This window comes from Macadamia integrifolia, unplaced genomic scaffold, assembly GCF_013358625.1.
Source record: "Macadamia integrifolia cultivar HAES 741 unplaced genomic scaffold, SCU_Mint_v3 scaffold1452, whole genome shotgun sequence".
NCBI lineage: Eukaryota > Viridiplantae > Streptophyta > Magnoliopsida > Proteales > Proteaceae > Macadamia > Macadamia integrifolia.
Window position 1 is genome coordinate 27,423 of NW_024868208.1, and position 65,232 is coordinate 92,654.

Consider the following 65,232-nt stretch of genomic DNA (forward strand, 5'->3'; position numbering starts at 1 on the left):
CCTAATGGCAATATAACATTGAGTTTACTAATCCGAATTAGTATTGATTGAAACCGATACCAATCCAATATCGATTAAAAAAAAAATAGATTGCTAAACTTGTGATGATGGATGAGAAAAAAAAATAATAAATAAACAATATCCTTGATGATTGGATGAGACCAAAAAAAAAAAAAAAAAAAATATCTTTAAGTGACTCAATATTAATGCATTTAAAAAAAATAAAAAATTCAAAAATAGAAAAATAATGTTATGGAAGTCAAGGGGGGTTTTGAGTTTCAGCCAACAAAGCAACATTTGAACCAAGGAATAACAGAAGGACAAGGCGGTTGGTTGTTTTCTTGGATTAGTAAATCCATGTTTTGAACCAATCAATTTGAAAAAAGTTTAATAGGTTACAAGTGAAAAAGATGGGTAATCTAGGTATTTAAAATGATCAGGGGGAAAAGAGATGTAAAAATAAAAAAGCAGGGGAGTATCAGAAAAAAAGTAAAAGGTGAAGGAATTTTAGTAAATATAGGCCAAGTGTAGGGGAGTGATAGTAAATTCCCCTTCTTTAAAATATAGTCATTCCATCTCAAGGGTGTCAAAAAGTGAAACTAATTTGACCCAGCTGGCCGAATGCTTTAGGCTACTTTTGGTAACGTTCTAGAAAAACATTTTTGGAGTTTTTTCATTCTATGGGAACAAAAAAATAGAACGGAAGAACAGAAAAAAGCATTTGGTACATTTATGGTGTCTCTTTTTTTTTTTTTGGAAAAACAAGTGAAAAAAAAAAAAAACTCAAGAAAAGAGAATTGATGGAACAACAAAAGGTAATTCCGTTGTTATAGTTTCATTCCAAAAAAGAAAAAAGAAAAAAAAAAACATTTTAACATAGAAATTGAAATTTCCGTTTTTGACACGAAATGTTGTTTCTGGAACATAAACATTATCAAACGTAGCCTTAGTGGTTTGTATCAGGTTTGGCATTTAGGAAGTACTAGGAGACCGAAATCAACCAATAAGATTGAACATAACTGAAAAACATCGAAATGGGAAAGAATCCTGCCCGTCTGGTGTTCTTTACACCTAGAAACAATTGGGTGTCAGAAGACCCAATTGCCCTTTGCACGCTGGTTATTCTTCAAGTCCAGCTATATCTGGATCATAGTTAGTAAAATATGTGTATTATACGCATATAATATGCCCATCCAAACGTTTAATTCAAAAGTTTGTAATTTGGCGTATCAATCCAAAAAAACTGTTTAATACGCAGATTTTAAAGATAACCGTATTATACATGAATAATACTCATATAATACGTTACATACTCAATAAAAATTTTGGGTTTCCCCCCCCCAACAAAAAAAAAAAAAAAAAAGAGATTAACCCAAATGGGCCAAATCCCGATTCATGATTAACCCAAATGAGCCAAATCCCGATTCCCGACCCTTGTCTTCTATTAGGAACCCTAATTGATCGAAATTATAACCATTCTTCTTCCCTCATCTAAGTAAACCAAAAAAAGGAGGAATTCTTGCCCCAGTGACTCCTTCTTCCCCATCTCCATTCTCGGCGGCCAACGACCAAGGGCGAAAGGTAAGACATCAATACCCCCTGCTCTCATTCTTTTCTCCATTTCTCTTCCCATCGATTGTTGAAAACCTAATCAACCCTTCCTCTTCTCTGTTTCTCTTCCCATTGGTAGTTGAAAATCCAATTGAGGGCAATTGTATCTGCAAATAATTTTTAACGAGGAGCAAGAAAGATTCAAAATAGATGACTCACACGGACAAAGATGGCCAAGGGCGGGGTTCTCCAAAAAGGGTTGAAATGAAAACCTTTCTAGGATATTTTGCATACAGTCGCTATTTGAATTTAATCGACAATTATTTACAAACATAGTTGCAGCCGGACAATGTGAAGAATTAGAAAGAGGGAAATGACACGGGTGTTCTCCTCTATCTGTTCTTGCAATAATACATCTAAGAAATCAAAGGAGTTGAAGGGAGGAGGTTCTTGAGCATTAAAATTGATCCCTAATCGGTCTTAGATTGTACCCTACGGAAATTTCAAGAAAATTCAAGTGCATCTTTGGGATGAACGATTGCAAACACTTATTCTCCATCTTCTTGAACCTTGTTTCGTACCAAGAAGGAAAAGAGAACATGTAAAAGTTATGAGACGAGATGAAGTTTGATTCTCCTCTTAGTTTCTACCATAACTTTTTTAGAGGTTAAATTTAATTAATATTAAATGTGAAAATTCAAAAGAATAGGAAAATCAAATTAGATTTTAGTGTCCATAAAAGCATGGTAGATTAGAATTTAGTTTCAAACAATAATTTTTAGTCCCAGATTTTTTTCCCGGATTTTTACAGAGCAACCGTATTAAACAAGTGTTAAACACGTACCATATCATTGCCGTACGTATTTTATTGCACCATATTTTTTAAAAAATATTATTACCGTATGGGCCATTTAATTGCCGTACGTATCCATTCCCATATTATTACTATCCTCGAAATTACAAACTATGGTCTAGATTCTGGGTGTAAGGGGCATGGCCGGGCAGAGCACTTTTTTTTTCTTAAATGAAAAATTGAGATCAGGCCTATCATAGATTTGTAAGGTACTGTTACAAGTAAAACTGATATTAGACTGAAATTGAACGGATCGAAATTATCTATTTTGGTTTGGCTTTTATAGATCGAACACCTTATCATTCTTGTATCAATCTAACCCCAAATAAGCAAAAAATAAAAATAAAAATCAACACAGTAAAACCCCGATCAAAGTTAGACCAAGCTGACCATTTAACACCCTTAATCCCAATGTTTGAAATTCATGATTTTATGTTTTTTTTGCAATTCCCGATCAGATGAAAATTATATAATTTGGCTAAAAACTGGTTTACAAAGTTTTATGGAAGGTTGTTCCATTGGGTAAAGAATTGGAATCTTGATTAAAATAATGGTTAAATCAAATCATTTTCAAACATAAGCCATTCTTTTGTTCATTTTGAGTTCTAACTTGTGGCTCTTCCAGCCACATGATTGAGGAAAGGTAGTAATGGATAAAATAAGTATTTTATGTGTATTTAAAAAGTATTTTGATTTCACATTAATATTTTAATATAAATATACATAGATCCATATTAAGAGTATCTGAAATGCACAAAAATCTTCTACAGGGAGGCAGTCCCAACTATTGGATCGTCACTGTCGTTCACCGCTCACCGTAGAGGATTTGAGTCCATCTGAAACCTTCTTCTCTCAAAAATCAATTATAGTTTTAATAATATCACTTAAATCCATGATTAATATAGGCCCTCACACTAACAAAATCATCCCCGAAGAAAACTGCATTGCTATCTACTTATATGATAACAGAAATAAATGATCTAGTTGGTTGGAAACTTTTGATATCATTTATTCCATTTGGATTTTTTATGCTCATATTATTTTGGGACATCTCGACAATTATATATATCTGTTAATCTGATGCCTGCCCCCGCCTCACATTGTGCAGAAATCATGACTTTCTTTGACTACATGGTAAAACTAAAAATTTCGTTTCTAAGAGAGTTTTCCAATGTTTTCTATTATGTTAATTAACATGTTATTTGCAACCCCAATATCTCAAATGATCTAGTTTTAGTTTCTGGTTGATTCAAAGTTCACAAGGAGACAACCCAAAAAAAAAAAAAAAGGAAGAAGTTCATATGGAGTAGTTAGGGCTTCATTGGTTGGATTATTACTTAAGATGTGCATTGTATAGTTTTTAAAGAACACCCCCAGTCAAGGATTCAGGTAAGCTGGAATAAAAATCATAAATCTCCCCATGGCTGTTCCAATATGCAAAAGAGTACGAATGATAGACCATGTGGAATAATGCCATTCCCTTTTAATGACTCAAGAAAAGGACTAGATTTATATTCATTATTTTTTTTTTCTTTCAAAATGTTTACATATTTATGAAATTTTTTCTATATTGAATGTTGATTTTGTGGGATTACAATTTAGATTGGCCATAATTGAATAAGATTGATTTAGATGTATTTGAAATATACCAGGATCCAACGAGTCAATTTGATTTTGAATTTTAAATTATAAAGATCATACAAATAGAACAACAACTTAGCCTTATCCCAATATAAAGATAATTCAAATAATAGTGTGCTCGATACAACTCTCACATCTATTACCTATGATAAAGTTGAAGTGAAAAAAATATCTCTTTCAATGTAATGTATTGTGATTTAAAAAATAAAAAAATAATATAATATATCCAAAGATTTGTAGAAAAATGTTTGCGAACATTTTGTAATTATAAAAAGGAAACAGGTTATGTGCATGGCCATGTCTACACGCGGTTGTCACTTCAATTATTAGACAAGCATAAAGTGACTACTTGTAATGCCATTTTTGTCATCTTACAAGACTAAAGGGCTGACGTGCCATATACAACTATGCAGAAAAACCATACCCTTATAAAAAAATTGGCTAGTTTAAACATGCAAGTTCTAGGTTATGTTACGACTATTTATTTATAGATTAATGAAAATGACGATGAAAAATAATAAATAATAAAAACTAATTAATTCATTAAAAATATTTGTTTTCTTGATAATTGACAACAAACCCTGCTTGACTGGCATAGGTAACGGATAAGCACAATAGGCGTGAAAATGACTACACCACCCCCATGCACCCCTAGGTGCGCTGAAGATGGTCCCACCTGTTCTCTCAATATTAGCCCGCGTCTAGTGTTTCCTGCACCAAATTGACAGAGTTCTTTTTCTCTAAAAATTATAATTTCTCCGATAATGACGATGAAGAATCATAAATGCGGAAACTTATTGAATACTTAGAAAGGAAAAAAAAAAAAAAAATGTATTTTTGATGTTGAGAAAGAAAATATTATTAATAATTTCCCGAACAAGAAAAAGGATAAAACCCTAAAAAAGGTAGGTTTTTAAGCATAATTCAATCGTTTGAACGTTACATGGACTGACCCCACAGAGTTAGTTTCACATTATAAATACCGAAGCTAGGCTTCACATCTAGATACAAAAATTAAGATAGGAAGCAGCCATGGAAGCTCCCAAGGTGAGCTTTGCTCTTTTATCTCTCAAAATTTCTTCCTATCTTTGTGAGCTTTAGTTGTTGGTATGTTTTCATAATATCCATCTTTGTAGTTCATGTCCATGCACTAGAGGCTAGAACTGATGAAATATAGGATAGTTTACCGAGTTTCTTTCTCTATCCAGTATGTATCAGTTGATATGCTCAAAAAAAGTGATTTTTTGGGTCATAAAATGGTTTTGTGCATTTCAGTCATCTTGATATGGACAGACATGGCTGATCCATATACGTATGGGTATTAGTGGTGATCCATACCTGTGTCAATATCATGAACCAATGGAAGTCATTTTTTTTGGGGTGATATGTACATAATTATTCCATTCTCTCTCTTCTTGACAATCTGGGCCTCCTGCATAGGAACCGTGAAATACTCTCTCTCTCTCTCACTCACATATACGACTATTGGATTAGCATGAGAGATTTCAACACATGCAAGCCCTTTTTAGATCTCCCTCAATGAACCCTATTCTTCCTTTTGTTTATTTAACATTTTTTTGTTTTTTTTCTTTTGTTTTTTAATTATTTTGATTGCATCTTGATGAGTGATAGAAGCTTATACTGATGTGGAGGGGTTTCAGATGGATAACCTTCAGGAGTTTTACTCGTACCATGGAGTGTTCGATCCGAACAGCGTAACTGTACGTGGAGCGAATGAAGGATCAAGCTGTCATGGCTCCACCCTCGATAAAGCGGATAAAAAGCGCCGTAGAGCGATCCGTAGGGAAGAGTATGCTGCTCGCTCTAGGGCGAAGAGGGAGGTATAAATCTTTGCAACTTTTGCTACAATTCTGTTTGATGGTTGTGGGCCTATTGGGCTTAGATCCATTCTAGCTACGACAAAAATGGGTCGTATGGGTTGGATCTTGCAGATTTTGGGTAGATCTAATTTTATCCAACAGAGTCTTTGGACAAAGTTTTCCTTCTACGGTGATTGAATGATGAGATAGTTCAGATATGACCCCGCTTTCTCCCATTAGTATTAGGGGTCGCAGTGAATGAGATCCGGGATCTCACTTTGTGATGGGCTTATCTTAGGTCTCAACTTACAGGGCCCAGTATACCTCAATTTTGTCATAAATTTTTAAAAATAATTTTTTATGATTTTCATTGCATTTTGATGAGTGACAGAAAGCTTGTACTGTTGTGGAGGGGTTTCAGATGAACAATCTCCATCAATTCTACATGTATTATGGAATGTACGATCTGAATATTGCTGCAGTAGCCGAGAAAAAACGCCTTCAGGTGATCCGTAACAGGGAGTATGCTGCTGAAGCAAGGGCAAAGAAACAGGTATAAGTCTATGCAAATTTTCTACAAATTCTGTTTATTGGTCATGGGCTTTTTTGGGCTTCGGCCCATTTTAACAAGGATGAAAATGGGTCATCTGGGTCGGATCTTGCAGATTTTGTGTTGATAAAATATTATCCAACGTACAACAATCCTTTTTGGGGAGCCCGTGTCAAATAAAATCCCACATGAATTATAAATATGGTTTGCCATCTAGGTTGGATCCGGCATTTCATTCTTATATTTGAGGGATTTGGATCCAACTAAGATCCGAACCAGACCCACCAAAAAAAGAAGAAGATCCGAACCAGTTTTAATGGATCTTATTCAATATCAAACCTGCTTCAAATATTGCGGATTTGAAAGATATATCAAATCTAATATGGAACCGGCTTTACTATGCAATAGAGGTGACAACTCAGATCCAATGCCTTGGAATGCTTTGGCATAGAATCCAATGCATGGGCACATGCCTTGAGGCATTTCAAGACGTTAGCTCTGAGTTGCCACCTCTATTGCCTAGTAAAAGAGGCTCGCCCATCTAATCCATAGAGAATTCAAATAAGAGGAATCGATGTCGGCCTCCGATTTTGATTCATCCAGATTTAATCAGCTGGAACCCTAAAAACCCTTCATGGATCGGCGAATTGATCTATCCGATTCCCAGTTTATAGTATGATTCAATACCATTTTTTTTTTTTTTTTGATCGTTTGTTACACTAATCTACTTTTTATTCTTACTTGTAGGCTTATATAGCCAAACTGGAAGCTGAACTAGCCAAGCTTGAAAAGGAGTATGCAATTCTGTACAATGCATGGAAGGTATTCATACTTTCCTTTTTTGGATTTCATGCTGCCCTTATTATTATTTTTTTTTTTCAATTACGCTGCATGGAAGGACGGCATGAAGTTTTTAGTTGACAATATCGGGGCTGGGATTGGTCACCACCTATATTGGTATCAATATCGATGTGGATTGAGCTAATCCATATTAAATCATCGATGTGGATTGAGCTAATCCATATTAAATCGATTCCAATACCTAGTAACATCACCTTCTGTCCCTCAATCATCTACAGTCCACACCATGGATTTCAGAATCAATATCAGATTGACTATATTATTGGTCGATCCATATCAGTGTTGACTATGGTTAATATCGATACCATCATCTTTTTTTTTTGAACTCTAACCATTCTGGTTGTTCTTTTGATAATTTTTGTGGAATATAAACAAGTAACTCATTATTTTTCATTTTGCATTGTTCATTCTTTTGTAGGAGATGGTGGCCGTATCTGAAATGATGAAATTCCGCAACTTCGTTGCTATGGAGACTTCTTCTGCACCCCCTTCTAAACTTAATAAATCGCTTAATTCCTTTGTGTTGGATCTGTGAGAATAAAGACCTTATGGGCTTGGATGATATTTATAAAATGGAATTAAGATATCTTGGATTCTTCATATATGTTTTGGTATATGTCAATTTACTTATCTCTCTAGGTCTGCATGTTGTGGTTCATTCTATTTTTAACTGACCGTTTCTTAACCTTTTAGGGGTTTTTGGGAGTCCAATTTGCCTTTGGATCTCTTAAGTATTGTTTACTCAGGTTTTTGACTGAGAAATGTTCTGTTGAATAGTAACCCTAGTAGGGATGGGGATGAGCTTCTAGCTTTGTGGTAGACTCTTAGTTAGTTGGACTTTAGGGTAAATACATTTACGGAGAAGGTTGTTGGTTCAACCCACTTATCCACCACCTTTTCATTAGCTCCTTGTGGGTCCTATGTCTGGCTCCCCTCGTGGGTCTCTATGTGGCCCCTTAGTGGGTTTTACGTAGCTTAATGGCCCTAGAACTAGCACCTTTCCCTCCTAGAAAAGTAATAATAGCAAAGATGATCGGGATTTTGATTTACCCTTTTTTACTTATGAAAAACCAAGCTTTTTGTAGGCCAAATCTGATAGGGTGAATTAAGAAGGGTGAAACCCACTTGGGCACAACTCCATGGGATTAGCCGAGTTGGTAAGGGATCTCCGCCTTAGAAAGAGTGTGGTTTCCAGGTCAAAGACTTGGATACCAGTTTATAGAAGAAAAAAAAAAACCCTCTTGTGCATTAAATTTGAGTACTAAATCATTGGCAACATGGCAGTTATTAGCCACCCATTGTGCCAAAGGGTCTGTATAGAAACTGACCTGACCCGGATCGACCCGGTTCATTGTCACCCATGATTTAGAGGAATAAAAAATGACAAAAGAAAAATAAATTATCCACATCTTGAAGATAGAGAGGAAATCTAACAAGGGCCCCAAAACCAATCAACACCACCCAACTGTTCCACTCACCCTTCTCTCTTATCCTCACACCCTCATACTTCAGTCTCTAACCCCTCTCACATCTCAAATTCTAAAGCCAACCTTTCACAAAATCTCTGCAACTCGTCAAACTCCAAACCAGAGAATCAAAAATGTCACTCACCATACCCACTAGCTTCACCAAACCCATCTCCAAACCCCAATCGTCCTTTTCCTCCAAACCCATCTCCAAATCCATCCTCTGCTCAACCTCCCACCCATCATCATCACCATCACCACCACTACCAGAAGAATCACAACCCCTCAAATCCTTCTCAGCTGCCTTAGCTCTATCTTCCATCCTCCTCTCCTCCGCCGCCGTCTCCCCTCTCCCGGCTTCCGCCGACATCGCTGGACTAACCCCATGCAAGGAATCTAAGCAATTTGCCAAACGTGAGAAGCAACAACTCAAGAAACTTGAATCTTCCTTGAAACTATATGCTCCAGATTCAGCTCCAGCACTAGCACTTAAAGCCACCATGGAGAAGACCAAACGTAGGTTTGACAATTATGGTAAACAAGGCCTCTTGTGTGGAACAGATGGGTTGCCTCACTTGATTGTGAGTGGTGATCAAAGGCACTGGGGTGAGTTCATTACACCAGGGATCTTGTTCCTTTACATTGCTGGATGGATCGGGTGGGTGGGTCGGAGCTACTTGATTGCAATCCGAGGTGACAAGAAACCAACCCAGAAGGAAATTATCATTGATGTGCCATTGGCTAATAGTTTGGTGTGGAGAGGTTTCATCTGGCCTGTGGCTGCTTATAGAGAGTTCGTGAATGGTGACCTAGTTGTTGATGATGCTGATGTCACTGTTGTGTGAAGAGGAAGATCTTAAGGAGGGGATGAAGGGAAAGGTCTATGTTCTTTCCCTGCTCTATTTTTCATTTTTTTTATCTTTCTCTATTTTGTTTTTTAATTAACCTTTCGAAATATTATTGTTTAATGTATGGTGGTCATTATTAAATCTTAGCACATCTGGGTATAATATATGATTAGGTTTCTGTGGATTTTTAAGGGGAACATAAAATGGTCATTAGTGAGGAAAAAATCCTCTCCAACGCATTGGGCGGCCGCTCATTCAACGGTTGGAAGAACTTAAGGACGTTCAGCCATGTATTGGGTTGCGTGTGTGGGTTCTCCCAACCATTGGATGACTTGATGGCAAAGAACCGGATCCATTAGTGGGTGCTTTGGTAATTATACATAGTAAAGCATAAGGTTTTTTTTTTAGGCAAAAGTATATTTATTCTTTTTTTTTTTTTTGGTAGAAAGCTAAGTATATCTATTCTATCCCTGCTAGATAAGTTTATTTGGTTGGCTAAAAAATATCCAAGACATTACATGTTAGATGGTACCCAATTTTTATAAATGGGTAGACTCATGGATCAAAGGTATTGGTATGGATTCGTGGATATATGATCTTTTTTGAAAATTCCAACCGATCTTAGACCAGTAGGATCTGATATCAGATTGATACATCCTTTGATACCAATACCATAGTTATACCTTTGGGTAGATTATACCCTATGTATGCTCTTTGATCATATTTCAAGTTTAGGCTAAAATAAAGCATGTAAAAAGGTAGAATATTGCTTTGGAAAGACTATGGAGGGTGTAAAGTAATGGTATGAGGTATATGCTTGGATTTGAATGTAGAATATATTAAGTGACCTATTTAGACTGTTCATTGTCTATCCAATTCAATGGTCGAAATTGTAAGATAATTTCATCATATGGTAAAATATTATGGATAATCAAGTGAATCATATCTTGACTGACTATAAAATGAAAAATTTATCATTTAAATTTCTGATTTTCCTAGTTCCAATCAAAAGATTCTATCACTCCATATCATTACACAGAGATTCAATCATTCTATCTTGAGTATAATTATGTGGAAAAGACAAACTATTCACCAAAGGCACTTTCTAAAGATGGTTTGTGTTTTAATCTCTCTTATTAAAAAATTTTTAATAATGAATTTGAATTGTAAAATTTTATAATTCTACATAGGTTTGGATGATGATGATAAAGAGAAGAGTGAGCTTTGATGGGGACTTTGGAAGAGTTAGTTGCAGAGAGGGAAGAGGTGGTGGGGGTGGAAAAGTCATTGTATCTATATTTGTACTTTTATTGATATTCTTGTTAAGTATTTGTATTTATTTGTGATTTTTTTTTTAAGAAACACAAATTAATCCGTATGAGTATCCCAAACTAAATTAACGTGAGCTGTGGTTATAATGTAGCAAAAATTTTCTTGTTTTGAGATAAAAGTGTCATTACCATGGCGATTTGTGAAATTTCCTTTTGTCACAAAGTGATTAGGGAATGCCCATTTCAAGGCTTTCCCATTTCAATCCTCCTCCTTGTAAAGCTTGGGGACCATCGATCTTTCTTGTGGACTTCTGCCTAGTGCAGTTGATTGTGCCCTGGAGGTTGTTCAAAGATCAAGGGTTTTGATCTCGAGTTTGAGATGCCCTTAGTGCCCTTCTGCACTGTAGTGCTGCCTACCCCCTTGGGTGCAAGTAGAAGATCCCCACATTGTCCACTTAATGTCTGCACATTCACATTATTGGCGGGAGTAAGGTAAGGCTTCATATCTAAACTTGATCATACTAATATGTCAAGTTTTAGTCTAATTAGATTTAACCAAGTGGTAAAATAAAGCTCTTTGGCAAATTATGACTATTATGAAGGTGCACACCATGACATGTACTATAGAGAAGGCACATTGATATATGGGGTGGGTATATGACTGAAGGAAAAAGGACCTCCATGGCATCGATTTGGGGATGTTTTTGTGCTCACTTATATTTGAAACATCCTCTGCAGCGAGTGCGGCCACATAGTGAGCATTGGATGGTTGGCATGCGCTCGGATGCTCTTAGTCATTCGATGTTCACTGCATGACCGCACAACTGCAGAGAATAACCACTCCTAACATTCTCTATCCTTCCTAATGCTCTTTCTATTCCTTGACCATATATGTGAGACCCCTATTAAGAAAACTGATTCTTGTGCCCCGATTGGTGAGGCGTGGGGGATTCCTCGACAATGCATAAAAATTCTCCCTCGTGAATTAATTTGGTTTTGACGTGGCCAATGCAAACCTAGATCTATCAACCCGGCCAGTAGTGTGAATTACCACATCAACCTAAGTGTGGAAAAACTTACGTGGGACCACCAAGAGAAGCTTGGCTACATTGGACCGTGTAATGGGAATTTTCCAAACCATTATGCCCCTACACGATGAACGGCTGAGCGTCGACTGAGTACATACGACCGTGTGCGCAAAAACTGGAGTAATTAATCAGGATTTTTTAGTTCGAAATGAAAGAGTTGCACTAAGCCCATTAATGACTGAGCTCAAACGCAAGCCCAGGTCATTTTCAAAACTGGGTACACAACAACAGCCCATTTATTAATGAGGCCAGGTTCATGTAGGTTAGTACTTGAGAGCTGAGACAAAAATTAACGCTGTTAAGAAAGGTGAAAGTTTTCTTTCATTGTGCACCCTTCACCCACGTGGATGAATGGTCATGATTAATTTAACACTCATTAGATAAACGTTCGAAATGCCTTTCATTGTTCTTAGATAATGAAAAAAGGGGTTCAATAAGAGATTCTTTCTTCACCATAGGTGAAAGAATAACCTTTCTGTCAAAAATGTATGTAATACTTGACAAGAAGTTAAGAAATCTAACCTTTCTTGTTTCGACAACGGAGTTTGGCTTTTGACCAACTTGATTCTTCTAGGACAGTACTGTTGAACAAAGGATAGACAAAGCCATGAGAGAGATAAACCCTAAGGGTACCCTGGAGGGGACAGGAATATTTCTAGACAAAGAAGAAATCAAGAACACAATCTATAGTAATCTAATGCTGAAACAACTTTTTTTCACAGTAGATTCATTACCTCTAGGGAACATGGAGTCACATGAGCCTAAGTGAACATGAACCCCACTTGAAGAAGGCATAAGGGTGACAATCTTGTCAGTCTTGAGATGCAATCTCATCTGTTTTTTTGGTTTCTGTAATTTTAGTAGGACCTCGTCACACGATCGCAATGAATGTAAAGAAGGGGCATCTTGTACCCTGATGCGAAGAGCATGCACTATGATTTCCAGATGGATCGGGTGGGGTACTAGTATATTTGATATATAATTTAAACATGATAATTTTTTCTCTAAAAAAGAAAATATTGAATGAATTAATCATAAATTACAAGATTTTACTAGTTCTTCCCTAATAGTGAAGATACTAATCGTAGAGAGAATGGAATTTCCAAAATGGTTTCTTTGTTCATTTTCATTAGTAATTCGCGAGAGTGCACCTTCCTTTCCTAGTTTTTAGTTTGAAAGAAAATAAATATGCAACTATGATTAAAAGCACAATATTATGAAATTTGCTTTATATTTACAAACAAGGTTATTTAGGAAAGAGCAATCAAATACACACAAAGTTAGAATTGAGAGTTACATTTTGGAAATAGCAAACACCTTATACTGGACTTTCATGGGTGCGGCCGTGCGGTGAGGGATAGATGGCCGAGACGACATTGGCATATGCCCCGATGCCATGCTGGCCATCGGATTCTTGCCACACTGCCGCCCCCGTGGCAGAGGATTTTTTTCATCTTATACTGCAGTCATGGAATGGTTTCAGCACTACTGGCTACTTTTGCCACATGGATGAATGACTTGGTATTTTTTTTCTAGATGAAATGATTTAGTCATTCTTATTATTATTATATGAGTGGTGTATTCTCTAGATTGGCTGTTGGTCAAAATGTGGCAGGTCATGTCAATTATATGGTCCATGTGTTTAAGGATTGAGTTTTCCTTCACCCATTGTGAATTAGAATTCTTTCTTCGATAGTCATCATCATTATGCTTCGATAAGTATGTATCTATCATGCTTCGATAAGTATGTATCAGGGAATGGTGAAGAGCATTTCAAACCTCCAACACATAGGGGACATGTAATTATGATGGCAAATTCGTAGGGTGAATCCTTTTCCGGTGGTATGAGAACTTTTCTCAATATTTAAATATTAATTGACTTTTCAAATAAAATTTTGAAGCATTTTTCTAACAGAGTCAATTAAGATTGGATTAAAAATCAATACACGACTAGAGGATGAAATGGAAAGCTTGTCTTCCACGGTTGAGTGCAAACCAGTCTATCTTGTTGTATATATAGCCAATAGAATAACAGTGGAAAGTTCTACAAGTAGAAGGTGGTTTTATAAGCATTTTCATTACAATCCAAAGTTCTAATACCAATAAAAATAAAATTCAAGCTAACCCTATTAAAACATCCAAACATGCCCTATAAAATATTACCCCTCCAACCCCCCACCTCCCACCCCCCACTTTACCCCCCCAAAAAAATAAAGCCCTATATTATTTTAGTGAAGGTGTGTTCAAAAGGCAAAAATAAGTTCCATTGACTGAATAACTAAGAACGAAGTGCCTTGGATCACACAACTCATAAAGTTGCATGCCTATAGGGTGCTGAACCCATAGGGATTATTTTATTTTATTTTTATTTTTTTCTTTGGTTATTAGCTTAAAAACATGGCACCTGATGCCAAGAGTGGTTGAAGCAGATCTTCCATTCTCCTGATTTGGTTTTCGCTTTTGATGCAAATGGTAAGACACAGAAAATTTGGTGCCCTAAGAATCAAAACTGCCTTTCTCCCCTATTGCATGAATCCCTAATTATCCTTCTTGCTCAGTAATACATTTTAGAAGTTCAATTAGAAGGTGATTTGTTATAAACCTAATTACAAAATTGAATTATGTCAACTGCTTAGGTTTTTGTATCTGTCTGCCACAGATTGGTTTTAGATGTAGGAAGGATGAAACTTTCATTCTACCACAAGTCATGCTTGCACAACTCACCTGTTGGGCTATCCAACCAGCCCGCCCAAATAATTAGTATGGTTGGATGGTCGATCATCAGTATCCAAAACGGGTTGGGTCAACCGTCGAACTGCCCAAACCAATTTCGAGTTAAACCCAGTTGGACCTGCATTGATCAACCTAAAAAACCAAAATAGTTTGACTTGAGGAAAATGAATTATAAAAATCTAGATATTATTCTCAAATTAATCAAGTAAACCCTGATGATCCAGTGGCTGAACCGGGTCAGCTTCTGGTTCAGTTTTGTTACTTCATTACTTCATTACTTTGGTTAATATTAATTACTATTCAATGATTAAATGAGCTTCTTTGTGAGGAGACTCTAGTCATTTCAAAGGGGACCGGAAAGGTGCAAAGGAATACCGGTGTAGTGGTTTTATCAGCCCAAATCTAACACCCCACGTGTTGGATTCTTAAGCGATATATATAGGTCTCATCTATTTTTTGGTCAAAGGTCTCATCTTTTATTCTTTTAGTTTTTTCTTTATTACTTTAATTAGTATTTAGAGAGTACAGAATTTCACTTGAGATTATTGAGATTATTAGAGACTCTTTTTCAGTTCTAAGCATTTCCCTCATTTACCCCCACCAAAAAAAAAAAAAAAAAAAACCTTTCTTTACATTGAAGATACTAAAATTTGTGTATAACCGATCTCCATAGATGGTTGAGGTGTGAACCATTTGATCAGTGCCATCAAGTTGACTTTCATCGATTTTTTTGACCATACCATGTGGATTCTTCTGTGGTCGTATGATCTATTTCATTAATTTTTAGGTCATCAATTAGTGAATATTGCAAAAATATTCATTACTAAATTTATTTAATTGACTTTTAACACCACTTTCAATAGAAAAAAAGTTATTTGGATGTTGAGAAAATGATTAGTTGATTGTGTGATCATTATTGATTATCAAATGAGCAAAGATAGGGTAATATGAGGGATAATGCACTTCGTTTTTGGACCACCTTTTGATCACCATGCATTTAGAATCATGGCAATATATTTATAAAACGTAGATTTTCCATATGACTGCCTTTATCTTTTGTGTATGGGAAAAAATTCATAAAAAAAAAAAATTATAAAAAAATAAAAGGAAAGATCGTAATAAAAGGGTACACAATGCCAAATCTTCCGAAGAACATCATTTACTTGATATCCAAACAAGTAAGGAGATATTTTTCCTCCACTCCAGGAGGAGAGCCCATGAGTCGAAAGTCATTACTACTCCTCCAAAAAGGTGAATTCTCAAAATACCCTTTGCTCTTTTACCCCTATTCCATGATCATCATGAGGTGAAGGAATACCTCTTTCGCCGTGGTGAAGGAAAGTTCCCGGCCCCATTACCCGTGGGTAAGTAATGCCTAAAGGAGTCCTATTGAAGTCCTTATATGTAGGACTATCCTGATTCTTAGACAAGGTAGGCCAAGTGCTCCTCCCTTTCTGTGGTCAATAGGTAAAGTAGCAAGATATGCTTTGTGGCCTGTTTGTGAACAAGAATTGAAGTAGATTAGTTTCCTTGTTTTGAATGAAATTGGTATGGAGTCTATGGAACTCTCAAGGAAAACACAACTACCAAAGTAAAGAGAAACAAGAGCGTGATGCGTAAGCTAGAAGTGAGAATTAAGCAAGTACATCCCATAATAATGATCTAGAATAAGTGAAAGGAGGGTTTCCCTAGCTTCCCATGTCCATGATATGATGCAAAGTCTCATCATTTGATATGTATCAAATTTTGCCATGTTGAAGGGTAACATGCGCATTTTGACTATGTGACTAGATATTATCTATGACACAGTCTAATTGACTACAAATTATATTTCAAAATAAATTATATACCTTCTCATCTAGTTGCATATTCACTTTAGTAATTTCATTTGATTTTAAAGTTAAGCTTTATTTTGTTACTTGACAAGTATATTTCAATCGAAACTTGTCATGTGAATAGAAGATCTGAGTCGACTTGATCACAAACTTCAGTTCTATCAAATAATATGTAAGGACGAGAACCACTGTCAGGTAGCATGACCCCTGCAATAACGTGGGGCCATATATAGGGGCATCCAACAAGTGAGATTTTGCATTTTCACAGGAGGTGAGACGGTCACCGTTCTTATGTTTGGGCACAAGTGCCATATAGCCTCAAAAGGAAAACTCGTGGCCTATGCCAGCACTCTCATGTATTATGTCTCTTTTCTCCCAGTATTGAAGAAACTTCTTTACCTCTTCTATTGGAGAGGAGAGAGATAGATACATGAGCGCACAAAGAATCACGGACTTGGATCTTCTGTGGCACAGTATGGTGTCCGATGCACATCCAACACCTAGAAATGTCTTGGGCTACGTGTGACTGCCTTAGACTCCGTGCCAAAGCGTTTCTGACCGTTGAATGCGTGTCGGACACCATGTTACGCCATAGAGGAATTCAATCCAAGAATCACTCCCCTATTATTTATGCTAAGACTAGAAATACTATCTTGACCTATTAGACTAGGAAAACTTTTTGAAAAATTAATTAAAAATAAAAAGTGAACAAAACTGGATTGGTTGATCTAAAATAACAAAAACGTACCATGATACAAGTAAAAGGCGCTATGTCATGAATTCCTGTCACATCATCCAATTAGTTAGTTGATTATATACGTGCTTACAGGCTAAACATGACACTAATGTGGATAAATGAAGAGTTAATCCAGTTCAACTGAAGCTAATTATGGTAAGAAGAATACCCAATAGTGATGGTTGCGTTAGTTACCCCCAAGCTGCCAAAGAAGCTAATTATCTATCTAGCAGAGCCCACCACCGACCTATGCCTCCACAGTGCAGTTTTCCACAGCCTATATATTTCCGGCCAAAACCCTCACTTCCATCTATACACCCAAAGATCTGACCACAAAACACCACCCCACCACCACCACCACCAACACAACACAGCCTTTTGTCTCTTCAATGTCTTCCATTCCTGAACTCTACACTGATTATAGTTTTGTCTCTGGTGGGTTATGTGGCATCTCACCTTACACTCCTATCCAAAATGTCGCCGCCGCCGACGTAATTTTGGGGGAAGAAACCTTTCCCTTCTTTGGAAATGAAGCTATCAATGAGATGACCAAGCAGGAAACTAACTCTGTGTCGCCATTTTTTGGTATGTCATACCCTGAACAACTGGGTTTTCCGGCCATAGACGGCGGTGAATCTGGTCTAGAAATGGTTCCCAGAGTTGGATACCCACAAGCTATCTTCGAGGTCACCGGAAAATGCAGCGGATTTGGGTCAGATTTTCCAGTCTATGCTACGGTAAATATGATAGATACTTGGTGGATAAGTACTTAATTGTGTTTGTCTATCATTCTATTCATGAATTCTATTTTCTTTCTTTTGGACTAGAGAGTTGAAGGTAATTCAACAACAACAACAGTAGAAGAACCAAATGTGAAAGTTGGTCGTTACACAGATGAAGAAAGGAAGAAAAGAATTCTCAAGTACTTGAAGAAAAGAAATAGAAGGAACTTCAATAAAACCATTAAGGTAAGCTATCATGAAATCCATTTAATATGAAATTAATCCTTAAAATCCAGTAAATTTATCTTGTTAAACGAGTAGTAATCAACTTAGATATGGATTTGATTTGCAGTATGCCTGTCGAAAAGCTCTCGCTGATCGGCGGGTTCGAATTCGAGGGAGGTTTGCAAGGAACAATGAATTGAATGAAACATGCCAAGAAGCCCCAGCCATGGAAAGAAACGGCAACTTTCTTTGTGAAGGATACTATGAGAATGGTAATCAGGTAGTTTTTCTTCCTGGGAAATTTAGAAGTTCTCTGAAAGTACTTTATATGTCATGTGGTAGGATGATGTGACAATTCTAACTATTGAATGAAAAAATCTACAGTTGAATTAGTTAAATTTTAAAAGTTAATTTAATCAAATACCTTTCTATGTATTAGCATGGATCCTTATATTTCTAAGTCATCTATGTAAGCTAGCCATGCATCTCTTCTACCCTTTAAACTTCCAAAGCTTTATTCTGCAATGTAGATGGGGGCATTGGGTTTACCTTTTCGCAAAATTTGAGTTTCATCTGATCTACTACATGATAGATATTTGGATAGTTAAAATAAACTTATCTTAAAAAATATGTTTAATGGTTTCGAATTTGATTTGGGGAGCAATGGTTTCCTTTGTGGTTTATTTGATGACTTAATGGCCATTTTTATAATATTTTTGTTGCATTTTGATTGGGTTTGCAGATCAAATTCAATGGGGAGGAATGGTTGCAAGAAGCTGTTGCCAGTCTCATGTACTTACCTGTTTTCACCGATGATCTGGGGGAGCTAATGGCTGATGGAAAACTGGAGTTAAAATGTTCTTGATATAGATAATTCTTATCTTAAGTAGAATCCTAACCAAGCTAAAACTCATTTCATACTGGACGCCAGAGTGATCATGAGGGAAATGTACTATTACTTAGTTACTACATGAGCAGAGATATTAACCATAAACAGTTTATATAAGAAGTGGATTATATTTTGTTTGCAATGTCGCATGCACTAAAGGTGCTTTTGAACAATAAAGGGAGGACCCAAGATTTTCCTTTGGTGGGACAACCAATCCAAGGTATAATTCACTCAATAGTAAAGGAGTCCGAGTCCCTACTTGCTTGTTCTCAATATTCTCATTATTTTGGGATAAAAAGAAAGATGCTAACCTTTGGCTGTCATTTTTTTTTTTTGGGTGCTAAAAGTTAGTAAGAGAATATTATTAAAGTGTAAAAATATGGAGAAATACAGAGCGAGCCTTGGATCAATATTCCATCTTCAGCATTGTCATCAGTAGAGATAAAGATCCAACCAAAAGAAATTACCACTAAAACTTACATAAATCGATACCTCGGTCTCTGTTGAAAGTCCCAATTCAAATCATAATTTATAAAGATTGGAGGATGGGTCCAAAACACAGAACCAAGTAAGCATGACCAAAAATATTCCATTGCATATATATATATATATATATGCGCATTTTCCAACCATTAAGATGGAAATTTATTTTTCTTACAAAAAAAAAAGATGTTGATTTATTTATGCGAATTAGAAGGTTGCTTGGTCAGGTGACCCTTGCACAGGCATTGGGGTCAATAAGGAGGATGCACAAGGGCATCGACCAAGGTGTTTTTCATTTTGTGGCAGGGTGGGTTACTGATCATTTCAGTGAGGATATGACTAGACATAGGGGTCATGCGATCAGACAACCTTATTTTTTCTTTTATTTATTTATGATTATTTTTTAAGACAAGGATCGAATTAAGCTATATCAATGTTTGCTTGAAACATGACTGTAATTCTTCATGATCACTAATAATATATCCATTGACCAAGATCCCATAACTCTTTCATTGATTTCTTGTCTAGAGAGGCAATATTTCTTCCATTGATTTTTGCGTGTATGCTGTTAAGATATTGTCTCAACCACCACGATGATAATTAAGATTTGGAAATGATTCTTGCCAAGATGCATGGTGCTTACGTTCAGACACAAAAAGATGTGGGTGGTGGGGGTGGGGGTGGGGGTGGGGAGAATGACACACCCCCTGTGAAATGGAAAATCCCACCTCTGTTGATTCCCTTATGTATACTATCATTTGCCTCCGTGCTAGTGCAAGCCACATAGTCTGATAGGAATCCCTTGACCTTAAAGTTTTAGCTCATAGACAATGATGTCATTAAACCTATAAAAAAATTTTGGCGTCACCATTCCCTAAGCATGCTGTAGATTTTAGGCGAAAGTAGTTTATAACATGACAACATATACTTTTTGTTTCTACTTTTTTTCAATAAAAATATAAAAGGGTGCTTCTCATTTTCACCAAAGTATAAACTGTGAGAAATCGTTTTACCTCTTATCATAAGTGACTTATCATTTTTAATACTTTTTAACTAATTAATCATTATCTCGCACATTTTTTTAGTACACATATGAATGATAGGATTTATTTTGATTAAAAAAAATTTATGTTATGCCAAAAAGGCAAGAAAACTTCTTTTCTCCTACCTTAATTACAAATTACAATAAGATTTCTCAAATTTAAATGGGTTCCACTTAGATTCCAACAGAACTTTTCTTTTTTCGCATCAAACTTTGGCCTAGGAAAACAGAATCAAAGGTACAACAGACTCGCTTTAGTTATACATTGACTGACAAATAGGGAGTGGTGGTATTCCATTATTCCACATAAAAGGATGTATAAGATTGGATTGTTTCCATACTTTGCTGGACTGCAAGTTTTTTCAAGTGAACATATGAGATCTAAAGTTTGAGTTCCCAAAAGAAAAAGTAAAGATTGAGAATATAATGAAAACAAGTTAATAAATAGTGGATCATACGTTCGAGCAAATTAAGAATATATATATATATATATATCATATTATTATTAAAAAGTACGTATTCCCTGTCTTTGGTATATTTTTCAAAAAGACAAAAAAACCATTGACATCTACCAAAAAAAATTTCAAATGACTAAAAAATCCCTCAAAATGGAAGATAAAAAAATAATAATTATCTCTCTCTACATGTGGAGGAGAAAGGGGAAGTAGTTCTTACTGTTACTCCTCCTTAAATCTCTCTCCTCTCTCTCTATTAGTACGTACTCCCTGTTTTTGGTATAATTTTTCAAAAAGACAAAAAAACCATTGATATCTACCAAAAAAAATTTCAAATGACCAAAAAACCCATCAAAATGGAAGATAAAAAAAATAATAATTATCTCTCTCTAAATGTGGAGGAGAAAGGGGAAGTAATTTTTGCTATTACTCGTCCTTAAATCTCTCTCTCTCTCTTTCTCTCTCTCTCTCTCCACATTTAAATCTCTATGATTATTTAAAAAAAATTCATTCATCTTCTCACACCTCAAAATGGAAGATGAAAATAATAATAATAATAATAATAAACTCTCTACAATTCAACTTAGAGCACAAAGAGAGAGAGAGAGAGAGAATTATGGAGAGAGGGGAGGGAGTGAACAATTATGAAGATTTTATAAAAGTAAATATGGGAGAAAGATATACCAAAAAAAAAAAGCTCCTAAAATCTCTATTTTTACTCTCCACCAAACCGTTACACACTTTCATCTCTCTAATAAAAAATGATTTACTACTCTCTTTTTTACTCTCCACCACACTGTTGCACCCTTCCCTCTCTCTAATAATAAATGATTGAATTTGAATATGCTAATTGATGCATTCTCCTAAAATCTCTCCTTCTATCTCTTAAAAAATTTATTCTCCCATGATAGTAATGTCCTTCTCTCTCTCTCTAAATGTGGAGGAGAAAGGGAAAAGTAATTCTTGCTATTACTCCTCCTTAAATCTCTCTCTCTCTCTCTCTCCATATGTAAATCTCTATAATTATTTATAAAAAAAAATCTCAATCATCCTCTCACCCCTCAAAATGGAAGATGATGATAATAATAATAATAATAATAATAATAATAATAATAATAATAATAATAATAATAATAATAATAATAATAATAATAATAATAATAATAATAATAATAATAATAATAATAATAATAATAATAATAATAATGAGCTCTCTATAATTCTCTCTGTCTCTCTAAACGTAGAGAAGAAAGAGGGAGTAATCATTAATTATAATTATTAAGTATTAAAAAGGATAAAAAAAAATAGGCACATAATAAACCACAATAATTACTACTCTGTTTTTACTCTCCACCAAACCGTGACACCCTTTCGTCTCTCTAATAAAAAAATGATTACTACTCTCTTTTTACTCTCCACCAAACCGTCCCACCCTTTCCTCTCTCTAATAATAATTTTTTTTTTGGTAACACATAATTTTAGTTTCAATTTAAAGGGAATCAAAATTTTGGTGTTTTAGGTTTTTTGACTCTTCAATTGATGAATCAGAGAGTTTTGACATTATTTTTCTGCTTGATTGGAAAAAGAGGAGAAGAATAGGTATGGTCCTATTATGTTTTTTATTGCATCTATAGGTATATGCATGATTCATTAAAATACTTCAACGATAGCAGTAGACAGGGAATGACAGTTTTTTCTGATATTTTTAGCAGATGTGATTCTTTGTTGCGAGATGTCTTTGTTCAAGGTGATTTTTCAACTAAGCATGGAACTAAGAAAATTAAAATTTTGCTCTTGAATCTAGCACTCCAGTGAGATGGGCTATTGGGCTACATCATGTTTCCTCATAATATGCCTCTTATTGCTTTTTCCCAATATGAGCTTTTGTTTCTCTTCTAAAAGGTTCATGAGTGTTGCTCTCTGAAAGAACTGATGAGACAATTCGAAGAAAGAAAACAAGCAAATCAGAGAAGGGTATTTTCATCTTTGTTAGTATGGCTTAGTTATTTGGTCTTTCTAATTCAGTACAAATCTCTTCCTTCATCTCATACCTTGGTTCTTGGAGAAGTAGAAATCTTGGCCTTCTGAACATTTTTCTACCTCTTGTTGCAGTGATCTGCTTTTAATTCCACTACCTATAATATTTAGTATAAATAGCATAACCATTGGATCTAGATCTTTTCGTTTGTGGCTTTGAATTGTTGTGCTTGTTTGTGTGAAGAAATTTGATTGATGTTTTGATTGTGGTCTGTTGAGAAATTAATTTTTTTTACCTTATATTATATGTACAAAAGAAAGCAACGGTTCTACACTACTATACAATTACATAATGATATAAGTTCCTTGAGCACTTTCCAATCAGGAAACTATATCATTTTTTTTTTTCTTTGGAAAAAAAATTATGAAACAATATCGAACAAATTGTCGAAGAGAGAGAACGTTAAAGATGGATTTAAAAAAATGGGGAGGGGGGGAGGCAAGGGTTCTCTGAACATGAGGCATGAGGTTACCTATCCTAGATAGAAAAATGTTTATTTTTATTGAGAATAGATAATAAAAACTCTATTTGTGAGTGTTAATAGAATGCAACACCATAAAAAAAATGTTGGGCACACATGTGCATATATATATATATATATATATATTATGAGAACAATGACTTTTTCTCCAAAGGAAAAAAATCCTCTTATTTTAAATAGTAGAGTACATCACCACCTAGATAGGGTCTACAACTTGAAAAATTCAACACTTGGCCAAAGGTGGATATATGGGTCCATCAAACTTTAATTAAGCATATTAATTTGCATTATCATTTTACGTATGATGTGTTGTCCTGAAAATTTATTTAAACTAAATAATCCAACATGATTCGCTAATATAAATCTTGAGTCTTGACCATTAATAAAATAATGAGAATCAAATCAATGTGATGGAAAATTGCACCAATTTTTTTAAGTATGATACATGTCCCTTTATAAAACTGGAGTGCGCTTCAAATTAACTATGCCAAAAATATGTTATATTATATGGAGCTTTATCTATGACTTAAAATAAATGTGTCATCACAAATATATAAAGTATTATATAGTACACAGATTACACAGATTTAGAAGGAAATCAAATAAACTAGATTGTTCCTAAAGAAGCAAAAATAATGAAAAATAACAGGTAGTTATAGGTTAAGAAAAAATAATTTTTGCCAACTAAATCATGTGAAATTCAGAAATTTTAATTTGAATACATTTGAGTTCATTGATAAGGGAAAACAACCCAAGAACTTGAGGGAAAAACTAGGTCATTTAATGGGGTTTTCAAGCCTCAAATTCCTGATGGTATTTTGGTAATTTTAACCGTTTAATTGGTTGAGCCCATATCTGTTTTCTTCAATGATCCTTTCAGAATACTATTGAAGAGCCCACAAGTGGCTATAGGGAGCCCATCAGCTCGTCAATAGAATATGGTGATCATCATAGAAGCGCACCACCTATGTATGTTTATAAGGTTGACAAAATCACATGGAAGGACAAGGTTTGGGTTTTATATTTCAATCTTCATAGTGAAGATAAGAGAGAACAATCAATGTACTTACTGATATCTTTATATGGATTCCACTGTCTTCTAATCTTTCCATAGTAGGTCAGTAGGATAATCAGTCAACAATAAAAGAAAAGAGGGAGGGGAGGGTTGGACAGCCCCGGCCCCGCGTGTTTGCAAGTTAGTGGCGTGATCAAAGGGAGCATGGGACTAGGAAGGGCAGGGGATCATTTCCAAAGAGGACAGAGAGAGTGACACAGGCCCAGCCACCCCCCAACCCCCCAAAAGAAAAAAGGGTGGGTGGGGAAGGTTCAACCCTCTCCAAATGCAAACAATCTAAAACCCTAAGAAGGGTTAACAAAAAGAGACATGCATGGGACACCCACCACCTGACCATGGGCAGGTGTCCTGGGACCTACCCACCCGGGATATAAATCATGGCGGGAAACAGATGTGAATAACTGATAGCAACGGCTAGTTTTATTTATTTAGTTATGTGCTTTGAATTTCTGTTGGAAACATGACTTATGTATTTTAAAATTTCAACCATAAATGAACATGCCAAAGGTAAGAGAGAGATGTCTTATCATCTTCTTTACGTCTTTTTTTTATTATATATATATATATATATATATCTTTTTCTCCCTAGAGACTTTAGTTAAAGTTGTGAAGTAAAGGGTGTTACAAACACACATTCCTCCTTTCGTAAGAAACGACTAAGCTATAAAGCAAATGAAACACCTTCATTGTCATGAAGGTGACCACTATAGCTAGAGATTATCTATGAGGGGACACAAAACTGAAAATGGAACTTATGAGTACTTTGAAGATGGGAGGGAGAGCTAAAATTCTAGTGGGATCAAACATTTCAAGTCAATAAGATATCTTGAAGAAGTGTAAACGCGTTATTAATTTAAAATCAAACCTTTCGCGATCGAAGGACCCATGGAAGGATTCGTCGGTGATTAATCGCTATTAAGATCCACATATATTGTCGAAGAAAACATTCATTAATTAACCATTTCTCTAAAATTTGATAGAAGAAATTTGAGGCTAACACAATTCAATCAATCACTAGCTAGATTGGACCCTAATGATGGAATATTCAATGAATATGATCCTTAAATAACGCCTTTCGGTGAGAACTTGTACTTGATAGCTAACAAACTATTCATTCACTAGTCAAACAATCTTCAAGAATAATTACATCAACGACAATTAGAGTTTTTGGAGCAAAATATAATGGTTTCTTTCAAGAAAAGAAACAGGAACATAGAGAAATTTTGCAGTTGGAGAAGGCTTTTGCTAATGAATTTGTTGAGTAGTTACATTTTTTTTCAACCTTCATATCCATCTCTGCTTCATGTTTCCACAAACAAGGATGTGAAAACCTCTATACTTTCCTTCCTAGAATATGATGAACTACTCTTGAGTTTTGACCTACTCTATTGATGGGAGGGATAGGGAATCATACTTCAATTTCTCTCTGGATAGAAAGGTATGAAGTGATGTTTTTATCACATAGTTTCTTCTAAGATAATAACATTCTCAAATGGCTACTTTTTTTCTCTCTTTTTTTTTTTTTTTTTTTTTAATTGAAGGAATCACATATTCTCTCTCTCTCTCTCTGAATTGGGTCCTTAATTTACTGTTTTTTTATGATAATATAAATTTCTTCACTCCATTAACCAATTATTCATAAGAAATTCAAATAATAAGTGGTTAATTAATTCCAGCAGTAACTAACATGATTCCATCCTAATCACCACAATTTGATATTAATAAAACCTCCACAACCCCAATAAGGAACAAGTAAAGAGGACTCAATTACCATTAATTGAGCTGTGTAGGAAGTTCAGACTTTCCACACCACAAACCCTAACAACAGAAACTAAGTCCTAACTTAATCGTCTGTCTATAATATAAGATTATAATGAAGCTTTTGATACACCTTATTGGAACTCATTTGATTTCCATAATGAGTTATTGACATTTTTTTATTTTTTATTATTTTTTTAAATTTTAGAACTATTCTTTAGGAATTTTTCTTGAAGATGAGGGGAAACTGATAATTTGATTTTAGTATTAATACAAGTGACCTGGTCTAGAACCTATTTTCATCCACTAAACCTCTTTTAGGGTCCTCTAGTGTACTTTTTTGACAAGAAAATCTTTAATCTCTAGATATGCCATACTTGGCTGATATATGAGCCCTGCAATTCGTTTGACTTGTTCTATAATATTAAACTTGTCACCACACCTATAATGATGAAGGTATTGAAAAGTTTCAGATTTTGAAAACTAAACATAGGCTAACCCCTCTTCCTATAGCCTTCGGGGTTATAGCACTAATGATTCCATGGGAGAGGGTTTCCTACAGTGCCATTGTAGGAAGAATTTTTAATGCCACACCAATCATGGTGCGAGAAATGGTTTCATCAATAAGTGGGGGCTCACATGATCAGGTAATAGGGGGAGAGTGTTAACGTGGGTCTCATATAGTCAGGATGTGAACATGCATGAAGAAAAGTAGATACATTGCGTGTATAATATACGTTTAATTTGGTATAGTATAATAGGAAAATGTTTTTCAATCTATAAAAATATGCAGATAAATATTCTTTGGGTGCGAGAACTTTGTTCGCTTACATTCTCCATGCCTAGACACATGGGGTGGGCTGTCAAAGGCACGAGCATCAATACACGTGGATTGAGTTTTTTTTCTTATATTATTTTTTTCTAAACATACGAGGACGCATATAAATCTCATATCAAGCACAAATTTACTAACTATGATTGAACCATGAACTGACAAATTTTTCTTTCTAATATTCATGAGAAGTATTCAAATTTATGGTGGACCACACATTTGATATGTATTCAATCCAAGGGTTTCCTAGACATCTAATGGCCAAAATATGTACATCATCGCTCTTTACATGGTTCAAATCAAAGGTGCACAAGAACAAGCTCAGTAAAGTGATCATCAATTCATCAGTATTGATACAATTCAGGCCGGTCAGAGTTGGGCCAAGCCATTAAATTTGAGCCACATTATCTTATGGGCCTTCCAGGTTGCGGCCTTATTGACCCATGGTGTGGGCACTTTAGGACATTGGGACTCACTTCTATCGATCTTTCTCCATTGTAAGAGAACCCTAATTAGCTTCAACCACCCCACCAGCAAACCCAACACCCCACCCCCCCCCAAAAAAAAAAAAAAAAAAAAAAAACCCCTGAAAAAACAACCTACTTAGCAAGAAACATATTCAAAGCATGCCTAATCTATGAAATATTGAAATCCATGGAAATACAAACCTCAAAATTGCTAAGCCAAAAAAAAAAAAAAAAGAGCTAGATACATAATAGGACTCCAGGATTCTAATTTGACAGAAACAAATCATTTTGGTATGGGAAAGTGTCTCATGGCGTGGTAGTGGCAGCTACTCGTGGTAGAGCGCTGACTTAAGTCCAAGAGAGAGGTAGCTTTTTTTGAATCTCCGTCTATCCGGTGATTGACATCCTTTATTCCCCCTCCCCTTCTCTCCCCCCCAACCCCAAAACCCAAAAAAAAAAAAAAAAACCTACCCTGGCTGCCTTTTTTTGAGTTGGGACGCCAACCCATAGTGTTTCAAGCAAGATGGAATGCAGAGAGTAATAATCCGAAGCTCAGGGGAGTCCTGGACAGTGGACAGTAGTCTCTTTTGGCCTTTTTAAGGCTCCTATGTAATGGGCTTAAACCCTAATGGGCCATTAATTCTTTCAAAAGATTTCAAATCGGGAAATAGTTTCCCACGGCTTCAAAGCAGATCGCCCTCTTGCGTGGGTTTTCTTTCTAACCCTTAACCAACAAGGAGAGGTGGGATATGATTTTGGCCCCCCAAAATCCAAATAGGGGTAGGAAAAGAGGAAATGGACCACTCTGTTTCGTAATGTCAAGACACAGGCATAATCCAAAATGACTTAACCCAAACATTACTCAAGCACACTATGAGAAAATTTTTTTTTTTCCTCCAACCCCAAACAAGATGTGATTCAAAGGTTCATCTAATGAATGGTCATGTCTAGATCAACGCAAAATGACATGAAATAATATATAAAATACTTTCTCCAGTCTAATCAAAGGACACATCTTGTGGTTAAGAGATTCTCTTTTTACCATAGGTTACGAAAAGCTTATCAAATCTCATGGATTAAGAGATTCTCTCTTCACAAAAGAATAATAAGAGAAACTGGAGTGATTGGAAGCATCTTCAAGTTGGTAGATTCTCTCTCTCTCTCTCTCATATGATGATGATGTTGGTGATTTTATGGGGAAACAGGTATCAACACTAGCGGAGACCTACCAAATTGACCATGGACTTAACAGACCGTGTTGATGTGAGGTTGGTGGTTCGTTCCAAGCATTGTCCCCTCTCATTTCAATTTTTTCGAGTCTAATCCAGGTAGATGCTCATTATGATCGACCTTCCCAGACCCCGCAGTGGTACGAGCCTTGAGAATTGGGTACGTTCTTTTTTTCAATCCAAGAAGATGCTATTCTACTCACCTATTGCTATCCCTACTCATGATAGATCAGTTTTAATCCGATGGCTACAGGTTTGCCCCTCTGCAACCCATATTTCTCTCTCAAATATGATCTTTTCAGTAAAGGTTTCCTAGTTCTCACAGACCATATATCTTTACAGGGTGTGCACGACTAGTTGTGCTACATACATGGAAGGGTGACATAACTTGGATAAGTGGTGTCCCTTGCATCCTCTTGGTAATTCATGCACCCTCTCTATGGTTCTGAACAGTTGAATGCTTTGCTTTGCCACTTGGTGAATTCCATTTTGATTGAAATTTTGAATTGTGAACAGAAAATGAGTGCAGTCCATGAAAGTTTCCGTGTTTTTGATATGTGGGCAGGAGACCTTGAGATCTGCCTATAACCTTGGAAATGGGTGGGATTAGAATTAAGTGGTCATTTTTAGTCCTATTTACAAGCATGGTTACCAAGAAAGCCAATTCCAACATGAAAAATATTTCTTCCAGACAAGTTTCACCATCAACTTTAGGTGCTGTTTCCATTTCCATTTTTTATGTTCTTTAATTTGTCGCCTTTTCTGCCATGTTCAAAGGCTTTGCTTTTCTCAATGTGGAAAATGGTTCATTGCTACAGAAAGTTAACAAAAACCCATTTATCAGCTACTATCTTTCTTAATATTTATTCATGTTTCTTGTTCTCCAAGAATCAATGGCAAAGATATGTCTTTAAAGGGAGAGATAAAACAAAACCATGATCATGAAAGCACAACAAAGCTAAAGTATCAATCTTTTCACTTATAATAGCTATTTGATATCTCATATCCATAAGTTAAATATATATTTACAATATGGTTAATGATAAAGAATCCTCCCAAACCATATGGGTAGATCATCATCATATTGATCTATTGTAAGGATGTATATGAGAACAGGGGATGAAAAAGGGAAAGGGGAGGGGGAAAGTATAATAAGTAATAGGAGGCAAGCGAAAAAAAAAAGCCCACAGTAGTAGAAGGAAGACATGCTTCATAAACTAGCATGACCACAAGGACTCCCCTAAATTGGCCTGATCTACCATATCTAAAGCAAAGAAAGACTTGGTGTGTGGGGTCATTAGCTTGGAGGCAGGGGAGGCACTATCACTCGAATTACCCGCGTGATTAGATGTAGATGCCGCTTGACGCATTCTCATATGGACTACCTCAGCCTGTGCCAGAGCTAACTGGGTCTGAAGGACATCAATCTGTTGTTGCAGAGATGAAATAGCACCCACACAACCATAGACAGGGTCTCTCACCCTTGCATTAGCTTCATATACCATGCTACTCACAGCATCGCCGCGTTGGTGCAGTGGTAATTCCTGCCAAGTACCACAAAACAGTCTGTGTCATCATCAACAATGGATATAAACAAATAAATTAAATTTTATCATTAAAATCCAAATAATAATCATAAGTATTTCACAATCTAGTCACTGTAGTACATGGATCAACCTTGAAACATCATGGAAGGATTGAAGCATCTTTAATCTATGACTATGTGCATAGTTACCCATTTGGGAATAAATTCAAATAGTTAGTCTGCTTCTACTCTTGTTCAACTGTAAATGTACATAAATTTCTATTTCTGTGAATCAAAAGAAACTGCAAATTATTAAAGATTGAAGAAATTTCCTCTAGGATTTAGGGCATAACCTTGAGCTGAGAGTGACATAGATGTGATGTGATGATCATGTCATTGATTACATCACTAATTTTCATTTTTATTGAAGGTGTATTTGTCCTTAAACAAATGGTTAATTTAAAGTAGAAACTCTTAACTTTTATGTCAGCTACATGGAACCAACCTCTGTCTGGACTTACATGTGGACCAGTCTCTATCAATAAGGTCCCATCTCTAAAGAAACAATTCAAATGATCCATAAACACATCCTTTTGAAAATTCACATAAAAGGTTAAACATTTCCCTCTTGTTTTCTTTGCAAAAGAAGTTGCAACAGTGGAAAAGTAGATACCAAGTCATATTTTTTATGATCAGAATCAATTCAGGTAACCCTTTATCTAAAAACAGTTCCAAGTACCAAAGTAGAAAATAAGCTATTTTAGAACCCTTGAAGATTCCTTCAACTATGATCAAAATGGTGGATACACCACACTTTTTATTTGCTAAGGAATCAAATAAATACAGTAAAAGAAGAGGAGCCTCTACCATTCTTTCTAAAGGGGAGATGATATTTGTCATAAAGTGCTATTAGATTATTTGAAATGTTTGAAATGACTTGGATACCCAATGATCTTTACTTTCTTCAACAATCCTCAAGGGAATTACTGTAGAAAATTACTTTTGATGCATCATGGAGGGCTCAATTAAGGGAAAAAAAAAAAGAGGGGGGGGGGGCTTCTTAGCAAATTCAACTAGTCAACTGAGATATTTTGTTTCTTTGAATTGACTATTAAGTGTTTGTGTAAATTACTAAAGCAAAATTCCCAACTCCTTCCTCACTCTTGACAAAATGGACAGGAACAACAGTGAATTTCTTGCTCACTACCAAAAGACAATTTCACTTCTAGGAATCACCCATCAACAGCTTCTGTAAAATGGTATATAATACTTGGATGGCCTGCTAGCAAATAATGGGATTTTAGTAAACTTCAAGAATGGTTATTAGTTAAATTTCAAATCACCCAGAGACCCTCTTTCTTATTCCCATTAACTAACCATCAGGTCCATCACTGAACCCTCTGTTCAGAAGGTACTCATAACCTGAAATACCCAAAAGACAAGAGACATTATCATAAAATGGCCAATTGCCCTAATCACCAAGTCAGACAGAGTAAGAACCCTGCATTCACTAGAAACCCCAATTAATATAATCTTAAAAACCCAGTATCAGAAAATGAACAATTGGGTATTAAAGCAGAGATAACAGAGAGCTCTGCACTCACAAAAGATCAAATGAACACAATCTTTGTGTTTTCATAGCCTAATGAACATAATCAGAGACACCCTTTATCACCAAATGACCAATTTCCCATGAATGACTAGCCCTGCAGTCACAAAAGATCAAATGAACAAAATCTTTTTGTTTTTGTAGCCTAATGAACATAATCAGAAACACCCATTATCACAAAATGACCAATTGCCCATCAATGACTAGAGAGAGAGAAAGAGAGAGAGATGAAGCTGAACCTGTAACATCTTGTTGACATTACTAGCACCAAACACCTTGTGGACATTAGCAAACTTCTGTGGCTCATCGGCAGGGAAGTAAGGGGCAAAGACACAATCCTGGGCACACCTCCTTCTAAGAAGCTTACAGGCAGCACAAGGCGATGCTGCCCCCTGTTTCCTGCCGGTCTCCTTCATTTTGTCTCAAAGGGTGGGTACCCTTCACACTTCTTTATTCGGGAGACGAACAGCTTACCCTACCAGTGCTGTTGCAGTATGCCTTTAAAAGACAAAGAATTGCAGTTGTGGGTAAGTTTGTAGTAGTAGTCGTAGTAGGAATAGTAGTTGTGGAAGTACAAGAAGAAGAAAAAAATGGCAGCAGTGGAAGAAAGAAAGAACAAAGAAACAATAAAAAGTAACACTAGAGAAGTAGAGAATGTGAGGATGGATAGGGAAAAAGGAGTGGAGGGGGAAGGAGGGAAGGGGGAGATGGGTCTTATATAAGCATTTTGAGGAGGAAGAGGATCTTATGTGGGTTCCACCAAAGGAGGACCCTATAGATTTTGCTAGACAAAACCATGTCTATGGACAAGATCTTCATGTCCCAGCTTTTTTATATTATCTTAATCTATTTCTCTACAAAATTTAATTGGGAATCTATTTTTTTTCCCCTAATTTTCAAGGGTAATGATGCATTGATATTGCCTTTCATTAGCTTTTTCTTCTTGCTTCACTCTTTTCTGTTTTTTTCTTCCTCTCTTGTTTTTAGCCTTTGATTGGCTCAAGTCGACTCAATTTGGCTAGGCTTGACTCGGCTTGTTTTGCTTGGAAAAAAATTTTTGATTTGCTGACCTCAGCCATGTGGGCTTCCCTCTTTAAAGGTCATCTTCATGCAATGCCAGTGTTCAAGGGATCGAAATTGTATTGGCTGATTTGTATGGTACTGCTAATATTTGATATTGATAGATACTAATATTGATATGAGGCATCAATTTATATTGAGGATAAAAGAATTAAATATAAGGTTTTTTTTTTCTTTCTCCCCTTAAGAGAATGAGAGTAAAGTCATCATACAATCCATATTGATGCCAGCGGTGCTTTAAATCCTTGTATGAGATTGTTTATCTCTACATAGGTTAAGCCATGGTCCTAGAGCTAAGTTAATAAAATGAACTAATATGTATATAAGGTCAATTATGGAATTTAAGATATTCTCTTAACTTGTTCTAAAATGTAGATTTTCGCCTGTAAATTTTCCACTCGATGTCTAGATTACAAGTAGAACATTTGTTCATAGTCTTCAACCTAAATTTGAGTAAAATGTCCTTATCATCCAATAAATAGATTTGTTTGTTGTTATTTCAATCATGGACTTAGTAATCGGGAGTAAAGGTGGTTGTCATATAAGATTTAAATCTTCTTACTAGATTGATTTTAACAGGATTGCTTGATACAAGACAAGTCTTATCAGTCTCACAGTATAGAAAATATAATTGCTTTAGGTGTCGTTAGGTGATGGTCGCCAATTAAATTCTTCTGCTTTTATATTTTTATCATTAGTCATTCTAACAATTAGACAAATGACGAATTTCTTAAGCAGATCATAGGCCGAATTTTGATATATTTTCAGTTAGATGTTTTATCATATATGTGGGGATTTTCCTATCATTTTTTTTAATAGTCTACATATATTCTTTAAATCGATTTAATTGTTCCAAACATATTCAAAACATTATTCTAACATGTGAAGATGTCTGATTAAACTAAAATCCAACAAATAACTAATCGATAATTTGTATGACAAATCCACAAATTTTGGCCCGACCAAACAATATCATCACATCTGAAAAAAATCATTCTTCATTTGGGTCGCTACTCTTAATTTTTTTTTAAGAGAAAGGTAACTATGTGAAAATTACTGATCGATGTAAAGGGGACATGACCTTAAAATGGGAAACCTATAGCAATTGAAAAACAGGACAGGACCTAAAGAATGGGAGGCAATTGCAAGTAAAAAAAGCCACATAGATGCCAAGAAGTATGCTTTTCCATTAAAGCAACAAACTTAAGCTGAGCTTGGCCATAAAAAGTATGAAGATGGGACTTGATTAAGGTCTTTGGTATCACCCTTTCAACTTTATCTCTTAAGGTCTTTGGTATTACCCTTTCAACTTTATCTCCCACCATAGATGGTATCTTCTTCACATTGCGCCTTGCCGCCTTGGTATTTAAAAACTGCTGTTCTCTTTATTAAAGGAGAAGAGATTGATGATAATGACATTCAACCTATTAACAATAAACTCTTCATATCATACCCTTTTTTTCTAATGTTTTGGTAACCTATCTCCCCTCTTCCCCATCTTTTATTTGAGTATTTTGATGGCCTTGGAAGAACATCTAAATGAAGAGGAGGGGTAGAAGGATTCACATGGGAAAGGAACCTCAGGTATGCCCACAAAGGAAGACTTCTACAAGAGAGACAATAGACATAAGCCTGGTTTATTTTATTTATTTAAAAAAAAAAAAACATAAGCCTGGCAAGAGGAGGGCGAAAAGAATCTTGAACCAAGCATCTTTGATACAGATTCTCAAAGACCTTACCTCCCATGTTGAATGACATGTTACTCATACTGTATCTTGTAATTTAAAAATTACCCTTAATTAAAGGAGAAGATATGGATTTTATCAACAACCCCCCAATAACAGAGTTAGACAAGTTGAGCATATCCACTTGTTTGCAAAGTTGGAGATATGCCTTTGAGAGATCTTAGGTAGACTTCAGCAAATCTTTTAAAAGGTTAAGTCATGGAATCTTGGTTATTTTATTGGTATAGTTCTTAATTCTACTGTGCAAAAGCATTAATAGATTAATAGTAATGGCTAAGTAAATAACATGTAGAAAATGACAAAAGGGCTCTCCCTGAAAGAACTTTTTTTTTTATAGCTAAGTAAGACTTTAACAAAAAAATAAAAAATAAAAAATATTACATTCGGTGATAAATATATTGGTCTGAATCATCCTTGATAAGTTTACAAAAGGATCCTCCTTGAAATATAACATTTCATAGACTTTTGCTCCAAGTTCTTAGTTTTTTCTAATACAAAAATAAAGAAAGTTTTCCTAGGTCGTGGGAGAAAGAAAACCCACGATCTGACCATCAATTTTTTTTAGTTAAAGATCGAAAAAAAATTCCTTAATTTATGACACCTACCTCATTAATACTTACGATGAAAAAGGAATATCTTATTTATTATGGATGAAAGAAAATTACCCCTTAAAGAAATTTCTTACTACACCATTGATGAATAAGTTGAAGTATTCTATTAAAAGATGGCTAATCCAATCTGGTTAGGAGTGTCAAAAGGTCGGGTCAGATGAAATCAATACTTGGATCTTGTAATAGTTGGTGGATCCCTATACGACCCTACATTTATGTCTTTTTAAGTACAAAACTTAGTCGGGTAATAATGCACGGGCAGTACTTGACCCGAATCAAAAGATAATTCTAGAAAATGAGAAATAGAACCTAGCTAGCTACCAGTCATGGATAGAGGCATTGGGATAATGAAATATCAATATTGCCAGTGCTAAGACTCAATGACCGACGGACATTATGGCTATTGAAACATTCACATAACATGGGACCTTTAGTGAATTAGTGGTTGAATCAAAAGCTTGGTTGCTTTTAGACTGAAAAACCAACACAATCATGGATTTAAGTGTTTGTACTCTTTAACATGATGGGAACAAATGGGGTCTTCTCATCATAAAGCATTTTTCCCTTGTGAACCCATGAACTCTCTCTCTCTCTCTCTCTCTCTCTCTCTCTCTCTCTTGGTGTGTGTCATTATTTAGGTTCTCTCTCTTTGTGTGTCTTGTTGCTCTCTCTCTCTTGATGTAGGTATTTTGTGGTCTTGAACATGATGGGCACTTATCGGGTCCTTCCATCATTGAGGAGTTCTCCTTGTCAATGCATGAAGCTTGATCTCTCCTTGTGTCTCCATCCAATAGCAAATTGATGTAAGGATATGTGCTCTTCAACATGAAAGGCACAATGGACTCTTCCCATGATGAAGCATTTTTCCTTGTCAACCAATGTTTCTCTCTATCTTTCTCATTTAGACTGTCCACAGTCTCCCACTAATTGGACAAGTATGGTATGACCCTTGTTAGGTAAGGTTTTGAGTTTTGTATTTGAAAAAACTAGGGTGCATGCATTATTCCCACCTAAAACTATGAGTATCAAGTTCTAGTTCCAACAAACTTTTATGAAAAAAATGAAGCTTTGAAAATCCAAAGACTTAGATACAATGCAAAAAAATTAAAAATAAAAATAAATCTACTGATGATTTTTTTTCTTTTTTTTGAGAAAAGATGAACATGTTATCTGTGTGCGGTCAATACTATCACTAATACCTAGAATTAAATCGACATTCAAAACATATGATCCTACCCCCACCCCCATGCCCCAAGAAAAAAAAGGAAAAAAAAAAATTATTGCTTGATGGTGTTCCCTATGCCTAGACATTGGGATGGTGGAAAGAAAACCCTATTCCTCTGGTTAAATATCTGTGCACTTTCTTTGATTGATTCATGCGCTAGTGCAGTGGCTACGCAATCAGGTTGGCGATCCCCTATGTTAGCACACGAAAAATCTTACCCACTCGGGTGGGGCAGGCGGGCGGCCAGGGCAAAAATTTGTTAACAACCAACCAATCTTTTCTTAAAAGGGACAACATAGTCAATTCTCAGATTATATTGAGGGTTTTTCTGTAATTACGGCACTTTATCACAAGTCATAACCATGTTGTAGTAGATCTGTAACCATGTGAGCACGTGCGTTCAGGATGATGACGGCTTGACAAAGTCTACAAGAAATAGACACGTTTCGATTTTTGATTGGAGATTTATCGAATCTTCTTATCTCTGACACAGTTGGGTACAGTTAGGAGTCAGAGCCAAGCTTGTCAGTAACAGTGGCGGCTTATTAATAAAAAAATAAAAAAGTAAAAGTTAATAAAATAAAGTGAAAAATGGAGATAATGACACGTGGAAATGTCGGTTGCTCGTGTGCAGTTAACGTGAAAAACGGCCAACCGCCACTGGTTTTGTAAACAGCTTGGGAGAGTGGTTGGTGTGGTGCGTCCGTGTAGGGGACAGACAGTCGGCAAGTTTGGAAACTCCGCCGTCTTATTGAATTAATCGGTAAAAACACGGCCAAAGAATCTTTTTTATTCTTAAGGGAGAAAATAACGCGGCTATTATAGCGTACGCCATCGCCTCCATGTATCATCTCTCTTCTTCCTCTTATAAAAGAGTGATCATTGTCTGGTGCGGTGAGCATCCGATGATTGAGACAACATTAGCATGTGCCCTGATGTCGTTTTAGCCATTAGATGCTTGTTGTATCACCTCACCCATGGCAGAGGATGTTTTCACCTTATAAAATAACATATCTACCCCCTATTATTGAAGGAGAGATAGATACAAGGGGCATTTGTGTAAGCTGCCCAATTGGACAGGGAACTTATTTTTTTTTATTTTTTGAGAGAGAGAGAGTTTTTCACGAGGAATTTGCACACCAAACTGGGTTTGAAAAATCGAATGAGATTAGTCAATCTTGATCCATTTGATCTGGATTGAACTAAACTTGTACAGGACTAGGGTTTAGGCCATTTGCCACCAATTTAGATTGATTTCAATCTAATCATGATTAGAATTGATCAAGATCAATCGAGTTACCAATTTTAGGTTTGTAAACTCTGACAACACACCAATGATAGTGTAGAAAATGATATCATTCATAAAGTCTCACATGAAAGAGAAAGCCCCACACTTATTATGTGAGGGGCACATACTATGATATGCACTTTTGTGTTGTGTGGTTTTTCTCCCCCCCCCTCTTATGGGGTTGGTTGGTTTAGAATGATTATTACAAAGGGTAGAAAATTTTCATTTGACCTACCTACCTGATATGAACATGATAGGTAGTAAGTTTAGAGGGTTTGGTTAAAAGAAAAATTTGACTTTAACATGATAGGCTTAAGTCTTAACACATGAGTTCTTTTGGGGTTGAGATCTCTTATTTGTCTAATCAATCTATCAAGAAAATTTTGAGGAGTAGTCTTCAATTTGAATTGACAATAGTGACAGTTGGGCCAAGTTTTCTTGAAGCCATTGTAAAGTGAAATCTCTTATCATGACTTTCAAACAAATGGGGGAAGATATCATCTAATAGGGATGGGAATTTATCAACTTAATTTAATAAGAGGATGTTTTAAGACCATAAGATGATAGATAATTGACAATATTGATGTTCGGGGGCATGTTGAAGTTATGGAAGATACCCTTCTCATGGGGTCAGACTGAGTTTTCCTTCGTTGGAATTCTTTCAACCTTGTAAATAAAGGGTGAGAGTATAATGATGATCTAATGGTCACTCCATCAAGAAGGAATTCTTTTTTGCGAGAAAAAATGAAAAAATTTACCCTTGTCATGTTTCAAGTTTTTTTCTCACACAGAGTTGTTTAAATAGGTAAACAAGTCAGAAAAATTTAAGACTGTAAAGAGGGTGAATGGACCACCCAGATGCTATTTGCCTAAGTAGGAGGATATATCATACATGGGATTGTATATGATTGGAATTCAGTATGAAATTTCATATTTGGCCAATCCACATCATTTTTCCTCCACGAGCCATAATTGGTTGTATATTCAAAAGTTACCAATTTAGTCAAGCCAAGCAGACCAAAAATCTAAAAGGGAAAGCGCACCTAACGTGCAGATTGTCTTACACACCCTCTTACATCCCACCCTTGGGTTCTCGTTCCACAATATCTCTCCTAAATAATATCCATCCCTACTGGACGATTCGTGATACTCCCCTCCTATTGGTGCAAAATTGCATTCTAATGATATATGAAATCCTCTCCCATAGTAAAAAAACTAAACAATTACCATGTAGCATAGCTAAAATATTTTCTATGTATCCAATGGTCAAAACTGCTGCGTGCTAAGTATGTACATTTTTTGTCTTTTTGGATTTTATATTCATTATTTTTCATAAATTTAAACTACATCAATAATAGGTTTTTGAAGTGTTTAAGAGTTTTAAATAGTATACTAAAACTACAATTAGACATGCACAATCCATTTAGGTGTGGTCCTAATATCTAACGCATAGTAATTTAGGTGAGACCAAAATTTTGTGAACGACTAGACTTTAAATTGGATCGGAATGGGATAAAACCTTATTATGGTGGATGATTTGAATGTTCTCCAACATGGCTTGAGCTTGAGGGATGAGTACTGGATTGCATATTGGGTAATTTGTATCAGAATTGGTAGAGGCTGATATCATTTTTGGAGTGATCCCATATTGGTGGATCGGTACAAACCAAGGATAGAAAATAAAAAATAAAAAAAAAATCAAAATTTTAAAGAAAAATAATAGAAAATTCATCCCTCCATCCTGATTCAAGGCGAGGTTAGATTCTCTCTTGAGCCATGACCTCCTGCAATAATTTCATGCCATTCATTGGCCACCTATAGCTCTAGAATCCCCACACTCAATGAATAATGTGAAATTATTGTAGGAGGTCATGGTCCGAGAGAGGATTCCGGCTTATTCAACACGATCCGGATCAGTGTTGTACGAGACCGGTTACTAAAACTGTGGTCCCCAGTCCCCTCAAGTTCAATTCAAGTTGGACCCACCAAGCAATGAGTCTCCAAATCATATAACTCGCGCGAGGTGGTCATAGATCGGTATTTTTCGGTGAAAAGACAACCGCGAAAAAGCAACGGCGAGGATATAGTCTTGTCTCACCGTACGGAACCTCTTACTACCGTCAGATAGTCAAACTCATGGGCCACGCTTTTTCGACCGTTGGAAATAAAGCGAAGCTCCTTCCAAAACTTCGGTTGGTAAGAAAGGTAAGGGAAGCAAAGAAAAGCTTTGGGAGACCACAATAACTAAAAATTTCAACTAAGTGGGCCCCCATCTTTAGTATAGTTTATATGCCTTTTGTTCTTAAGAGAGCCATTACATACCAAGATACTTAATTATAAATAAAAGTAGATTATAATTTATAAGTTAGATTATCCAGGGGGAAAAGCACATAATCTACCTGAGATTTGTGGGTTAACTTAACCCCACCTAATATGGCTGCCCCTCAATGAGGACTAAAAATGTATTTTGTTGCCACAAAAGCCAATCATATGGTCCCCAAAGTCACTAGAAAAGATTAAAGATGATTAGGAAGTCGGTAATTTGGTAGCGGTTCGACCTCAAGTCGTCGACCTGATCATTATGATCCATCGTGGGCTTGCATCAGTAACTAACCATCCATTACATGTCACATGATCTAAGGGTGTCAACTGGTTAAGCCTGGTCAGTTTCAGTCAGGATTAATTGATTCTCACCAATTTAAGGTCTCACACCATTTCCTCTGGTTTAGGTAATTGGGTCTCATAAGTTATATTATAAACACGTTTCTATTTGATTGATCAGTTACCAGTCCCTAGTTGGCTCAAGGTGAGTGGGCTTTAAAGAAACTAATTGGCTATTTGTGTCGTTAAAGAGTCATATAAAGGCTAAATGGGCTTAAAAGGGCTATAAATGATCGTTGGGCAATTGTCGGGCCACTACTTTGCATCGGGAATGCCTGATAACTAATCGATCGGTGCTTCAGCTCTACATGTTAAAAAATTGGTCAGGCCTACATATGTGAACAAACTTTTTTCACACACCTAACACAATCATTGGCGGAGACACTGTAGTTTAGCACTAGTTTTACCGAGGAAACACCCCCCCTTTTTATACTTAATAAGCATCCAGGATTGAGTGGGTTTTGCATCCATGGAGTAATTTCTGGAACTTATTTCCCTTTTAGGTAAGTGATTATTATTACATTGTTATAATTAAGCTTAACATGGGAAGGATGTTATCTCATTACCCTTTTCTCCACAATATTAATCTATAAAAGCAATGCGTTCTAAGTGGTTCTACTAGGGTTTTGTCTTGACAATGTAAGATCTTGCCTAGAGCTTGACATACACAAAAACAGAATCTCATGTGATGAGAGTGACATAGAAACCTCTAAGAGCTATAAAAACACAAAGTGATAAAGATGTGGATGATAAAGAAAGAAAAGGAGAAAAAAAATAAAAATTGATGCATAGATGAATTAGGAATATCTGATTAGTGGATATTGTTGCCTCAAGGAAGAGCTCACATTGGATGGTTTCATGGAGGGAATATTTTTTTTGTAGGCAAGTAACATCATTGAGAATAAGTGCCTTGATACTTAAGCAAATATTAAGGTCCCACACACACCATTATGCGTTAATGAAAGTGATTAGGACAAAAAAATTTCTTATAAATCAACTATATATTATAATCTTAACTACTATTGAGGTTTATAAAATGACAAGATTTGCTTGCTTACCTAAGTAGATCTTATGGTCTTATCTTATTGTGGAGGACGACATTTTCTTTCTTACTTAAATTATTAATACAAAACTATTATAGATTTGAACTTAAAAGATTAATCCAAAGAGTCATATCTCATCATGGCCAAGCTTGTCTGTTGTCTAGAACGTCGAAAAGATTGTGTGACCTAAGATTCCGTATCTACGATCGTTCACCACGTGCATTAGGGTTGATATAAATTTAAATCCTTTGTTCCCATTGCGGCATTTGGTACTCAAATGGATGAGAGAGAGAGAGAGAGAGAGAGAGAGAGAGAGAGAATTAAGTTTATGAACTAGTGGGTACACTTTGAATACCTTTAATCCATCTTTGGCCTCTCTCTCTCTCTCTTTTGTTCATGTGTGGAGGTTACAAGGCATGTTAAGGATTATTGATAATGGTATGATTAGTTTGACTTTGGAGAGAGAATTAAGTTTATGAACTAGTGAGGGTACACTTTGAATACCTTTAATCCATCTTTGGCCTCTCTCTCTCTCTCTCTTTTGTTCATGTGTGGAGGTTACAAGGCATGTTAAGGATTATTGATAATGGTATGATTAGTTTGACTTTGGAGAAATCTCTATTTCTTGGTGGACTTCTTCCAAAGGAAATTCAACAACAGAGGCTATTGAAAGTTGAAACCTCTTGCTTTATTTAACTTGATGCAAAGCAGGTTGATTTGTCTAAGATGGGTTTCTTTTATTAATTAGTTAGAATCATTCTTTTGACAGCAATAATCTATTTGGTGGGAAGAGCAAATGGATTCACAGCAAAGGAGACATCTCAAGTGGTCTGAGGCCATAAGTTCTCTTTAATTAAAATATAGAGAGCTTTAAAATGAAAGAGAGGTTGACAAGCCTACAAGATTTTTATTGAACATGGGACCCTCATTACCATTTCTTGCCATTCATTTCTCACTACAAACAAGCACGCATGGCCAACAAGAAAACCACATCCATGTCACATTAGAGAGAGAGAGAGAGAGAGAGAGAGAGAGAGAGAGAGAGAGAGAGAGAGATGGTTCTCCACATAAAGATGACTTGGCAAATCCTTAAAAGAAAAGGTGGTAAGGATCTAAGACTAGGGAAGCTCATACACCTTTTGTCTCTTAAGAATCCCATGAGGTCCCCATGATGGCAGCATTCATTAAGCCATGCACCACACATAGAGTGCTCTCTAAAGCTTTGCTTGTGAAACACTCTCGTGGTTTAACATGTACTAGTGGAGTCCTATCCCTTGCAACTGGCAAATCCCTCGGTTAGTAAGTGGGTGTGTAACCATTAGTCCCATCCAACTACCAGTTGGCTTTACTTTAGCTCAAATTTGTTAACATGGTCAAACATGTTAGCCTAAATAACTACTTCTTTTTGTTAAGTTCTTTTGCCTCAAAAATGTCAGTTGTTTGATTCAATATGGTGGATATCAGAATTCATCACTAAGTACACCAGAGAAGAGAACTCACTGTTATAACAAGGGCATTCATATCTTATGAAAAGTTTTTTTTAGCCACCAGGGGAGGATATACTAATACCCTCTTTCTCACTCTCCTTCTCACATGAAATGTCCTTACTATTTTTCTATTATGTGAAACAATTTCATCACACTTCATTGGTGCACTATCTCGTGCCGCTTGCTCAAAAAATACTCTCCCATATTGTGTATATATAAAGAAGAATTGAATAACATATATTTCGTTAGGGACATTGAACTAAATGGACTTTAATTAGCCTGTTCTGATATTAAGGGTCCTTTCTGGGATGGATTGGATTTGAATATATACTCGAAGGAGAAAAAATCAGAATTAATTTGATTTGATAACTTAGAAAAAGTGATAAAAAATTAAGTTAAAAAAAAGCAGATAAGAATAAAAATACAATTTTTTTTAAGAGAATCTAATAAAATTAAGTTTTATGGAAGCCCACTATAATTACTACATAACATTTCAATATGTTCACCAAAATAAAAGGTTGCGAAAGTTGAAAACTGTTGTATTCATAGGATCTCTGGTACTAAGAAGTGTTGGAAATTAATGTGAAATTAAATATTCATCATAATTTTATTTTATTTATTATTATTTTTTTTAAAATTTTTATGACGGCCGTTACATAATAGAATTCCAACAAAAGTTAGGTTTCTCATATGACTTTTTTACTGATAAGAATTGATTCTTCTGTCAAAAGGAATCATAAACTTGTTGCCATATTTATTTATTTATTTTATTTTTTTATGTAAATTTATTAAAAGGGTCTGGCTACTGGGGTATTGGGATTGAGAATTGAGAGGTGGTCTAACACAATTATCCCAAATCTTTTTCTCAGCGTCTTTCTGATCACTTAGCCTCTTATGTTGAATCTCCTTTTTTTTTTTTTCGGTGTTGTTGCATGTATTTATCCTATATTTTATTTAGACCCATCGAAATCAGGTTGCTCTCAGACTAAACCTAACCCTTCATCTCCTTCTAGTTCTCATTTTCTTCCCTATCCTGGTTGCTCTCTTGTTGACATCACCAACTTGCCTGTTTCAAATCATTGTATTATCATTATAGGTGGTGATTGAGATCATTTTTCTTAAAAGGTTGCGCGACCTCGATTATTATTTATTGTAATCAGATTATTTTTTGGGAATGAATTATGGTATGACATGACCGGGGTTGGAAGCCAAAGCCGGGGTGTAGGAGGCTCCTCCTACTGCAAGGTCTAGGAGAGGCAAGTGTGTACACTGTCTTACCCCCTGCTTTGCAGGCGAGACTGTTTTCAAGTTTTGAATTTGTGACCAACATGTTGCAATAGTGTAACTTAACCATTGTGCCACAGGCTCGCCCACTAGGTCTGGCCTTGGTAATGGTTTAATCCTTGTTTGATGAATTGTTATAATTCACTTAAAGTGAAGGTACAATTTGATGTATTTATAATTCACATGGCAAGTAACGATGGGTACAATTGGGTGAGGGATTGTGAGACTCATTACTCTTCATAGGTGTGTCAAGATGGAGGTTGAACAAAAAAACCGAATTTCTTGTCAGGAGAGAGAGATAGACACAGAGATGCTAATGTAACTTAACGTAGCGGCTTAGAGAACCTCTTCCCTAAACTTTAAGAGACAATAGAAAAGAAATCGAGAAGGGATCGAAATCAATTAGATCAATAGCTATCAGTTTTTGTTTGGATTTTGTAGATTGATCAATTATTAGTCTGGTTTCGATCTAACCCAATAAATGTTAGACCAAAAACCCAATCATTATTGGAAAGAACCAACCGTTTAACCTTCAACTCTCCAGATCAAAATCCATGCCAAGTCGACCTCGCCGAGGTCCCGAGCTGACCCATTGAGTTGAAGATTTGCTATAACAACTTGGATCACACGGTTTGCTGCAACATTTATTGCTATAACCCAATAAATGTTAGACCAAAAACCCAATCATTATTGGAAAGAACCAACCGTTTAACCTTCAACTCTCCAGATCAAAATCCATGCCAATTCGACCTCGCCGAGGTCCCGAGCTGACCCATTGAGTTGAAGATTTGCTATAACAACTTGGATCACATGGTTTGCTGCAACATCTATTCGTATGATGTGCTTAGAATGGCTTTGGTGTTTTTCATAGAATGTGTTAGTTGAAGGGTTAGATACTAGTAGGTAAATGTATGTTTGTGTTAGAGAGAGAGAGAGAGAGATTTCTTTGGAGCTGGTTGATACTAGTGAGCGAAGGCTATTGGTCGTCACCAAAATTGGTGCCAAACCAGGTTAGAGAGAGAGAGAGAGAGAGAGAGATTTCTATGAAGCTGGTAGATACTAGTGAGTGAAGGTTATTGGTTATCACCAAAAATGATGCCAAACCAGGTTCGAAAGTCTAAAATGCTTTTAGGTGCCTCGAGGCCCAAGGGCGGGAAGAGAAGTCTTAAAGAGAAAATGGAGAATATCGAGGAAGGGGAGGATCAATGTACGGTCCAACTCTACTGTGTATCTATCTATCTTTCTATCTTGTAGGGAGACAATGGAAGGGTGTGGGGTCAGGTTGAGAAGAAATAGCCAATCAGGCAATCACAATCCAATCCTAATTTAAATCCGGTTCGGATTTTGGAGGCCCTTAGTGGTGGTTTGGTTCTCCTGTAAGCAAAAGATTTGAGTGAGAATAAAGGCTTAAAGTAGTGGGTCACGTAGGCCCAGTTCATGTCCCCGTTAAGACTGAAGAAACCCAAAATTGGAACGGCCGTTTTAAACGGTTCATCACAGTTTTAGATGATGTATCAATCGGTCATTCCCCATGCTGACCAAAAGCCAACATTGTTCGATGAAAAATGGTGGAAAATAGAAACTGACCTAGATGGAACCGATCCTTAACCCAATTTATATACTTCTAGGATTGAACCTTAAAAAATCACCTCGACCTTGTGTTGATGACTCCTTGACTCCCCCAATTTTACCCTTGCCCCTCGTCCCTTCCAAACCCATTACTCATTAGTAGTGGAGAGAAGAGGGGAAGGGTTCCATGAAACATCGATTAAGTACGGCTCTGACCTCTGAGGACCACCACAAATCACATTCCAATTAGGGTGCAGAACAAAGGAAGAATTAAGAGAGAAAGAGGGTGCGGGCAGGACAGGACAGGGCAGACGACTGTGTGTGTGGTGTGAGAGAGAGAGAGAGAGGGGGTGAGATGAGCAGGAGAGAGAAGGTTGAGGAATTGAAATCTCTCTAAAACATATGCATCTCTCTCTCTCTAGAAAGGCAGGTGTCTAGGTTATTTAGTGTAAGTATGAAATTAGACACATGACCAATCCAAATCATTGTCTAGATATCCAATGAAAAATTTTACCACATTATTCTTCCACATGGCACAACTAAGAATCTGGCCCACCATGGAAACTTTTGCCCAAAAAAGGATAAGGGGATCTCAATATCACATTTGGTGATTGTAATGTTTAAATTTGTCACTACTTGTAATGTGGTAGATATTAATGAATATATGCACAGATAGGTCCATATCATAGAACACCTCATACCACTCTCACAGTTGTCAAATATGACGGTAAGACCATAATCTAATGCATGCCTCGCTTTCTCATTAGTGGATTGGAAATGGTCCCAACCCTCAATATTTTGCAGAAAATAGCCACTAACAAAACTTGAACCCACGTCTACATGCTAGCAGCCCAACCCCTTTGTACTATAATAGGTAAGCAATTAGCTTAATGTACATCCAAAACTTCATGTAATTATGAGTCATTCTTAAAAAGGGACACGCCAATTCACATAAATGGCCGGCCCCATGCTCTCTCTCTCTCTTCCAAGACGCTTATTTTACGGATTTGAAATTTTACTTATTTTGGCAAACTGGTTCAGGCCATGTAGAACCCATACTAACCCTACAACCACATGAACCAAGTCATATTAAGATTGAATGAGAACCATTCAACTTTCACTGAAAATAATGAAGAGATTTCACCCCATGTAAATGCCCAAATAGTACTCGAGCATCGTGTGAAACCTTCTCCATTTTCAAAAAAAAAAAAAAAAAAAAAAAAAAACAAGGAAAAAGATTTCAATAGAAACTCCCCTCGAAGTAAACTATCAGGTCTTACATTTTTTGCCAAGTAAAAGGATGATAGAGAAACTTTGACCATTGTAGTTTCTTCGTAGTCCTAAATTTTTTCAATACATTTTTGCCACTTGACAAACTTGGATTGAACTTAAATTTGGCAAATGACTAGAAGACCTTGGTATCCACCCACACAATTATTTCAGTCTCGGTGAACTGCCATGTGAAAGTTACTAGAGGGCATGGCATTTTACTTAGGTGAAGACCTGCGGAGAACCGCCTTCCCTTGATATCTATCTCTATTTTTGTAACAATAATAATACTGTGACTCCCTTTTGAGGCTCTTTCCCTGTATTTTGGGGCTGAAACTTAATCAATGAGATGGATATATATTGATCCATAATGATGAACAACTGCATTATGAGTGGTCACAAAACAAAACTGTCAGTAATGGAGTGAGAATATCATCTAAAGTTGCAAGTTCTCATTAATGATTATCAAAACTTGAAATGGCTCAAGATTGGAGGCTTTAGGGTTGGGTCCAGACTTTTCAAACACCACTCCCCCTTCCTCATCATATGTAGTAGATCATGGATTCATGGTAACCTGATGGTGTGAGTGAGCTCTGACCAAATAATATCATCCTCAAGAGGATAAACAATATAAAACTCATTTTCGGCTAGGTAGGAGTAATGTTTGAAGATCTAGTTATAGAGGTCCTCCAATTGAAACTAGGGTTTGAAAACCCGGATCTGACCCATCACAATCAGTCTAGGCCTTCTAACTCAGCTAACATGTGTTAGGTCCACTCTAATAATAATAGCCCACACCCAATATCCACCTAGGAGATGCTTGCACCATAGTATTCATGAGGAAGACTGGCCTCCCCAATCCACTCAATGACTAGGTGCAAGTGTGCTACTGTGCCATGCCAAGCCATTGCAACAAAGAGAAAATCATATCTGAACTATTAATAGAAATGCAAACAGATGTCCTCATGCCTAAATCATCTGCACTTTTACCATAAACAGCAGTACTGGTAGTGAGCATCCCATGCATACTTCCACGCCCAAAACCTCAATCTAAGCAGTAGGGCCTCCTTCTAAAGATGATAACATCACACTTCGGTTCCCACCATCATGGACCAACCTCTTTGTCCATGACAATGTGCTTTAGCTTCTTAAACTAGTTGCGGTATCATCTCAAACTCCTGCAACAACCAAACCACTGTAATTCACAAATATACTGTGCAGCTGACATCTTTACGCAAAAGGTTGTCTGCACAGCCCATGTAGAAAGGCCGTCTTATGTGCCCCACCTATGTTTTGCCATGTGAAAGGATGATGTGTTCCGACCATTGAATAGACAAGAATGACCCGAAGTAACATCCTCAGCAACCAATTCTGGGGATTGAGACCCTCAAATGAAAATAACATAGGACCAGCGTTCCTAATAATAGCCAATATTGAGAAAAATATATAGGATGTGCTTGAGTTCCAAAATTCACCAACATAGAAAAAATAAAAAAATAAAAATATAAGCATTACACAGAAGAATCAATACAAACATTAACTGTCCCTAACATGGATAATGTGATTTGTGGTGAGGCAGGACAGGTTTCAATAAAAGTGCTACTATACCTTAAGGTAAAGAGTAAATATGCTAAACCTTTTTTTTTTGGTAGAGTAAATATGCTAACTCTAAAACTAGATAGTACAGGGGAATAGTCAAGGGTCTTCAAATCCACGTATAATTTCCAAATATTTTGAAAAGACAGAGAAGAAAATATCTATTTCATCTAAGAATGCTAGATGAGTCTCATGAGACAGGCATGATGGGTACAAGAACCTGTTCTGACCGAGTTAATCCAACTGTGGCCCAAGTGGTGCCAAGGCTACCATATCTAAACCCATCTCTAATCCATAACTGCCAATAAACTACCCAATTACATCACCATATATAGCATGTCAACTATCAATTAAATTTACTTGAAAACTTCCTAGGACAACTGAAGCTTGTTCCCCCTTTAGAAATGCATGAAGCAGTTTGGGCTTTGTCTGGCTACTTCATAGATATTTCTGTGCTCTTGGTCCGAATAGGTTGCTGTAATAAACCCAAAATGGCAAAGTGCACTAGTCCCAGCTCAAGGAGGCCCTGGACATGATTCAGGAGAAAATATAAAATATATAAACCAAGAACCAAGTTGACGAGGCTCCCACCACTGCAGGGTCTTTGGGGGGGGGGGGGATAATGTACGCAGCCATACTCTCGCTTTGTGGAGAGCCTGTATCCCGACTCGAACCTGAAACATTAGGTTGCAATGGAGCAACCTTACCGTAAATATATATATATATATATATCACGCTAATTTATGTGTATGGGTTTTCAAACTTCAGGTTATTGGCTAGCCTTAGAAAGCCAAACTCAATTACTATGATTAAAATAACTGTATTGAAATTTGCTTGGCCTTAATCTGGGTGTTGACTGATGGGTACTATTAGGCCTAGAAACTTACAACCCTCAGTGCAGAATCAGGCAAATGCAGCTCATGGAACTAACATGCCAGGGCAAATACCAGTAATAATTGAGAATGCTATACTTAATTGCATTCAAGCAGCACAAGAAGGGGGTATCAGGCATAGAAGAAGCTTACAATAACAGCATTGCAGGCAAATTGACAGCACAGCCCAAACACAAATAATATTTATCTAGAATCACAAAATAGGAATGGGGGATATACTCCACAATGGCAGTAGTGAATCCTGAAAATGGTAATCCCTGTACAATTTTAGAACCCCAATTAAATCTGATAGAAGCTAAGCAGAGCAAAAAATCCAAACTTAAAAACCGGGATTGCAATCCTTGGAAAAGAGTTTTAGCTCTCTATAAACTTTCGTACCATATACATATAGTGATGTGTACCCTTGTTGGGATCAAGCATCCTTCTTCGAAGATTGACTCCCCAAGGGGATTTAATCTCACAAAGGCGATTTTTATAAGAGTGATTCAGTGGTGGGAAAAATGAAGGGGATGGCAGCACAGATCCTTTCTCTGTTCCTCCTTAGAAAACAATTTTAGCTCTTATAAACTTTTGTACCATATACATATAGTGATGGGTTCCCTTGTTGGGATCAAGCATCCTTCTTTGAAGATAGACTCCCAAAGGGAATCAATCTCACAAAAGAGATTTTTTCTATTAAAGAGATTCAGTAGTGTGAAAAATGAAGGAGATGGCAGCCCATCCATCCCACTTCAAATGTGAGTTGATACAAGGACCCTAAATGGATCCACGGACCCCGGCATGAGGAACCACCCCAAGACTCGATATTCAAACTATCAAGACTCCTAAAGGACAGTTACTTAGAAAAGACAATGCAATAGAAGAACCATTTCATCCAGGACACATACTACGACATCATCACATGAGGAATTTCTTGGTTCTATAATTGGGTCTATGGTTCAAACTCAGTGATGGGGACATCCGAGTGGGCCATCTGAGTGTACCAGAGGCGCTGCCACAAAGACCAGCCAGTTTTACTATGGCTGGAACACATCTTCATGGAAGACAGCTGCAAGGAAGAAGGAAAAGGAGACTGCCGCTAGTCTCACCCCTCTCTCTCCTTTGTTCTGATTTGCACAGCCAATCGTGGGCCCCACCCTGGACAGCTACCGCAGATTGAGAAGATAGAGAGTTGATGTGATTTGAACTATTGGTTGAGTACTTCAATTGTCTTTCTAAATTAGTAGTCTTTCTTTACTTATTCCCCAAGTCTTTGGGTTAGATTAGGAAGCTTAGTAATCCATTTTACTTGCCCCCCAAGTCTTTGGGTTAGATTAGGAATCTAGTATTCTCAAGTTAATAGTTTTTTAATTTTTATTATTGGACTATAATTAGGATTTTTATTTTTTTTTAAGGCCAAGGGCATTGAAGATTTAAGAAAAAAAAATCTCTCTTCTAATTGTTAGTCTCTCACTATCTCACTCTCTCTCTCTCTCTCTCTCTCTCTCTCTCTTTCCCCCTCCACCCCAAAAACAAACCTCGATGCTCTCTCTCTCCCCTCTTTCCCAATGTGAAGCAGGCTTCCCTCTGCCCTTGTGAGCTTTTCTTCTTCTCTTCTCATTAATCTGAATACAAGGTAAGGATCCAACCTCCCCTTTACCCCTCCCCTCCCCTCCCCTCCCCTCCCCTCTCTTTTCTGGTTTCTTCTCCTTCTCCCTTCATTATTCCCTTTGCTGATTTATCTGTAATGCCCTACTGCTACTGTTTTGAGTGATTTTCTGACATTAAACTTACTTGCTGTTTTAATTGGTTGATTGGACTGAGGAAAGTAAAACATCTAAACTCTAGAATACTTGACTTAATTTGTTCTCGAACTGATGATGCGCTGCCATGTTCCCTTCCCCATATTACCCAATTGAAACCTAGTTAACTTGCATGCTTCTCTCAAGGTTATTATTGTTCATTGCTACACTACTTTCTGGTTTTGACCTGCATGTTCATCATTTTATTGTGCTGCCATCCTTGTTCCCAGCCCCAGCTTAAGCTCTATTGAACCCCAATGTAGTCCACGTGGACAGCCACCGTAGGAACCCCTATTTTCTAGGTACCCCCCTACATCACTCAGGATGAAACCATTAACACCCACATATTAAATAAAATTTTCTAGAACCACAAAACAAAAATTGGTTTAGACATTCATTTATGTCTAGCATGAAGGTTCCCACTAAAGATTCTACCTCAAAACTTTTTTATCATTGAGTTTCCAACCAATGGTTGAACCAAGTTGACCCAATGGTAGTTCTCTATTTGTCCACTACTCAAACATTTCCTTGCACTTATATAAAGACTAAGACTAAAGATTAAACAAGTTGTAAATGTAACTGACAACAGTAATGATGATCAAAATAATCAAGCAACTAAAACTAAAATTCAGAGAAGCTAACAACAGTTGATAAAAGCTTAGACAAACCATGAAAAGAAATAAACACACTTGCAAAATGTTTTCAGGAGAAAAAATTAAACTATTTGTCGAGCCTCTAGGAAGCCGTCCCAATTTAGTTGGGATAAGGCTGAGTTGAGTTGCATTGTTGAGCCTTTAGGAAGCCGTGATAACTCTTTGCTAACAACATTGTTGATAGTTCATGAGAAGAAACTAAAGTCATACTGTCCAAGACTTGCATATTTTTTTAGTAAATATTTCACCAGGTGAAACTCTTGATTGTGACTACCATAATGCCTGTATGCAACTGCCAAGGTGTAACACATGCACTGGCTCCCAATAGGTCTCATCATCTTCAGGTGGCTCAATTCCCTATGGTAAGGATATTCAAGTTGTAATTCTAATTAAGAGACAGTCCAATCATTGCATTGGATTAACAACCAGGAAAAGGAAAAAGGTAATGCAAAAGTACATTCAGGTTTTTATTAACAGTCACATCCATTAAAGGGCCTAGAAATTTACCTCCTAAAATACAAGATGTTCAAGATTAGGCATTTGGTGGAGCTAGCAGATGAGCATTCTTATATCAGATGCATCAGGCCTTAATCACCAAGGTGTTTAGATTAAAAAATGTAGGAAAATGGTTTGTATTTCCATATTCTTCCAAGAACTTTAGACAAAAGAAAATAATGGAACACAAGTAAAGAGTGAGCAAAAAATTTGAAACACCTCAAGGGACAAAAAATGTCAAATTTCATAATGGAAACTTCATATGGAAGTAGCCCAAAGTGATCATTGGTGCCAAAATTTGACAAGGGTCTCATCCATAGAAGGATCAGAACCCACAAATGGATGGACCCTACCTAAGAAAAATGACCATGAAAAATAGCAATTAACCATCAGTTCTGTGAACTTTCACTCGGAACACTTTTTTCCCATCATCTAACATCATGGGGATGAAAAGTTGACATTATCTGAACATGCTGATTTCTGGCATAAGCATCCCTCAAGAAAAACCCAGCCAGTGGTGTCCCCCCAGATCAAATGTTCAAAACACAACAAGCTTGTAATCCATATGGTGAGACTGCAAGGATTAAAGTATCGGTATCGGTCGCCGTATCGGTCGGCCAAAATTAAGATACGTATCGGAGGGTATCATATCGCATCGAAGATATGCTAAAGATACACACATAAATGGATAGGAAACATTTTTTTAAACACTTTTGCATAAAGAATTTGTTAAAAAAAACTATTGATAACATGTGTTATGCATAAACACCAAATTGAGGGTATCGCACTAAGAATTCAAGGTTTGTAGTTGTCCCATAAATGTAAAATCCTTGGTCGCAACCTTGATTTCCACTTTAGTTAGAGAGAAATATGGCTGGCAGCAATTTTGGAATAAAAACCTCTCAAAAAATCATGTTTTTCTGACAAATTACCCATTTTGGCCATTATATGACCAGAGCTCACTGTATCGGTACATATTGATACTCACCGATACGTACTGATCGATACATATCGATACTCATCGATACGTACAGATACTCACCGATACGTATTGATCGATACATACCGATACGTACCAATACATACCGAAATGTACATTTCACCTCAATTTTATATTTTTCATAGAGTCGTATCGATGTATATCGTATTGTATTGATGTGTATCGGTGGTGTATTGATGCATATCAGTATGTATCGTAGGATATATATTGATACAAAAGGATTTCAAAAATTTCATGTATCGTATCGGTGTGTAACGTATCGGTCGGCTAAATTTAAGATACGTATCGGAGGGTATCGTATCGGTATCGGAGATACTTTAAACCATGGGTGAGAGTAAAGAAGGAAGCAGTTATACCCGAACTGAACTTGATGCTAGTGTTTTGACATTAGAGAGCCATTGAAGAAGATCACAAGTGAGGTTTCCATTGCGGTAGTCATCCATCACACCAATGTATGCACCAACTATTCTGGATGGGTTATCTATTGAATAGAATTCTGCTTGATCTGACATGTGCTTGAAGGATACAAGATTCAGAGCACAAAGGTCAATTTCACACGTCAGTGGTGCATTATGGTGCTCAATATAATGTACAGCCAAGCTCGAAGGTGCAGGATTAGAAATACTAAGGGTCCCATCCTCACATTTGCATACTTCTATGACAAGGTCTCCTGGGACTAGGCAGATAGAAAAGAATTCTGGGTTAAATGATCAGCTGGAAGTGTAATAACAGACGCAAAATCTTGAGGCTTGTAAAGCTAATGCAAGTAGGAAATTTTTAAGTAAGGGTTCAAGCTTATCTCCAAGTATGTCAGTGAATTACACAAGAAAAGGCAGCGGGGAAGCTCAGAGAGTTCCCCCACATAGATCATAAGACTAAGTTTTTGGATGTTATGCCTACCTGCAGCAGTTCCATGAAATAATTAATCAATTTCTTTTTATGCTCTGAACCTTTTAACCAGATTCGACATCATCCCATCATAAAAGCTGAAATTGGGGATGAAGGTCCATCGGTCCTCCCATCTTCTTGATAATACACTGGTTGCTACAGCACATTTAGTGGGCAGGAAGGAGAGAATATACTGAATAATAGAGTCAGGCAATTTTCTGATGTGATCCTTGACCTCACCAGAAAGCATCTATTTTCAGTATTGGACACAAGAGCAGCTGCTTCCATGATTTCAATGCTGCCCACTCAATAAGAATTATCAGAACAGACTTAAACTTGGAAACCATCCAAATTTCAAACTTGGTTTATCTCACCCACAATCAAATCAAATAACTACAACTCCTAGAAAATGTAGAAGCTAAAAAGAATGTCAATGACCTGGGCTCAAAACCCATCTTCACTTGGATGTTGGACCTACCTTTCCCCATCCAAAGAAAAGGGAGATAAAAAGAAGAATATCAACTACTTAAGACAACTGGTAAAAAAAATAAAAAAAAAAATAAAAATAAAAAAAAATCATAATCCCACACCCTAACAATGAATGAGAGAAACCATAATTGACAGAAAACTGAATGAAATGTCTACAAAGACTTCAATGCACACCCATCGTCAATTAAGCCAACGCCAGTTTTTTAAATCTCACCTTACACAGACAGATGAGACAGGGATAATTGTCACTTATAGTGTCAAGAGAACCATAGTTGTCAGTTGTAAGAGACTTACAGCTGAATTATGGGAGAATGATTGGGCTTGTCTAGAAAGATAGAAGCCACCATTATTTAAAGATTGGAGAAGGGATTACAAGTATGAGATGTCAGGTAAGGATGAGTCACAATCCTTATCCTAACATGTGTAAAATGTGCACAAGGGATCTAGACACATCAACGCCCCCCTCAAGTTAGTGCATATATATCACGCATGCCAACTTGCATATAATAGGATGAAAAACTTTACAATGTAAGCCCTTTGAAAACACACCAGCTAACTGATTCTACAAGGTGACAAAAGGAATGCAAATGGAGCCTTGCACAAGCTTCTCTTCAATGAAATGATTGTCAATCCAAATATGTTTCATCTGATCATGCTGTACCAGGTTATGAGTAATACCTTAATCCATACAAGCTCATAGACAGCTTATGTTATCGCCCAATATTCTGCCTCAGCACTGGATCGAGAAACCCTTGATTGCTTCTTACTTCTCCATTTAACCAGATTACCTCTAAGGAAAGTGCAATATCCTGAAGTCGAACGCCGATCATCAACAGAGCCAGCCCAATCGGCATCCGTAAAGGTTTTGAGTCTAAGGTTGTCATTGTTAGTATAAGATTCCCTTTCCAGCAGCGTACTTTTAGGAACCTTTGGATACGATATAGCCTCAAGATGAAGAAACCGACTGACAATCCCTACAGTAGAGATGATGCCAGACTTCCTCAATTAAGCTAACTTGATTCCTTATAGTTTTTGTTTTGAGGAGGTCTGGCTTCCTCCATAAACTAGTATCTTCCTAAAATTTCTCCTTCCTCTTATCTACATCTGCCAACAGAGAGAGGGAAACGCCACACCCCTAGGTATGTAACAACTTGGTATCAGAGCTAGCAAATGATCCACACAATATGGAGCAAAATTTTAACAAGAATCATGATATTTAAGCTAGATATTCAGCTTTGATGAAATCATGAAAAAGAGACTAGCATTGTATGATAATTTAACTCCTTTGCACAGATTAATAGACCGAAGTAAGAGATAGCAATCAATGCAATTGAGTTGGTACCAATTTCACCACAACAATAGTGCACCCAGAGCAGCCAATGAAAATGAAGAAGAAGAAGAAGAAGCCCAATCAATGCAGATCATGCACCACTTCCTTCAATGTACGCATCTCTAAACCCACAAAAGCTGAAAATCAGATTATAGCCCTATTAAAGAATGCAAAGTCTATGAAAAAGGTACTAACAAAAAAGGTGATACAATTCTCTACAACAAAGTCAACATGTCGTGAGAAGACCATCGCTCGAAAAAATATTTCTCTTCCTTCTTCGTTTATTGGGGTTTTACCATTAGGAAATGGGAACTTGGGGGGCCTTACTTCCGTTAATTTCATTGCTCATGAGTACAAGCGCAATTCCAAGGGGGAGGGAATGCTACGTGCCCATACAAGCATGAATGGTTCTTGCATCGGAATAGTTAGTGGTTACGTAAGGAGATATATGTGGTTGTTATGTAGGATTATACGTGGGAGTTGTGGTTAATATAGTAAGTTAGGTTATTAGGATAGTAGGGTAAGTTATTAGGAGTTATTGGAGCTATTTGAGAGTTATGGTTAACTTTTAAAAATGTGGGTTACATGGAGTTATATGAGTCCGTTGTAATCCATTATCTATTGGTAGCAAAAGAAGAAAGAAGCAACTTTGAATTCCTAAATTATATCTTAAAGAGAAGAGGCCAAGCATCCTCAACTAAGCCAACTGGATTCCCTACAACCTCTGTTGAGAAGGAGGTCTAGTTTCCTCCCTAAAGTCAGTATTTTTCCTACATTTTCTCCTTTCTCTTATCCTACGTCTGCCAACAGAGAAAGTGAAACGCTGCACCTCAACGTACGTAACAGAATTATGAAGTCTTTGTAAAATATATTCTGGAAATAGTAGATTATAGGTTGAGGGGCTGAAAGACTAAATTGTTATATATGTCTGGACAGATAACATTGACAAAACCTTGCTTTCCACCCTTCCAAGTTATCTTCTCAGTACCCTATGGTTTATGACATTTACAAGCACATAGTTTGTCAACAATACCACTATTGGAGATCAAGGCATATTAAATCTGAAAACCGAAAAGTTAGCATTTTGGTGGAGGGCCGGTTAGGAGAAGGGAAATCTGAGATGAGAATCAGAGTGGAAGAAGTTCACACACACTAGCCCATAAGCTAAATGCAACCAACTCAATTCATATTTAGACTAAAAAAAATAGAAACTCAATAAAATTTAAACTGAAAATTTCACCACTACTCAATTCATATTTAGACTAACAAAAATAGAAACTCAATAAAATTTAAACTGAAAATTTCACCACTTGTCTAATAGCTACCGCAAAATGAAAGATTACATATCTTTCCCAAATAAAATAAATCCTAAATTTCCTACTAGACAAATACCAATCTTGGACTTGGTTCTTGGTCGGAGCATTCAAATGGGTTCAGCCTGGTCCAATGAATCGCTCCTACATCACATTTCTGACCAAGTTAGCCTAATCTGTCCTCCCAACCCTGACTTCTTGCCTTCTAAGCTTACCTAAAGTCAAAACTGTAAACATACTTCTTTGAAGCTGACTTTATGTCTCGGAATCATCCTAAGGGTCAAGACATTCTAAGTAAACACCTAATCTTGAAATTTGGGGGGTGGAAAACTATTTAGGTCTTTGTAGGGATTAGGCTGACTATAAAAGCTCCTTCACACAATCACACCACAACGGGCCTAGGTAGGCTGGTAGGGACCATATGAGGCAGTTATTCGTTGGGTTTTCCAATAAAATCAAATGAAGTTCAACACCTAGGCATATTGACGGCAATTTCCTCCATTTGGATGCAAGGGGAAATTAAAGGGAAGAGAAGTGAAAAATTTCAAACTTAAAAAAGGAAACTTTTGTATTCATTACTCAATATGATTGTATAAATTACTTAAATTTCTTACCATATTTAGTAATGATAATTTTAGATGTAATTTTTATTTCACTTTTTAAACCCAAGGGATTTTAATGCAAAGTAAAGTGATATTAGTAACCAATTGTGGAATAATTTGAAGTTAGTAATAAAATCATATGGGGTGATGATTATAATTTATAAAAGGGGAAAATGTTGGGTATGCCGCCGATTTCAAATATGCTAGCACCCATTGTGTCTATCTCTCTCTTCCCTTTTTTGAAATGACCCTCTTATCCTTCTTGAATGATACTCCATCATATGATCCTATTGGTGCTATCAACTAGCATACTTGATATCGGCGGCATACCTATCCTTCTCCCTTATAAAAATTTCTTTTTTAGGTTGAAAGTTTCACTTCCCTTCCCTTTAATTTTCCTTGCAACCAAATGGAGCCTCAGGTATCACCCTGGCTCTTGATAGAGGAATCCAAATACTAGAATTAATGTCTCTCCACCCAAGCCATCAAATTATCAAGGCCAACTCCATCAAGGGTGGCAATACAATCCGTTAGTAGAAATCTTTAGGAGACTACGTAGGTCTCCATAGGGATGAGGCTGACTATAAGCTCCTTCACACATCTCAACCCACACCCCCCCCCCCCAAAAAAAAAAAAAACCCCAAAGGTTTTAAAAAACGTTGAATGGTTTGCTGTGATTTTGCAAGGCATTGTAATCTAAAATAGGTAGCTGGTAGACCCACCTTGGATTATCATCCCACAGTCTGTATACTATATAGACATAATTCTCACTGTCAATAGCATAATAAATAGAGAATTTAGAATGTAAATGACAACACAACACTCTGGCAGGATATTTTAAGTTTTACTTTGCTTTTCTCTTTCACAGAGATCTTTCCACAAACAAATAATCAGCATTCCACAGCAAATCATTTCAGATTATCAAAATCAACAAGCGAACAACGTATCAACAACCCACCATTGAGTAAAGATGATGAACATAAAACCTATCTTTCATATAGAGAAAACATAAACAGTAAAGAAGTAAAGAAAGCCAACTGAACTGATATCTAATAAACAGAATTTCTACCTGTATATCCTCTTTCGCATTTATGTCATTATTTCATACATGAAACCATTAGAAAAGAGGGAAGAGAAATCAATTAAAAGAGATGCAAAGGGGTTAGAGATTGAGGAAACAAACCTGCAATTCTTGTCCAGTGAATCAGTGACGAAGGCTTGAAAACGTAATATGAGGTTGCCGAGAAGGGGCACGCTGTTTCTAAAATCAGAATCGGATACGTCGAATCGGCCTCTCAGAGGAGTAGTTTCTGGGACCGATTCCGGCTATATGATTCAGAATCGACGATTAGGGCACCCGGGTTTAAAATCCTTGGGAATCGGTCACCGAGAGAAGAGGTTTTAGATCTTTATCTGGATTCATTTCAATTATAAGGAGGGGTAATGTGCGAGATTGAGAGAGTGAAAAATTTCGTTGCCTTACCCTGAATGTTGAGAGGTTATTCCATAAAATCGTAATATTCATACTTTGCCTTTGAACCAAGCGCCCCTTTAATTATAAGAAGGGGGAATGAGGCAAATCCCAACAATTATATGCGCAAAAAGAACTCTGGATAGGCAAGGCCAAACATTCAAAATTTTAAACTCCAACCTAATCAAATTTTGCATTTTTTTTATATATATATTTCAATATATCAAAATTTTCAGTTTTATTTTGCCCCTCCAGATCTCCCTCGCTCTTCATCACCAATTTCTTCTTAATGGAATGTTGATCTTGATTTGTCTACCACAAATTGCACATGGGTTGCTTTTGTGGGTAACTATGATCTTGTAACAAAGGAGTTAGGGGTGGGGCATATTCAGATCGGTTTGTATTAGTCTGAATCGAATAGAAATATTCTTGATTTTCTTTTAAAATACAATTTTTATTTACCTTTTTAAGGATATGTTCCATCGCTTTTGGACACCACATGCTACCAAGTACGCTAGGCACTTGTTATTCCTCAAAATTGAGATTGATTTTTCCTTGCAAGTTGATTTTTATATAATTAAAAGTTTCGAGTCTTCCCTGACATAACATCTCATATTTTTCCTCGCATGTTTCAAGTGGACTACCGGTGACTAATTAAAGTCTCCCTAACTTGTTATTTAATATCTTTCCTTGAAAGAAAGAAAAAAAAAAGGTTAAATAATGCCTTCCCCCTTACCTTGCATTCATGAATCGACCTACCTTCACTCATTTATATTGATTATGTGAATACATAACAAGTGCCTTTAATGGCTTGAGTAGGGAAAAAATTAAGCTTGAATGGTAGATTTCATTGCTTCATTTGTCATCGATAATGCGTGCTTGAACTATAAACAATTATATTAAAAAAAAAATAAAAAGATTGAAGATTTTGAGATGTAAATGTAGAAGTCAAAGTGAAAGTCTCAATCTTGTGTTTACACAATCCCCAGTTCGCCCTGACCATCAAGGCAAGAGATCATAATTAGTTATCCATTTATTTCAACATTAAAGATCGGGATGTGGATGTGGGTGTGGGTGTGGGTGTGGGTGTGGGCGTGGGGGTTGGGGGGCAAGCCTTCAATCAACTGCACTAGCAGTTGTACGTCTTCTCAGGATGATTTAGTTTATAGAATCTCCAACAACCCATTTTGTGGCAACAAGTATAACCACTGATTGCCCTTTCAACTAGAATGTCTTTTACCATCTTGGTCTTCCTTTGTGGCTTCACCTTATAAAGGGTTCCAATGGTGGAGCTAAGTTGTTGCACTTGTCTCCTTTAGTGTTGGTGTACATACTACAATTAATAGTTGCTCTTGGCTGAATTGTTCTTATTGTTAAGGGTTGTCGGAATGTGAAATGAGAAAGACTTCTGGCATGGTTGGAATGTTGAATGAGAAAAACTGTTGGCATGCCAATGACTCCCTCATTAGTTTTTTGTTAGGTAACGATCCAACATTTGAATGTGCTAATTAATTAACTGATCAGGTAGTCAAAGTCATTTATAAGTTTTAGAGTAAATTAGGATCAAGATTTGGACACGAATCTGAATACCTACAGCATCTGGAGATGTGCGTCAAGTTTTTTCAATCATTGGATGATTGGGAGGTAAATGGTTGGTGTTGGAGTTGATCTTTTTCATTATTATGGGTATGCCAGGGTTTCAAGAATCAAGATCAGATCGATTGGTTACATGAATATGGATCGTAATTCCTCAAGGCCAATCCCAATTCTAGGTGATTAGGCTTTGTCTGATCATATTACGAAAACTAGGCTTATGGCAAGTTGGCAACATTGATTCGGTGTTGATCCATTTCCATGTTAAACCCTAGAGCATGTAAATCAAAAGCTCCCCTACTTATGTGTCATGTTTCAGTCCACTTTTTTGTTTTACCATAAAGTTTTAGTCCACCTGTTTGTTCTACCCCCCACACCCCACTCTCCCACCCCCCAAAAAAAAAAAAAAAAAAAAAAAAAAGGAAAAAGAAACCAGAACGTTTCCATGTTAATCCTTGGGGCTTGTAGATCAAAAGTTCCCCTACTTATGTGTCATGTTTCAGTTCACTTGTTTGTCCTACCCATTAAAAAATAAATAAATTAAATTGTTTAACATGGAGATGGACGAAATTTGGCCGCTGTTGAGGTTGCAATCATGTAAATGGAATCTAAAAGGGTATGTTGAAAAATACTATAACCTAGGAGGGTATTTGTGAACCCTAGAGGGAAGTGAATTATTTCATTTTTTTGGATGCCAGCGGGGGTTGTAGCCAAATTTTTTCCCATGGAGATCAGCCCAAATGGAACTACTGGTTGTCTTGAGTTTTGACGCCATTTTTTGGGATTGGTCCTAATACTAATATAATAAATAAAAAATCAAAAAAATTCTAAATTTTTTACAAAATTACAGTAAAATAAACCGACTATATTAGTAATTGAGAAAAATTTGGTAACATATCTAAAACCATAATGAATGGAAGAATTAAAGGAGTAGATAATGGAAGTGATGGAGAAAATTGAGAATTATCATGAAGTTCTGCCAGGTTTGGAAAGGAAGGTGGCACCATCATCTTCATATATAGGATATTTGAGGATTACCCAAGTGGGATTTGGGAAGGAGATATTGTATGAATGGATTGCATGGAAGGGTTAGCACTTAAAAAAAAAAAAATATAAAAATGAAGAATACCCAATAAAAAAAAAATAAAAAAGAAATCGTAGGAGAATAGTACTTCGAACAATGAGCAAGTGAACTAAGAAATACTCAATTTGGTTAGAATATTGTGGTTTATTGGCACGTCTTACTCAACTAGAAAAAAATCTTCAAATTCCATGACTTTGAGACATTTCCTAAGGCCGTGTTTATTTTTGAGAGAATAAAGGGGGGTGGGGCCCACTTTTAGTGGTGGGTGAGGAACATCAAACTGAAACGAGAAACCACAGATTAGGCTCTGCACTCTGGTTCACAACAAGGTTTTCGATGAGGAGTTGCTTGAGTTTACCGTTTTGGCAGTTCAATTTTTTCTCTTCTTTCCCGTGAAGTTTTATGTAAATTGATAGGACTTTGAATAGGGATGAAGTGGGAAGACTTTAACACGAAATCAGTGGACAGTTTCCTTATTTTATACAAGTAAGTTAGTGTATTATCTCACCCAATTTTCTTTTTCCACTCTTCTCCATCAAACAAACCAGGTAAAGAAGCACCATCGAATCCCCTCCTCCAACTAAATATCCAACCAAGAGACTATAAATAAAGAACCTTTGAAGGGTCTCTTCACCTCAACCACCCACACTTCATTCATACCACAGTTGCACCACCATCTTCTACACCTTCATAGTCCTTCCAACTCCAATGGCCCAAACTTTAGCCGACGGTAACTCTCTGTTCGACTTCGTAGTTCAACGGGGTTATGGCGTTAAAGGTCTTGTCGATTCCGGCCTGCCGGCGGTGCCTAAGGAATACATCCAACCTCTAGAAGAAAGAATAAGAAAGGAAGATGCAAGAACAGATCTAGCCAAACCCATAGATCTTTCGGAGCTTGGTGGCCCTAACCATGGAAAAATTGTTGAGGCTCTCACAAGGGCTGCAGAAACTGTTGGGTTCTTCCAAGTAGTGAACCATGGTGTGCCAGTTGAGTTGCTTGAGAGTCTCAAAGATGCAGCTCACTGGTTCTTTAATCAACCACCGGAGAAGAAAGCTGTCTATCTGAAGGGGGTGAACCCTAATCCATATGTGAAGTATGGCACTAGTTTTGTGCCAGAGAAGGAGAAGGCTTTGGAGTGGAAGGATTATTTGAGCATGGTCTATACCTCTCATGATGATGCTATGAAATACTGGCCAGAAGAAGTCAGGTTAGTCTTTCTACCATAAGCTTTGGCAATTCATTATTCTTGGGTAAGAATTCAAGGGTTCAACTTGGGTAGATCCAGTCCAAGTTGCACCCTTTGTTTACGAATTCAGGGGTGACATTTTAGCTAACTTTCATGACTTTTTGTATATAACTAAAAATATTATTAACGTGTGAGGCTGATATTTTGATTGATTATCCAAAATACCCTCTATTATATGAAGATTTAAACTATATATATTATTGTATTAGAGTAGTTACACTGAGGAATACCCATAATATTTTATTTATTTTTTCTTTCGTGTGTTAATCATCATTCTCTTAAAAGAAAAGTATTTCCATTCCAGGGAAGTTGAACTCCGTTATCTACACACATCATCAAAGATGGTGAGAAAGATAGTGGGGGTATTATTTGAGAGCCTTGGAATGAAGCTAGATGAACCCATGGTTGATGCATACATTGGTTCAAGAATGTGTAACATGAACTTCTACCCACCATGTCCCAATCCAGACCTGACTGTAGGCGTTGGCCGGCATTCCGACATGAGCACCCTAACTGTGTTGCTACAAGATGGGATAGGCGGTTTGTATGTGAGAATAGAAGATGGAAGAGATGCCGAAAATAAGGGCGAGTGGGTTGAGATTCCACCAGTCCCAGGAGCTCTGGTGATCAATGTTGGGGATAGCCTTCAGGTATGTAACCAGCATAAGTGATATCTAAAACTCAAAAGTCAAAACTAAGACTTGGAATGCAATTGAGTCAAATCGTTACCTGACTCACTGAGTCAATGCGACGAGTCAATAATATAATTAACTGCTACTATCATTCGCAAAAAATATTCTAGGTCTAAAACAAAGTGTTCATTACATGCTCAACTCTTACTAAGATTTTTTTTCGTCTCCTTTGTTGGCAAGATATTGAGCAATGGGAGATACAAGAGTGCAGAACACCGAGCTCGAACTACAAGCATGCAATCCAGAGTTTCATGCCCTATATTTTTTAGCCCTCGGCGGACAACCAAAATTGCACCGTTGCCTCAGGTTGTTGAGAAGGATGGGATGGTTCATTACAATGAGGTGTTGTTTCAAGATTACATGAGCAACTTCTTCAGCAAGGCTCATGCAGGGAAGAAGTCTCTTGATTTTGCTAAGATCGCTTAGTCTTCATAATTCAAAATGCCTTTAACCTATATTAGTGGGGGTTTATTTTATTATTATTATAACAATGGATATCCAGACATCCTTTGGAGTTGAAATAGTTTCTATGGGCGGCCACAAGCCAATTCTACTCTGAAGAGGTGGGAGCCTAAAAAAAGGAAACAAGGATGATACTAAGGGGAGTTGACCTCAAATCTATATAAGAAGCTTCCTGAGGCACTTTACCTATTCTGAATCACCTATTAGATGGGTTTCCATTCCCTTTTACTATTGATTCATTCTAGGTTTTTATTGGGGTTTGTCCCCTCCCCTCCCCTCCCCTCCCCTCCCTGCCTTT

The 65,232-nt window shown here is 36.6% G+C and overlaps 5 protein-coding genes and 2 long non-coding RNA genes across 15 annotated transcripts; 4 read left to right on the forward strand and 3 right to left on the reverse strand.

Annotated features, from left to right (window-relative positions):
• Positions 1 to 4,967: 4,967 nt before the first annotated feature.
• LOC122063769 lies at positions 4,968 to 7,877 on the forward strand. 2 transcript variants are annotated; one of them, XM_042627474.1, is made up of 5 exons: positions 4,968 to 5,092; positions 5,707 to 5,886; positions 6,257 to 6,418; positions 7,163 to 7,237; positions 7,695 to 7,877. In XM_042627474.1, the coding sequence occupies exons 1-5, from the start codon at positions 5,078 to 5,080 to the stop codon at positions 7,809 to 7,811; spliced, it is 549 nt and encodes a 182-aa protein (XP_042483408.1). In that variant the 5' UTR covers positions 4,968 to 5,077; the 3' UTR covers positions 7,812 to 7,877. The 2 variants fall into 2 exon arrangements, with proteins under 2 accessions (XP_042483408.1, XP_042483409.1); XM_042627475.1 differs by having other exon boundaries at positions 6,287 to 6,418.
• A 917-nt stretch (positions 7,878 to 8,794) lies between these two features.
• Positions 8,795 to 11,067, forward strand: LOC122063770 (photosystem I reaction center subunit III, chloroplastic). Its single transcript, XM_042627477.1, has 2 exons — positions 8,795 to 9,621; positions 10,781 to 11,067. The coding sequence occupies exon 1, from the start codon at positions 8,877 to 8,879 to the stop codon at positions 9,585 to 9,587; it is 711 nt and encodes a 236-aa protein (XP_042483411.1). The 5' UTR covers positions 8,795 to 8,876; the 3' UTR covers positions 9,588 to 9,621; positions 10,781 to 11,067.
• Positions 11,068 to 17,567: 6,500 nt separating this feature from the next.
• On the forward strand, positions 17,568 to 19,399 carry LOC122063765. Its single transcript, XM_042627470.1, has 4 exons — positions 17,568 to 17,990; positions 18,081 to 18,221; positions 18,328 to 18,480; positions 18,943 to 19,399. Exons 1-4 carry the CDS (start codon positions 17,643 to 17,645, stop codon positions 19,063 to 19,065), a joined length of 765 nt encoding a protein of 254 aa, XP_042483404.1. The 5' UTR covers positions 17,568 to 17,642; the 3' UTR covers positions 19,066 to 19,399.
• Positions 19,400 to 29,891: 10,492 nt separating this feature from the next.
• Positions 29,892 to 32,787, reverse strand: LOC122063771 (LOB domain-containing protein 4). The gene is made up of 2 exons (XM_042627478.1): positions 32,323 to 32,787; positions 29,892 to 30,493 (listed from the first exon to the last, which is right to left on the reverse strand). Exons 1-2 carry the CDS (start codon positions 32,497 to 32,499, stop codon positions 30,167 to 30,169), a joined length of 504 nt encoding a protein of 167 aa, XP_042483412.1. The 5' UTR covers positions 32,500 to 32,787; the 3' UTR covers positions 29,892 to 30,166.
• Positions 31,549 to 32,183, reverse strand: LOC122063772. The gene is made up of 2 exons (XR_006135452.1): positions 32,079 to 32,183; positions 31,549 to 31,896 (listed from the first exon to the last, which is right to left on the reverse strand). It is a non-coding gene; the product is annotated as an uncharacterized LOC122063772 (long non-coding RNA).
• Positions 32,788 to 47,293: 14,506 nt separating the features above from the next.
• LOC122063779 lies at positions 47,294 to 59,967 on the reverse strand. Of its 8 annotated transcripts, none has more exons than XR_006135462.1 (4): positions 59,569 to 59,960; positions 56,483 to 56,607; positions 48,336 to 50,091; positions 47,294 to 47,726 (listed from the first exon to the last, which is right to left on the reverse strand). It is a non-coding gene; the product is annotated as an uncharacterized LOC122063779 (long non-coding RNA). The 8 variants fall into 8 exon arrangements; XR_006135461.1 differs by lacking the exon at positions 47,294 to 47,726 and having other exon boundaries at positions 48,253 to 49,467; positions 49,967 to 50,075; positions 59,569 to 59,967; XR_006135463.1 differs by lacking the exon at positions 47,294 to 47,726 and having other exon boundaries at positions 48,253 to 49,467; positions 49,967 to 50,091; positions 59,569 to 59,967.
• A 2,947-nt stretch (positions 59,968 to 62,914) lies between these two features.
• On the forward strand, positions 62,915 to 65,020 carry LOC122063766 (scopoletin 8-hydroxylase-like). The gene is made up of 3 exons (XM_042627471.1): positions 62,915 to 63,741; positions 64,085 to 64,430; positions 64,653 to 65,020. The coding sequence occupies exons 1-3, from the start codon at positions 63,242 to 63,244 to the stop codon at positions 64,896 to 64,898; spliced, it is 1,092 nt and encodes a 363-aa protein (XP_042483405.1). The 5' UTR covers positions 62,915 to 63,241; the 3' UTR covers positions 64,899 to 65,020.
• Positions 65,021 to 65,232: the final 212 nt, after the last annotated feature.

Bases quoted from the DNA above. Each gene is read 5' to 3' on its own strand.
- LOC122063771 (XM_042627478.1), bottom strand. From the start codon at position 32,499: ATGAAGGAGACCGGCAGGAAACAGGGGGCAGCATCGCCTTGTGCTGCC. The intron at 30,494-32,322 runs GTTCAGCTTCAT...GGTACTTGGCAG, and splicing joins ATGTCAACAAGATGTTACAG to GAATTACCACTGCACCAACG.
- LOC122063769 (XM_042627474.1), top strand. The intron at 5,887-6,256 runs GTATAAATCTTT...GATGAGTGACAG, and splicing joins GCTCTAGGGCGAAGAGGGAG to AAAGCTTGTACTGTTGTGGA. The intron at 7,238-7,694 runs GTATTCATACTT...ATTCTTTTGTAG, and splicing joins TTCTGTACAATGCATGGAAG to GAGATGGTGGCCGTATCTGA.
- LOC122063765 (XM_042627470.1), top strand. From the start codon at position 17,643: ATGTCTTCCATTCCTGAACTCTACACTGATTATAGTTTTGTCTCTGGT. The intron at 17,991-18,080 runs GTAAATATGATA...CTTTTGGACTAG, and splicing joins ATTTTCCAGTCTATGCTACG to AGAGTTGAAGGTAATTCAAC. The intron at 18,481-18,942 runs GTAGTTTTTCTT...TTGGGTTTGCAG, and splicing joins ACTATGAGAATGGTAATCAG to ATCAAATTCAATGGGGAGGA.
- LOC122063766 (XM_042627471.1), top strand. From the start codon at position 63,242: ATGGCCCAAACTTTAGCCGACGGTAACTCTCTGTTCGACTTCGTAGTT. The intron at 63,742-64,084 runs GTTAGTCTTTCT...TTTCCATTCCAG, and splicing joins TACTGGCCAGAAGAAGTCAG to GGAAGTTGAACTCCGTTATC. The intron at 64,431-64,652 runs GTATGTAACCAG...TTTGTTGGCAAG, and splicing joins ATGTTGGGGATAGCCTTCAG to ATATTGAGCAATGGGAGATA.
- LOC122063770 (XM_042627477.1), top strand. From the start codon at position 8,877: ATGTCACTCACCATACCCACTAGCTTCACCAAACCCATCTCCAAACCC.